Consider the following 72,089-nt stretch of genomic DNA (forward strand, 5'->3'; position numbering starts at 1 on the left):
CAGACAAAGATCACACGTAGGCAGAGAGAGAGAGGAGGAAGCAGGTTCCCCATGGAGCAGAGACCCCCCAATGCGGGGCTTGATCCCAGGACTCTGGGATCATGACCCGAAAAAAAGGCAGAGGCTTTAACCCACTGAGCCACCCAGGCGCCCCAAATAAATAAAAATCTTAAAAAATAAAAAAAAAAAGATAGGACTGGAGAGAGAGACAAGCCATAACAGACTCTTAATCTCAGGAAACAAACTGAGGGTTGCTGAGGAGTGGGGTAGGGATAGGGTAGCAGGGTTATGGCTATTGGGGATGGTATGTGCTATGGTGAGTGTTGTGAATTGTGTAAGACTGATGATTCACAGACCTGTACCCCTGAAGGAAATAATACATTATGTGTTAGGAAAAAAAAGAAACCAATCCATCAACTTTTCTTCCAGAAACCAAACCAGTATACCCCAAATCATGGTCTGTGCATATTGCTTGTGTCAGAATCAACTAAAGATACTTGTTAAAAACAAAATAAAACAGACAAAAGAAAAAAACCAACACTGGGTGCTGTTGCCTGGAATCTATGCATTGAGAAACACCGCTCTGTATAATATAAGCTAATTCCTTCTCATGAAACCATTCATCCATGTTTCTTGGATGAATGTAAATAGGACTTTTATATTAAATAGGAATCCAGTCAAAATGGTAAGGTGGCCTCCAAGTACAACCAAAAAATATCTTACAGATCATAAATCTCATGAAAACCAAAGTCAAAGAGTAGAATCATTTTGGCAGTTGACTTTTAGTGGAACTGTCTCCTTTGTTTCATAGTTTCACTGGCATTTGCTCATTATTCCATCAGTGTTTTTTCTATGTGATGCATCCTTTTGCTAGTCAAAATCAGTCATTCCCCAAAGTACTCAAATACATACACTTAAAAAAATTCATGTTGGAACACCTGGTGGCTCAGTCGGTTAAGCCACTGCCTTTGGCTCAGGTCATGATCCAAGGGTCCTAGGATGGAATCCCTCATTGGGCTCCTTGCTCAGTGGGGAGCCTGCTTCTCTCTCTGCCTCTGCCTGCCACTTTGCCTGCTTGTGCTTGTACTCTCTCTCTGACTAAATAAATAAATAAAATCTTTTAAAAAATTTATAAAAAAATTTTTTTTTAAATTTATGTCAAAGTCCTTCAGGAGACAACTTCTAAAGGGGAAAAATCAAGAGTGGGTAATTCCCTGAAATCCATTCTTCTGCTGAATTGGAAACTCCAAGGAGTGTCTCTTCTATTTACTCCTACCCCCCTTTTTGTTGCTTGAGCCTGACACATATTGAATAATTCATAAGAATGAATGAAAGAAACATTCACATAAATATATATTGACTGAAATATATATAAATACATATGTGTATGTATATATATACTGACTAGAACATTCAAAATTAATGAAAATGGTAATTCATTTGCTAAATATTCCTACTGTATGGATTTAGCTCCATGGGGATATTGTCATTGATTACAAGAAGTTAAACCTCCTAATAATACGAGAGCTACAGTTATGGAGTTTTTAATCTATGCCAGGCACTGTGCTAAGTGTTACACATATTATCTCATTTAATGCATATAGCCACCCCAAGAAGGCAGGTACCAGTTTTCCCATTTCTGGAGATAAGAAAACTAAAGCTTAGAGAAGTAAATTATCTTTCCACTTATAAGCAGCAGAAGAAGAATTCTAGGCTTGCTCCATCTTCCTCCAAAGCCTGTACTCTGAATATTCCCATCCTTCTGTTCTGTGTTCGCATGATAGGAGATGTGGGTACAATAAAACAGTATGATCAGAAAACTGGAGGTCACAGGGACAAACAGAATGAAGCACCAAAGAGTTCATAATAATGGTATATTTGATAGTTCAGAGCCAGAAGTGGTGATGGAAGGTGGTAGGTGGAGGTGTGGGGGTTGTGGTCACCCTTGAAAGGAAAGTGGAATGTATCAAATAAGAGAGTATTCTGGGGATGGATGCTGAGAAGGAGGGAGCACTGTGCCTCTAAACACACAGGTGGGGTGGAAACCCTTGGGAAGGAAACACAGTATATGACTCAGGAGTTTTAAGTGATTCAGCTTCAACCAAACAACACAAGGAGAACCCACAGAGATGCCTGTACTGATGCCTCATGAGATTCCTGCAAGCAACACAAATGCACCTCATACAAGCCCATTGGCTGTCTTTTCCAGTTCCAGCTCAGCCACCTAAACCCTCTGAGTCATGCCTGTTCCCTCACATCTGTTCTCAGCTGCTTGTTTGCAGCTAACCAAAGGAAGGCAGATGAAAGATGAAATTATCTCTATGGGTTTCATGGCAGGCTGGGCCAACTGCAATCAGTGATAGAGAGACCTAGAATTCAGGCTCAGTTTGGAAAGTCACCAAGAAATGAATTACAGCTATGGAGAATTTATATGACCAAGCCAACACCATGTGCAGAGATACCTGGATCTGAGGCCATCACTAATGTTCCATGGAACATTCATCTTTTGGTCCTTGTCCCTTGCCTGAGTCTAGAGAGCCACTGATGCCTTTTCTTCTCCCTTCTTCTTCCTGGTGAAGATGAGACCTTCAGCTCATTCCTCAATGCTGTTTGTTCGAGAAAAAGGAGTAGGACACTCGGTGCATGTATCAGGAGTGAAGAGGAGCATGCCTCTGTCAAGCTCTGTGCAACAAGGTGCATCCCTTAGTCACCAAGAAGTGACACATGTCCTTTACCAAAACTCTCCAAATCAAATTTAACATAAAATGAAATTAAATGCTTAGAGAAAAGGTACCACACCTCTGTGTCAGGCCTAGAACTACATACTTTATACAGAATTATCTTGTATCATTATGATCAAATAACCCTGTGAGGTTGAAACTATGTTCCATGAACCCCATGGAAATGTACAAAACACAAACATGAACATCTACCATCTACCTCAGGTTACCAATGGTATTATGAGTCACACTATCCCCATCTGGTGCTACAACTTTCTATCCTATTTCAGATAACTCGGCTTCCACCACTTCACAAATGTCTACAAGTTGCAACCCTTCCCACACCCACTTCCACAAGCAAACACGAGATCTTTTTCAAGGTTAAGTGCAAGGTTATTGTTATATTTATGTATTTCCCAGCTACTTAACAAGTGAAATCTACCATTGAGATTCCTAGACATACAAGTTTTTGTGTTTTGGATCCCTAGTCTCATTTCCCCCATAAACTCTGTGGTTTTTATTACCCAATTTGGCAAAGCACGGTGATTTTCAGAAACACATATGTTGTGTTATAGCATAATTATTTGTAACTTGCCCAAGGTCTCATGGCCAAGTAGTGGCCCAGCAGGGATTCAAACACAATATGCTAAGGGACTCAACCTAACTTCTTAACCCCTTGTATTTTTCTGCTTTGACATACATCATCTGTTCTAATCTTCACAGAAGGCTTAAGAGGATCTTTTGATTTACATTCTTAACTTGAAGAAATTGAGATTCAGAGAGTAACTTGCCCAAGGAAAGCTTGGAACAAGTTAACCATAAGGGATAAATCTGAAATTCATACTCAAGTCTGTTTTCTTCAAAGTCTTTACCCAGGTCAGGATTCCAGCAGAGTGTACAAATAGCAAGAGTTTATGGTGAAGGGGTAATGCCACAGGTCTAAACGGGTCTTCATAGGGGTGTCTGGGTGGCACAGTTGACTGGGTGTCTGACCCTTGATCTCAGCTTAGGTCTTAATCTCAGGGCCTTGATCTCAGGGTCACAAGTCTGGGTCCCATGTTGATGACCAAACTTTAGATAGATAGGGAGATAGGCAGATAGATAGAGAGATAAGCTGGTCTTCACTGGTAGCTCACTAATGCTACCCTCCTTGACTAGGTGAAGATAGGGTCTCAAAATTTGAACCGTGATCTGAACTATTTATCTAATCACTCCCTTTTGTCGTTGTTGTTTTTCTTCTTTTGTTCATTAATCCCTTCAAGTATTTATTGAGCAGTATAATATTCTCTCCATCTGAAATGCTCAATTCCATTACCTAACCTTTAGGTCTTGCCTTAAATATCACCCCTGAGAGCTGCCTTCCATAATCTATACCCCACCAGACCAGGTGAGAGATTCCTTCACTGATAACATTCTTTGTTACTACTAACAAAGACGGCATGATTATTTGGAAGGAGTTCTTTGATCATGTGCCCCCATGTGATGGTAAGCCCAATGAGAACAAACCATGTTTGTCTTTTTTTCCATGTGTATCCCCAGAACCCTGTGCCAAACTACCAACTTAGTAGGAGCTCAATAAATACATGATGGTCATACTGATAACCTGGGACCTGGCACTGATATAAAAAGCCCAGAGCACAGAGAACATCAACCTAGATGGGCACCTCTAACAATTAAAGTTTTACGGGTTATTGAAATTCTTGTGCTAGAAGGATATATCCCTGCAGTGTGCACATAAGGACTGTAAAGAAAAAGTAGCTGACAGACAGAAAACTGATCCACAACAGCTTCTATATACGGACCATGAAATCATCAGGTTCCTTGGTCTTTTATTTGTTTCTGGATAGAATCCCAGACAGGGAAGATAACCTTCACCTCAGAACAATGTGGCGCATCATATGTAAATGTAATGAGATGATGAATTATTCCGGTGTCATTATGCCCATGATTTATGGGGAGACATTATCTGCTAAAAGCCTGGACTGAAAGAATATTGATTTCGCTTTTACAGAGACGGCCATTTAAAACTTTTTAAAGACAGCAAATGATTGTTTAAAAGACCAACTTCAAAAAGGCCAGTTTCAAACCATTTGGTGGGGAGGAGGGTGGAGAGGAAGCAGAAATGGTGAGGCAGCTACTTTAAGAACTATTTGGGCACAGATAGATCCTCTCACTCTATAATCTCCTGGAACACCTTGCATTTCTCCTTTGTAGCACTTGGCTGCACTCACAAGATTTTCTATCAGATTCTGCTTTAGGACCATTTCTAGGTTCAAAGCTGAATTTTTTTTTTCCTGGACAAATAATTTTCTCTATCCTTTTCACCCAATTTATTTTGAAATCCAGAAGCAGCGGGTTGATGCTATTTGGTAGCAGCAGTGGGTGGTGGTAGGGAGTTTTCTTGTCTCCTTTAAGTCAAATAACACAATTTTCTAAATCACATGCTATCATGCTGATGGTAAATTATGCTTTCCCCAGATTATAGGGAGAGCATACACGGTGAATTTTTAAAGAGGAGAATATGACAGTCTGGAACAGAGTGATAGATTTGGGTCTAAGTTAATGAATTTGAAGAAATATTTTCTTGTACTCTGTATCATCTTATATTCTGTAGCTGAGTTTTCTACCATGCAAAAGGAAGGAGAATTGATATTTTTCAAGTACCTTCAATAGGCCAGGCACTTTATAACCATGTTTTATTGAATTCTCCCAACAACTTGCCAGGATAGTTATTGTTGTCTTCATTTATAGATAAGGCAACTGAGGCCTGGGAATGGTATGTCTAAGGTACAAGTAATAGCTGGGAAAGCCTGAATTTGTACCTAGGACTATCTGATTCTTAAACTTCTTGCTCTTTCCAGGACCCTCCTTGCATCTCAGTTCATAAGATCAGGTATCCTCACCCTGGAGGAAATGTTAGTCTTCAGAAGAAGTAGCTTATAAAAAATTCTTTTTTCTCCATGTCCTTGCCAACACTTGTTATTGTCTGGCCTTTTATTTTAGCCATTTTGGTGGGTATTAAGTAGTATTTCAATAAAGTTTTAATTTGCATTTTTCTGATAGCTAAACATCTTTGCATATTCTTACTCGTCATTTATATATCTATGGAGAAAATAATATTCAGAATTTGTACCCAATGTTTAATTTTGTTGTTATTTTATTATTAAGTTCCTTATATAATTTAGATTCAAATCCCTTATGGAATATATGATTTGCAAATATTTTCTCCCATTTTATCAGCTATTATCTTTTCTCTTTCTTGATGGTGTTAACTACAAAAGTTTTAGTTTTGATGAAGTCCAAACTATGTATTTCTTTCTTCTTGCTTGTACTTTTGGTGTCATATTTAAAGATCCATTGCCTAACAAAGTCACAGAGACTTTCTCTTGTATTTTTCTTTTAAAAATTTTATAGTTTCGGGGCGCCTGGGTGGCTCAGTGGGTTAAGCCGCTGCCTTCGGCTCAGGTCATGATCTCAGGGTCCTGGGATCGAGTCCCGCATCGGCCTCTCTGCTCAGCAGGGAGCCTGCTTCCTCCTCTCTCTCTCTCTCTGCCTGCCTCTCTGCCTACTTGTGATCTCTCTCTGTCAGATAAATAAATAAAATCTTAAAAAAAAATTTATAGTTTCAGCTCTTGCATTTAGGTCTGTGATCCATTTAGATTTAATTTTTGTGTATGGTATGAGGAAGGAATCCAACCTCACTCTTTTGCACATGGATCCAAAGTTGTCCCAGCACCATTGGTTGAAAAGATTATTTTTACCTCCTTGAATTTTCCTTGGCCCACTGTAGAAAATCAATTTACTATAAATGTTAGAGGTTATTTCTGGATACTCATTTCAATTTCATTGTTCTACATATTTATCCTTATGCCAGTACATACTGTCTTGATTACTAGCTTTGTAGTAAGTTTTTAAGTTGGTATGAGTTCTCCAACTCTGTTCTTCCTTTTCAAGGAAGATTTTCCAAGATTGTTTTGCCTACTCTAGATCCCTTGAATTTTCATATCAATATTGGGTTCATCTTATCAATATCTGAGAAAAAAGCCAGCTTGGATTTTGAAAAGAATTGCATTGAGTCAATATTGTTAAAATACCCATATTACCCAAAGCAGTCAGCAGATTCAATACAATCCCTATTACAATACTAATAGTATTTTACAAAAAATAAGAACAAGTAATACTAAAGTTTGTGTGGAACCACAGAAGATCATGAATAGCCAAAACAATCCTGAGAAAGGACAAAGCTGGAGATATCACAATACCAGTTTTCAAGATATACTGCAAAGCCACAGCAATCAAAACAGTATGATATTGACATAAAAATAGACACAGAGATTAAAGGAACAGAATAGAAAACCCAGAAATAAACCTGAATTTATATGGTCAGTTAATCTATGACAAAGAAGGCAAGAATATACAATGGGGAAAAGAAGTCCCTTCCACAGATGGTGTGGGGAAAACTGGACAGCTACATGTAAGAGAATGAAACTGGACACTTTCTTACACCATACACAAAGACAAACTCAAAATAGATTAAAGACCTAAATGTTAGACCTGAAACCATAAAAATCCTAGAAGAGAACATAAGCAGTAGTTTCTCTGATATTGACTGTAGCAACATTTTTCTGATATACCTTCTAAGGCAAGGGAAACAAAAAGCAAAAATAAATTATTGGGACTACATCAAGATAAAAAACTTTGCACAACAAAGCAAACCATCAACAAAACAAAGCAAAAAAAAAAATCTACCCAATGGGAGAAGATTATCTTCAAATGATATATTTGAGAAGAGATTAATATCTAATATAAAGAACTGATATAACTCAACACCAAGAAGAAACAAACAATCTCATTAAAAAAATTGGCAGAGGACCTGACTGGAAATTTTTCCAAAGAAGACAAACAGATCACCAATAGACACATGAAAAGATCTTCAACATCACTAATCACCAGGGCAATGCAAATTAAAGCCATAATAAGATATTATCCCATACCATTAGAATGGCTAAAATCAAAATGACAAGAAATAACAAGTGCTGATAAAGATGTGGAGAAAAAGGAACTTTTTTACACTGCTGGTAGGAATAGAAATTGATACAGCCACTGTCGAAAATGGTAAGGAGGTCCCTCTAAAGATTAAAAATGGAAATGCCATATGATCCAGTAATTCTACTGCTGGGTACTTACACAAAGCAATGAAAATGAAAACACTAATTTGAAAAGATATATGCACTCCCTATATTTATTGCTGCACTATTTACAATCACCAAGATTGGAAGAAACCTATATGTTCATCAATAGACAAAAGGATAAGAAAAATGGGGTATATATATACAATGCATATTAGGCAGCCATAAAAAATGATGAGATCATGCCATTTTAGACAACATGGATGGACCTAGAGGGTATACTAAGTGAAAAAGTCAAAGACAAATACATATAACTCTATTTGTAAGTGAAATCTTAAAAAAAAAAAAAGTGAATAAACAAAAAGCAGAATCAGATCTATAAATACAGAGAAGAACCAGATGATTGCTGGAGGGGAGGGGTACAGGAGGTTGGGAAAAATGGATGAAGGGGTGTCAGAAATACAGACTCCTAGTTATGGAATTAATAAATCGCAGGAGTAAAAGTTACAGCATAAGAAATATGATCAGTGATATTCCCGTAGTGTTGTAACAGGACAGATGGTAGCTACCCTTGTGGTGAACATGGCATTATGTATAAATTTGTCAGATCACTAAGTTGTATACTTGAAACTAATGTAACAATCTATGTCAACTATACTTAAATAAAAAACAAAAACAAAAACAACCAGTTAACAAACAAAAAAGAATTACATTGAGTCTGGATCAATTTGGGGAGTATTGTCATTTTACCAACATTAAGTCTTTCAACCCATGAACATGGACTGAGTTTTCATTTATTTATGTCTTCTTTAGTATCTTTCAGCAATGTTTTGTAGTTCTCAGAGTATAACTTTTTGTACTTCTTTAGTAAATTTATTCCTAAGTATTTTATTCTTTTTGATCTTAATGTAAATGGAACTTCATTTCTAAACTTATTTTTACTTAGTTCATTGTTACTGTATAAAAACCCAATTGACATTTTTTCCAGTTGACTCTTATATATTGATCTATGTCCTGCAAGCTTGCTGAATGCATTTATTAGCTTTAATATATATATATTTTTACTCTTTGAGTTTTCTCTATATATTAGATCATGCCATCTGCAAACAGGTAGTTTTACTTCTTCTCTTTCAATTCTTTGAATGCCTTAAAAAAAAAAAAAGAGGGAGACAAACCAAGAAACACACTCAAACTATAGAGAACAAACTGATGGTTACCGGAGGGAGATGGGTAGGGGTATGGGTTAAATAGATGATAGGGATCAAGGATGGCACTTACTGTGATGAGCCCTGGGTGCTGTATTAAGTGTTGAATCACTAAATTCACCTGAAACTAATATTACACTGTATATTAACTAAGTGGAATTTAAGTAAAAATTTTCAAATATTCATATATATATATATATATATATATATATATATATACCTCATTTGAAGAGGAAAAAAAAAGAAAACAAATCAGATGTTTTTTATTTATTTTTCTGGTTTAATATCCCTGACTAAAACCACAAGCTTAATGTTAAATCATAGTGGCATAAATGGACATTTTTGACTTGTTACTGATGTTGGGGAAAAGCTTTTAGTCTTGCCTTTAAGTATAAAGTTAGCTATGGGTATATTGTAGATGCCCTTAATCACATGGAGAAAATTCCTTCTTTCCTTGTTTATTAAGTGTTTCTTGTAAAAAAAAAAAAAAAAAAAAAAAAAAAAAGGAGTTTTGGGTTCTGTCAAATGTTTTTCTGCATTTATTGAAATAAGTATATGGGTTTTTTTCATTTTTTGGTTTTTTGCTTTGTTTTGTTTTTGTTTTGTTTTGTTTTTGAGCTTGGTTTTGCTAATATAGTATATAATATTAACTGATTTTTAATTATTAAGCTAAATTTGTGTTCCTAAGATAAATCCAATTTTGTTATAGTGCATACTCCTTTTTTTTTGTTGCTGGATTTAGTTTGCTAGTATATTGCTGAAGATTTTGTGTCTTTACTCATAAGAGATATTGGTTGTAGTTTCCTAGGGACATCTTTTTCCGGTTTGACTGGTCTCATGGACTAAGTTGAGTAATATTTCCTTCTATTTTTTAAGAGACTTTGTGAAGAATTGGTATTAAGCCTTTATTTATTTTTTTAAAGATTTTTTATTTATTCATTTGAGAGAGAGAGAGAGAGTGAGCAAGACCACGAGTGGGGAGATAGTCAGAGGGAGAGACAGAAGCAGACTCCCACTTGAGCTGGGTGCTGGACATGGGGCTCCATGCTCAATTCCTCACCCCGGGATCATGATCTGAGCCAAAGGCAGATGCTTAAATAACTGAGACACCCAGGAGCCCTGGTAGTCTTTAAAATTTTGCTAGAATTCATCACTGAAGCCATCTGGTCCCAGGGTTTTCTTTGTGGGAATTATTATGCTTACTAATTCAATGTCTTGTTATAGGTTTTTAATCAGATTTCCTATTCATGAGTCAGTTTTGATACTTTGTATTTTTCTAGGAATTTGTCTATTTCATTGGGTTATCTAGTTTTTTGGCATATCGTTTTTCATAATATTCTTTTATAATAATTTTTTATCTGTAAGTGTTATTAGTAACATCCCCTCTTGCATTCTTTATTTAGAAGTTTATGTTTCTCTTTTCTTTTTTTTTTTTTTCCCTCTCTCTTTTTTCTTGGACTTGCTAAAGTCTTATCGGTTTTGTTGTTTTTCTCTAAGAAACTTGGGCATGTGCAAAAGTCCCCCTGGGATGCCAGTGCTTTTGGCAGGACTCTCTTTGTCTCTTTCTCTGATCTTTCTGTTACACTGTCAGACTTTCTGTTGGTAGCACACCCAGTTGTTTGGCTACACTAATTGTTGATTTATTGCTCTATTGTTGTTGGCAATGTTCTCAAACATAAATTGCTTCTCGATCTGATAAAAATAAATTCAGGTCCCTTTGCATATTCCTTTGGAGGAATATGTGTCCCAGATGAGTTTTCAGCTTCATCACACCAGCTTTGGATTTGCAGCAAAGCCTAACCCTAACATACTATACTCGACCCCTGATTTCCTTGTCTATACCCTTTGTAGACAAGGAAACTGAGAAATAGAAAATGGAAATAACATCCAAGATTACTTCTACTACAAAGAGTGTGTTTCTTAACTGCATGTCATCCTTCCTCTATCACTTCATGTGAATTCAAGAAAGGTACATCCATTTTACTATTTTCCTAAGCCAAATCTGAGCAAAAGTTAAATATGGTAGCTTGGCTACAAAAATGGCAGCAGTTCTTCACTTTTCCCTGATTCAGTGCCCTCTGCAATCAATGTGACTTTACAGCAGAAATCCATTTCCTTTTATGCTTGAATGTGAGCTGGCCCTGTAGTTTTCTTTGGTCAATAAAATGTGGTGGAAGTGAGGTGGTTCCAGACCCCAGGCGAGGCCTCAATAAGCGTTATGGTTTCAGTAGACCCTTGCAACATGGGAACAAGTCTAGCATAGACTGTTGAAAGATAAAAGATGTGGCCCTAGGCAAAAACCAGACAATCTCCTGAGCTGCCAGGAGGGCCATCCTAGACCAGCCAGTCTAAGTCTACCTGCTAGCTGGTCACAAACACATGAGCAAGACAGTCAATATCAGCCAAACCTAGCTCAGATCAGCAGAACTGCCCAGCTGACCTACACACCCTTGAACAGGGATAGTAAATGATTATCGTTCGAACCTCTCCATTTTGAGTACTTTTTACAGTAGCTCATTTATAAAACTACCAAAAAAAGACTAGCATCAAACTGTGTCATAACTATAAACAATCTTGGGATTATATGAAATTTTGAAACATCTTTACTTCTGACCTTAACTAAATGTGATACGCATAAACTAGTGGTATGCAAAGTACTTTAAAAATAACATGAAGAAGCCTTTAAAATTTTAATAAATAAATATTTAGATTAATAGAAAACATGGGTTTTCTATGAACAATAACCATCAAAAGCTTTTGCCTTAAATAAACTTCTTTTTTTTTCTTTTTTTAAAGATTATTTATTTATTTATTTGACAGAGAGAGATCACAAGTAGGCAGAGAGGCAGGCAGAGAGAGAGAGAGGAGGAAGCACGCTCCCTGCTGAGCAGAGAGCCCGATGCGGGACTCGATCCCAGGACCCTGAGATCATGACCTGAGCCGAAGGCAGCAGCTTTACCCACTGAGCCACCCAGGTGCCCCCTTAAATAAACTTCTTAAAGCAAAATAGTACCCCAGCTTAAAGATAGTATGTACACAATGGTACAGGTGGTAGGTGGAAATAGTAAAATACCCGAAGCAGGGAAATAAAAGGAATGTCTGAGGTTTGGGAAATACTGTAGCAAGGCAGGTGACCTGAACTTGGCTGTGGCATTTAGCATTGAACCCATGTGCTTTACCTGAGCATTTGGCAATCCTTAGAGAACACTGGCCTGAAGGAATTTATGTTCTAAGTGTGGGGTGAGCATGAGGCATATTGATGTGATGAAGAAAGCAGTTTTGTCTGATAATCCAGTTTTGCGGACCTAGGTCTATATCTGTGTGTGACGAGTATGTATACAGACACACATTACTTAGTGTTTACACAGGGTCTTATCTGAGGATCTGATTACCCTTCACAGGCTTTAATTAAACCCCACAATACTCCTGATGAAACAGCTATTATTTTAGATGGGTAAATTGAGACACTCTTAATCAAGGCTCCTCAAACTGATGAAACAATCTGCCTACAGACAGGCAGGAAATGATTATCTAAGCTGTGAACAGAAGCTGCTAGTCTTTCTCTTAGGTTCCAACTCTTCCACTTTACTGCAGAGCCTGAGGGAGGAGAAAATTACCTCTTTTTAAACTGATCTTAGTGTAAGATCTCTCTCACTGGGCCTTACGCATATTAGAGTAGGGAAGAACAGCTTGCTTGCCTTCTTTGTCTGTTTGTTTTTTATAAGACATTAAGTTCCTTATTCCTTCTTTTAGAGGGTATTCCAAACAAAAGCCTTTTTCAAAAGTGTTCTGGAATGATCTTCCTATTGCATTGAGATGAACACCAAAACTCTCTGCTCTTAGGGAGCATTTCAATCCCTTATCATAAAATGTTTTGTCAGTGTAAACAAACTGAAAGCTGCCCATGTTTCCCACTAAGAGTAATGATCCATGGCCAAGCATTATCTTTGGCTCAGTTAGATTTCCTAGAACCATGAGTTCAAATCCTGCCAGGTCAGCTTAGGCCTTTATCCTTTCATTTTAGACAAATAGAACAGAAGACAATTTACCATGTTGTATTGTTTGGCTAAGACTTTGGAAAGCAAGAGTCTAAATTAAAGTTCTTGGGATGTCGGTTCTTGAAGAAAACTTTCTGACTTTATCTTGGACCACTAGATTAAAGTAAAATGCTGCTAGGTAAGCACCTCTTTAAAAGGGCTAAAGATATTTTCTTTTAGAAAGTTTTGCCAACTTTTTTTTTTAATAGAAACTACACTCTAAGTTGTCTAGGATTTCACATTTTCTTGTGTTGTTTATCTTGAACTGTAACACACCACACACACACACACACACATTTGAATTGTTCTTAAGGTATATTACTTACTTTTATCTTTTGCTAGGTTCTCATGCGGACCTGGAGCCAGTGGCTCACAAGGGTTCGTAAGAAACAGTCACTTGGAGCCACTGAGAGTGCAGGAGGAAGACAGTCCTGTTTAAGAACTTTCATATCACTTTTGCTGGCTTTGGGCAAGTCTCTTAACTAATCTGTATTTCCGTTTCCCCACATAAACTGAGGATGATAATCACTGCCCATGTCATTAGCTACTATGAGCAGAATGTATATGGAAGTGTTTTGCAAGCCACAAAGAATTATGAAGCCATAACAGGTTAGTTATTTATGTAACGATTCTTAGTATATTCATTACTTATACGTTCATGTATGCTGTCAAAGGCCATCTGAAAAAGCCATGTGCTACTGCTAAATAATTCAAATTCTTCATTGAATTTTATTCAGAACATTACTTCGGTTGTAAGTGACAGACTCTTCAACTTACACTGTCTTACACAGAAAAGGAAATTGATTGGCTTGTGGCAGGGCCAGATTCATATTATGTGAATAAGATATAATTGGGATAATGGAATTATTATTAGTTTTTCTATGTGTGTGTTAATAACACCATAGTTATGTTTCTAAAAATTCCTCTGCTGGAGATATAACACACAGTAATTATGGAGAAATGAAATGATGTCTAAGACATTGTCTCACTTTGGATCTGTGTGACATAATTTGGTAGTTTTCATAAACATTTCAAGCCACCAACCAGCCATTGGCTTGTTCTCTCTCTCTCTCTCTCTCTTTCCCCTTAGGCCTCCTTACTTGTAAGATACACAAAAATATTGAAATTCGGCTGATTAATAACCCTACAATGGCCTCTAAGTGTTCATGTGAAAGGAAGAGTCACATGTCTCTCACTTGAAATGGAAAGCTAAAACTGATTAAGCTTAGTGAGGAAGGCATGTCAAAAGCTGAGACAGGCAGAAAGGTAAGCTTCTGGTACCAACCAGCCCAGTTGTGAATGCAAAGGAGAAGTTCTTGAAAGAAATTAAAAATGCTACTCCAGTGAGCACATGAATAATAAGAAAGTGAAAGAGGTTTATTGCAAATATGGAGCAAGGGTTAATGGTCTGGATAGAAAATTCAACGAGCCACCACATTCCCTTAAGCCAGAGCCTATCCAGAACATTTTACTAACTGTCTTCAATTCTCTGAAAGCCCAGAGAGGTAAGGAAGCTGCAGAAGAAGAATTGAATCTAGCAGAGGTGGTTCATGAGGTTTCAAGAGAATAACATACAAGAGCAAGGTGAAGTAGCCAAGAGTTAATACAGAAGCTGCAGCAAGTGATCCAGGAGATCTAGATAACAGAATCCATGAAGGCGGATACACCAAACAACAGATTTTCAATGTAGATGAAACAGACTTCTATTGGAAATAGGTGCCATCTAGGACTTTCATAGCTTGAGAAGAGAAGTTAATGCCTGGCTTCAATGCTTCAAAGGACAGGCTGACTCTCTGTTAGGAGCTAATGCAGCTGGTGACTTGAAGCGGAAGCCAATATTCACTTACCATTCCAAAAAATCCTAGGGCCCTGAAGAATTATGCTAAATCTATTCTGCCTGTGGTCTATAAATGAAACAACAAAGCTTGGATGACAGCACATCTGTTTACAACACGGTTTACTGAACAGCATAAGCCCATAGTTGAAACCTCTTGCTCAGACAAAAAGATTCCTTTCAAAACGTTACTGCTGATTGACAATGCACCTGGTCACCCAGGTCTCTGGTTGGAGATGGACAGTGAGATTAATGTTGTTTTCATGCCTGCTAACACAACATCCGTTCTGCAGCCCATGAATCAAGGAGTAATTTCAAATTTCAAGCCTTATTATTTAAGAAATACATTTTGCAAGGCTATCTATCATAGATAGTGACTCCTCTGATGGACCTGGGTAAATTGAAAACCTTCCAGAAAGGATTTACTACTCTAGAAGCCATTAAGAACATTTGCGATTCATGCAAAGAGGTCAGATGTCACCATGAGCAGGAGTTTGGAAGAAGTTGATACCAACCCTCATGGAGAATTTTGAGAGGTTCAGAACTTCAGTGAAGAAACTAATGCAGATGAGTTAGAAAGAGCAGGAGACTGAGAATTAGAAGTGGATCCTGAAAATGGAAGTGAATTTGCTGCAATCTGATAAAACTTGAATGAATAAAGAGTTGCTTCTCATGGAGGAGCAAAGAAAGTGGTTTCTTAAGATGGAATCTGCTCCTAGTGAAGATGCTATAAAAATTGCTGACATGACAACTTAGGATTTAGAATACCACATCCCTTTAGTTGACAGAGCAGCAGCAGCAGGGTTTGAGAATATTGGTTCTAGTTTTGAAAAAAGTCCTATTATGGGTAAAATGCTACCACATGCTACAGAGAAATTATTTGTGAGAGTCTGTCAATGTGGCAGATTTCACTGCCTTACTTTAAGAAATTGCCACAGCCACCTATCTCTCAGGAACCCCCACCCCAGTCAGTCAGCAGCCACCAATATGGTGACAAAAGATGAACAACTCGCTGAAAACTCAGGCGATGGTAGGCATTTTTTATTAATAAACTATTTTTTCATGAAGGTAGGTACATTGATTTTTTTAAGACATAATGCTATTGCACACTTAATAGACTATAGCACAGGGCACACATAACTGTTATATGTCCTGGGAAACCAAAAAATTCATTTGACTCACTTAACTGCAATATGTACTCTATTCTGATACGTGCTTTATTGTAGTGGTCTGGAAATGAACCCATGACATCACTGAGGTGTGCCTGTATTGCTGAAATGTAGATAATTAATAAACTCACATGATGGGCACAAGTCAGAGTGGGAAGTTCATCAAACCTCTTTACTTTTATATATATTTTAAAACATTCATAATAGTTAGTTATAATATACTAATTTCAGATGCCACCACCAGGCATAAGTTACCACTTCTCCAACCTTAGCTCTGTTTTCCTCACTTGGCTGTGTCCTCTCTGAGGTGTGTTCTCTCCTTTGGTGATAAACGGATTCTTGGGAAAGATTTTTAAGAAACAATGGTGCCATTTTTTCCCATTGGCTTCAGCAAAATTCCCAGAAGTGTCTAATTGGGCTGACTTGAGCCACATCTCCACCTCTGAACTAACTGTGGTTGCTTAGGGACAGAAACGTTCTGAGGTGACGGCTTAGGGAATGTAAGGCGCAACTGTGTGGTGGTTACACTGGGCTGGCCAACCTGAATTCAGATCCTACCTCTGTCACTCACCATGGCTGGACAAGTTCTTTAACTTCTCTGAAAGTTTTCTCACTTATAAAATAAGGATAGGGGCACCTGGGTGGCTCAGTGGGTTAAGCCTCTGCCTTCGGCTCAGGTCATGATCTCAGGGTCCTGGGATCGAGCCCCGCATCGGGCTCTCTGCTCAGCAGGGAGCCTACTTCCCCCCCTCTCTCTGCCTGCCTCTCTACCTACTTGTGATCTTTCTGTCAAATAAATAAATAAAATCTTTATAAAAAATAAAATAAAATAAGGATAATAATAAAAGTTGTAAGAATCAAAAGGTTAATAGAGACTAAGTGATTAGAACAGTATCTGGAATGTAAGTGAATTTATTAATACTAAATAAAAATATGGTATTATTTGCCACTCCCTGTAGCGGTAAAGATAAAGTCATTCCTATGAGAACCAAATGGGATAGGTTACCATAAGTAGAAGAAAGGTTGGCCTACAGGAGATGGATATATGAGAAAACACACGGCTCAGACAGAAATTCTACAAATCATAGATATCCCACCACCATATACATGCTTCATTGGTTTAGCAAATCTTTCCTTCATGGAGAATTCAAGGATAGGCTTCATTCTAAAGCTGGTAAAGATGACTTCAAATGCCAAATTAGAAGGTTATATTTAAATGACAAATGAGAAGGTTGTAAACTAAGATCATTTTCCTAGATGTCATTTAAAATCTCTCCTAGGAGTATTCACTTATATGCAGACAGAGCATTCATCATTAGTCTTATCTATTATCAAAGTGGGTTTGGTGGAACTTTAACATCCTGTGACAATTGATCCTTGACTTAGAAAACTGAAGCTCCCAGTCTTCTGCAAAACCCTTTAATTCAGATATTTCATTAATCCCAATAGGTTTACACTACCTTCTGCTAAGAAGTCCATCCTAGATTTTAAACATATTGAAAGTAAGGACTTCATTCTTCTTCTTTTTTATTGTAGCATATCTGGCATAGAGAATTTATTCAAGAAATATTAATTGGCTCTGTGCCTGGTACTGGAAAATGAGAAAGACACAGCCTATTCCTTCATGGGTCACATGTTTAGTAGACCAAAAGGACATAATTTTTAAAGTATTAGGAATTCAGAAGGAGGACGGTTAGGGATTGAATCCCAGAGAGATGTAAGGGCATCTGTCTTAGTCCAGGAGACAAGAATACCCTCCTGTGGAGAGGCAGTTAAGTGGGAATTTGAAGGAATTGATCTTGGGAAGTGGTAGGAGAAGACTCATTCCAGACAGAAGGAATACATGTATGAGAAGAGCTTAAGGACTGGGAAGACATGAAAGCAGCTCATTGCAGTAATAGAGGGCAGAGCAGAAAGGAGACTGAGCAAAATATTCCAGAAGATTCCTTTAAACAAACTAGTATTTGACCAGGTCAGTCATGGGATCCTACTTAAATACAGCTCAAGACATAAGGGGTCTGGTCCTTTCTCACCAAGCCTGGAACCAATTAAGTATGACCTAAGATGTGCTGGCCATGAGGATTCACCTCTCAGATCTACTGCAGGGAGCACAGCTGGTCCTCAGTCATAGCACTGGAACTTGGACTTACCATGTTTTTCACCGAGACTATTCTTCCCAGTGGCTTCCAACCAGTGACTGAGCACAGCCAGAATACTGAGGCAGACCTACTCCTGGGAGATAGGACTCTTCTGATGGGTCCCTGTGGCTGGAGGACACCCCATCAGCCACTCAGAAGAACACTGTCATGGGATTCTTCTCATGCAGGTTTCCTTCCTTCTCTCTTTTCTCATAGGATCAGATTTCATGCAGGCTGATGGCTCTCCCTGCCCCCCCTGGCTCCTTCTTTCACAGGTATTTCCCCCCAGTAAAGTGCTTGTCCATTTTTTTTATATTAAATTTTTTATTTTTTATAAACATATTTTTATCCCCAGGGGTACAGGTCTGTGAATCGCCAGGTTTACACACTTCACAGCACTCACCAAAGCACATACCCTCCCCAATGTCCATAATCCCACCCCCCTTCTCCCAAACCCCCTCCCCCCAGCAACCCTCAGTTTGTTTTGTGAGATTAAGAGTCACTTATGGTTTGTCTCCCTCCCAATCCCATCTTGTTTCATTGATTCTTCTCCTACCCACTTAAGCCCCCATGTTGCATCACCACTTCCTCATATCAGGGAGATCATATGATAGTTGTCTTTCTCTGCTTGACTTATTTCGCTAAGGTGCTTGTCCATTTAATCCTGTGCTGGCACCTTCTTTTCAGAGGGTCCAAACTAATACTCCATACAAGCAAATATGTATCTTATCCTGTGAAGGGAGATGACACCATTATTTAAAAAAAAAAAAATTTCCTGTTGGCCAGTTAGGCATAGACATGGAATCCCAATAAATATTTAATGAGTTCCTTGGTTAAGTTAGGAGAAATAATCATAGGCCAGGTTGTAGAGGGTTTGTAATCTAAGAGATTGGTAGAGAGAGGGATGAAGTGGGGAGGAAATGTGAGGAAAGCAGGTGTGGAGGGAAAGAGAGAGAAAGATGGGCAGGCAGAAGGGGAGGAGTAGAGGTGGATTTGAAAAGAAAAGAAATTTCATGGGGGTAAGGGAAGGAAAAATATAATGCCCTTATTAATTCTGTCAGAATGACTATGTCTTGCCCTTGGAAGGCTTACTCTTCTCTGTAAGAAAAAGGTTTCTTTACTGTAAATAGAAGGGAGCTTGTGCAATCGTTTAAGTCTAGGACAGACAGTGGCACTATTTTATTTTATTTATTTTAGGAAAAGGATATATAGGAGACTAGCCTTTATATCATATAGATTTATAAATTCCAAGATCCCATTATAAAAATGTTGTAATAAACATAGGGTACATACAGCTTTTCAAATTAATGTTCTCTTTTTTTGGGGTAAATTGTCAGCAGTGAAATTACTAGATCACATGGTTTTTCTACTTTACATTTATTTAAATTTAAAATCAATTACTTAACATATAATGTATTTTTTAGTTTCAGAGGTAAAGTTTAGCAACTCATCAGTCGTATATAATAACCAGTGCTCATTACGTCATGTGCCCGCCTTCATACCCATCACCCAGTTACCCAAACTGTCAACCCCCTTCTCCTATGTGCACCCTATGTTTATTGTACATTATTTATAATAGCAAAGAAATGGAAGCAACCCAAGTGTCCTTCCATTGATGAATGAATAAAGAAGATGGATAGAATGTTACTTGGCCATGAAAAAGGATGGGTTTTTTTTTTTTTTTTGATGTTTGTTTTTTGGGTTTTTTGTTTGCCATTTATAACAACATGGTTGGATGTAGAGGATATAATGCTAAGTGAAGTAAGTCAGACAGAAAAAGACAAATGACATATGATTTCACTCATTAGTGGAATTTAAGAAACAAAACAAATGAATAAATAAGGTAAAAAGGGACAAACAGACTTTTAAATAGACTTTTAAATCAGAGAACAAACTGATGGTTGCAGAGGGGATGTGAGTAAGAGGATAGATGAAATAGATAAAGGGGATTTAGAAGTACAAACTCCCAGTTATAAAATAAATAAAACCTCAGAGATGAAAAGTACAGCAGAAGAAACATAACCAATAAGATTATAATAATACTGTTTGGTGCCAGGTGATGACTATCCTTATGGAGAGCTCTGAATAATGTATAGAATTGTTGAATCATTATGTTATATAGCCTAAACTAATATAACACCATATGTTAATTATATATATTATATAATCATTGTATATAAGCATTTCAGAACCAAAATGAAAGAGCCTAACTTTGAGAGTTTAATCTGATTTCTTTTTCCACCTAGTGGTTAGCATTTCTTTGGAGGCTGAGTCACCTCCAAAGAAGTCACCAACCCCTTTCCCCACCTTCCCTTTCAGGGTCCAAATATCTCTCTCCATGGAACACTACATCAAAAACTAATGATGTACTGTATGGTGACTAATATAACATAATAAAAAATAATAAAAAATAAATAAACAAATACCCCTCTCCAAATATTCAAAAGCAAAATATGAGGAAGTTGAAAACAATGACAGTCTATGCCTGATGTCACACCCAAAAGCAGATTAGAGCTGGGGAGGCAGGCATGAGGATGGGAAATCTGTTTTTGAGGTAGCCACTAGCTACTGGTGGCTATTTGCATTTATACTTAAACTGATTATAATCAAGTCAAATTTTATAAATTAGTTCCATAGGCACACTTGTGACATTTCAAGTACATAATAGCCACTTGTAGCTAGTAGCTGCCGTATTGGCGAGCCACATAAAGAGTGTTTTCATAATCACAAAAAGTTATCTTGGAAAAAGTTGTGTTTAAGTAGATAAAACTGCCAATGGGAAAAAGAGAAGGAGGGGAGAAAAGTGAGGGTCCAACAGAATCTTGCTCTGTGGCAACTGGTTCTAGAGTTGGCCTCATGCCATGACCAAAATTCATGGACAAGATAAATACATTAGGAAAGTTCCTCCCACATATTTAACCTGTTCTCTGTGAATGGGATTATATGACTTGAACCTTAAATTTTAAAAGTATTAATTATTCTTAAGTATTCCCTATACATGCTAACAAAAAAAATTTTTTTTAACTGACTGTGCCATGTTTTCCTTCTAGAACAGAGTTTCTTGACCTTGGCGCTATTTTTTTTTTTTAAGATTTTATTTATTTATTTGAGAGAGAGAGAGAGAGAGAGAGCAGGAGCAGGGGAAGAGCAGAGGGGGAAGCAAGCACCCCGCTGAACAGGGAGCCAGATGTGAGGCTTGATCCCAGGACCCCGGGATGATGACCTGAGCTGAAGGCAGACGCTTAACCCACTGAGCCACCCAGGTGCCCTGACCTTGACACTATTGACATTTGGGGCCAGATAATTCCTTCCTGTGGATTACTTTTTTGTTGCGGGCTATCCCGTGCATTGTAGGATGTTTACCAGCATCCCTAGATGCTATTAGCGTTACCAGCTCCAGTGGCAACAAATGTAAATGTCTACAAACGTTGTTCAATGTCCATTGACAGGAAAAAAAAAAATCACCCCCCATTGAGAACTATTGATCTAGCGTATGATATGTGGTGTCTGTAAGATACTGTTACGGCCTTAGGCCTGGACAGAGAAGTAATTGCTACCATCTCCCACCCCCGGACGCTCAAGCAGTGGCCTATAACTGACCTGGCAAAATAACACTTTGTTTAGAGGAAGCTTATAAAATGATTTTGGCCAGAAGGATGAGCTAACCTCATAATAAGTACTTGAAGAGAGAAACCACCCCTGAAATGCATGATGGGTACCATGACTGGAATTGACTTAACTAGGGTGAAGAAATCATATAATTTGCCATGTCTACAGATATGTAAGTAACCCAAATGTGCGTTTCTTTTTTTGGTATCAAAAGATAATTCTAGAATAAAATTAGTTGTCACAGTCATTTTAAAGTACATCCACACTGTCAAAAGTCTAAATAACTACATTTTTCACTCTCCTCTAAAAATGGAAGGCACTAAATAATACAACACTATGTTTTAACCTGAAGATTTTCATACTCAATTCTAACTCAAAAATATATTTGCTGACATCTATGCTTTATAAAATAATTCCCTTGTGATAATTACGTACCTTGAGCAGAATTACCAATGCATCCATCTTGAATGCTTAATATATTCTATGGCAAGTGCTTGGGGAATTTTCAATTCTGTCACTGCCAGGAGAAAGAGGTATTAACCATTCAGAATGAGATGATCACATTAGATTTTGTGCATAAAGAAAATCACAAGTAACATTTTAAGACTTAAATGGATTTCTCTCCAGAGCCTACAATGTCGCTACTGTTAAAAGACTATAGATTCCTGGAGGATAAGGATTGTGCCTCCTACCACTCTCTCTAAAAGTGTCCTGCACATATTAGGCCCTCAATAAATTATTTGTTTATAAATAAACCAACTCTGAACTGACCTCCTGACAATATTGCTCTAAAACTTGGACCAGAATGTAAGTCCCTCAATTCCCAATCTACACTGCTTTCGAATGCAAACAACGTAAGAGGAATTATGGTTAAGAAACTCTATCACTTTGTATCTAAGGGACTGAGTTTACTCTCAGTCTCCCTGGTCCAACCCCTCTCCTCCATTGGTTACATGATAGGTGATCTTCTGAGTTCCCTAATTTTTCTGTATTTCAAATTTCTTACCAATAGATAGAGACAAAAATGCCATATTATTTTGAGATCTTAAATTACAAAATCTACACAAGACTTTAAGCACACACCCTGACACATAAGAAGTGCTTTCTAGAGGCACCTGGGTGGCTCAGTCAGTTGAGCAACCGACTCTTGATTTTGACTCTGGTCATGATCTCAGGGTGACGAGCAGGAGCCCTGCTTTCAGATTGTGCTCAGCATGGAGTCTGCTTGAGAGTCTCTCTCCCCTTCTGCCCCTCCCCTCCCACTAGTGTGCTCTCCATTTCTAAATAAATAAAATCTTCAAAAAAGAAAGGTCTTTATATTTTTTGTTAAGTTTGCTTCTAAGGAATCTGTGGTTTTTATGGATTTGTGTGTGGGATATTAATTATTATTGTTGTTATATTTTCTAACTGATTAAAGCAGGAATAGTATATATGCATTTGTATATTGATCTTGTATCCTACAAACTTGCTGGAGTCTCTAACTATTGCTTAGTTTGTATTCTTTTGTATTTGTAATGTTGTCAATCATATGCAAATAAGCAATAATTTTCTATCTTTCATTTTAGTACGTCTTTTGAAAATTGTTTACATCTTAATTTTTCTTGTCTTATTTATTTAACAAGATTAGCCACTTAATAGTAAACACAATAATGTTGAAGGAAATATTTATTTATAATTTTCCTGATTTTAAAAGAATTGCTTCTGGGCGCCTGGGTGGCTCAGTGGGTTAAGCCGCTGCCTTCCGCTCGGGTCGTGATCTCAGGGTCCTGGGATCGAGTCCCATATCGGGCTCTCTGCTCAGCAGGGAGCCTGCTTCCCTTCCTCTCTCTCTCTGCCTGCCTCTCTGCCTACTTGTGATATCTCTCTCTCTCTCTCTTTCTGTCAAATAAATAAATAAATAAATCTTTAAAAAAAAAAAGAATTGCTTCTAATATTTAACCTTTAACTACCATTTAACCTTTAACTACTGTTTGTTATGGATTTTTCATTTGCTAGGAATTCTTTTATCTAGCACTAGTAGACTTCATCACACCATTGGATGCATCTTTTAATAAATAAGTATGCAGATTTTTGAGGATTTGTACAAATATTCAAGCAATGAACATAGTGTTAGTTTAAAAGTAGGGAGAAAAGGAGAAAATGATAGACAAAATAGAAGAGAAAGTACAAGAGACAGAAATGGGTATCTCGAAGGACAAAAGAATATTTAGTTTCTGTTGCTTTCCTCAAAGGTCAGTCTGGATGAGTTCCTTCTCACCATGTCATTCCAGGTAATGAGCAGAGGTTGGCAGCATGCCAGGTATTAGAGGAGAGGTCCCTGTTGCAGTACTCTAACATTTTCCATATTGTGAAAACAGAATGTGTCCAAAATGTGGCAGCGCACAGAGATTTCTAGCTTGCAGTAGCTTTTCTCCTTGTTTTCTGTTTCTACTAAGAGGCATGCTCTTATCTACTTGAGATTAATAAATAATCCTATGTATCAGAAATTGCTAAAAAATTTATGACATCAGTATGATTCCCTAGAATATCTTCCTTTCATATTTAGTCCAACTGCCATATTGTTTCCTAAGTGTGGGTCATGGGCCACATTCATCCATCCTCCTCTCTTGTCTACCAGATCCCATAGGGCCCCAGCCTGACCTACCTGTTAACTTTAGTTCTCTTCCTTTTTTCAACCTCAAATGGACCCATAGAGCAACCAGGTGTTCCTTTATTTATCACTTTATAATTTCCAAGCACGTGTTTGATCCAGGCATTCTTGTCTCTTCTGAAGCCCCAGCGAAACCTTTCATCCTCAAATCTCTGAGGACATAGTGTCTGATTTTATGAAGGTGATGGCCAGCACTATTGTCCGCAACTCAACTTTGCCTTCTCTTGTAGGAAGAGGAGTGCTCCTTCCCCTTGGTGTCAACCTTAGGGGCAAATGAACTTCCATGCTAACCACTGGAGAGAGGCATTCCTTAGAAGTCCTTCAGATAGAAAATGAGTTCAAGAAGGGGTAGACCTTTTAGGACCACTCAACATAAAAGCAAATCTTTCCACTGTTACTTGCAAAGGTATCGGCTTCCAGAATTGAGGAGCAAAGTGAGGCTTTGATGAGCTATTGTGCTTGTCATTGAGCTGCTTCCTCCTTAGTTTACAGCATATTAGGTTTATCTTGGAATATATGTATATATAATATATATGGTATCTATATTCTATTCGTATATAGTATATATCTTACCTCAGTATTCAGAAGTTTGTTCTTTCTTTAAAAAAGAAATATCTGATAATATAAGTAATATGTGCTTATGATAGAATTTATAAATGTATAAAGATATTAAAATCATTAACAATAATAATACTAGGTAATGATTATTAAAGACTTATTATATGCCAGCTTCCTGTTAAGCATTTTATAGACCTTATTCTATGTTTATAACAAGTCAGAGATATCAGCCATTGATATTGATATACTTTCCTCCAGGCTTTTTTTTTTTAATGGACTTTATTAGAACAATTTTAGATTTATAGGAAAATGAAGAAAGATGGGACAGAAAGCTTCCAGGTCACTTGAAGCCAACTTCTCCTATTATTCACATAGTATACTAGTATGACACATTTGTTACATGAACCAATACTGATACTTTATTATTAACTAAGACCTACGGTTTATTTAGATTTTTTTAATTTTCATGTAAGTCCTTTTTCTATCCCACCCATGGTACCACATACTCATATTTCTTTAGGCTCTTCTTGGCTACAACAATTTCTTAGACTTTCTTTGTTTTTGATGACTTTGACAGGGTTTTTTTTTTTTTAAGATTTTATTTATTTAACAGAGAGAGATAGCAAGAGAGGGAATACAACCTGGGGAAAGGCAAGAAGAAGAAGTAGGCCTCCCACTCAGCGGGGAGCCCAACATGGAGCTCAATCCCAGGACCCTGGGATCATCCTGGGACCATGACCTGAGCCAAAGGCAGACGTTTAACAACTGAGCCACCCAGGCACCCCAATTTTGACAGGTTGTTGTTGGCGGTTTTTTTTTTTTTTTTTTTGCTGTTGTTGTTTGTTTTTTTAAATATTTTATTTATTTATTTGACAGACAGAGATCACAAGTAGGCAGAGAGACAGGCAGAGAGAGAGGAAGAGAAGCAGGCTCCCCGCTGAGCAGAGAGCCCGATGCGGGGCTCTATTCCAGGACCCTGGGATCACGACCTGAGGCTTTAACGCACTGAGCCACCCAGGCGCCCCTCAACTTTGACAGTTTTGAGGATAACTTGTTAGGTGTATTATAGGATGTCCCTCCATTGGAATTTTCTAAAGATTTTTCTCTTGTTAATACTAGAGAATTTGTTTTAATTGTCACTAGTTGGAGATGAATTGTATGAATGTTTCTTCTGCTGGTGAGCCAGTCATATAGTTTTTCTCTTTAATTTGCTTTTGCAGTTCAGTATATTATCAGATTTCAAATGTTATACGATACAGTGTCCTGAGAAAAATCTACTTCTTCCTAATGTATTTTTTAATCTGGGCCTATAATTTTCCTTTCTCATACCATCCTTGTCTGGTTTTATTATTGTCTTCATCCACGTTCCCTGGGAAGCAAACTGTGGGACAGAGATTTATGTGCAAAAACTTTACAGTGGAGGCTCTCGGGATCAATTCCTACGGGGGCAAGGACAAGGTCAGAGTGTAAGCGTAAAATGCAGCTGCCACAGAGGCCTCAGCAATGTCACTAGGATGGTCTTTCCAAGCTGTCTCAAATTAATTCAGGGGGCCCAGGCTCTTGTACCATTGCCTCCCATTGGTTTTGGACCCAAGGGACATTCTTGGGAAGGATCTTAGCTGTGAGTGGTCAGCAGCCACCATTCCCAGTGTCTGGAGCACCGTATGCCTTGCCCTAATGGGGGGACCTGGGAAGTTTTCCATAGTGTCCACCACAGTAATCAAGAATATGCTTTCTCAAAGCAGGATTTGAGGAGGTTTTCCTTCTTTAGAATGTTAAAAAAAAATGTGTAGAAGCTAGAAGTTATCTATTCTGGTGATGATGTGGTAAAACTTAAAAACCATCTGGGATATGAGTGAAGGAAGGGAGAGGGGGAGAGTGCATATATGTTTGACTCCTAAACCAACGATTTTAACAGCTTTGTAAGTCCTTTATCCCCACTGAAATCAACATTGGATGATTTATACTTTCTATAGAAAAGAACATTAGTTTTCTGTGCTATCAGAAGCATCAGCATACAGCTATTCATAATATTTCTTGCAATATTTTGTCACTATTATGTACTTAATGATGTCCTCTTTTTTTCCTCAGTTATGTTTTTGTGTGCCTTTCTTCTTTATTGTTTGTCTACTTCATTAATCTTTTCAAAGAACCATACTTTGTTTCTGCAGATCATCTCTACTGCTTGTTTCTGTTTCACTAATGTTTGCTCTTATCTTTATTAGCTTCTCCTCTCTACTTTGGGTTTATTCTGTTCTTTTTCTAACTCTTGAGTTCTGGTCTCATGACTTCTCTATTGCTTTTTTTTTAATACACACAACATGCCCTCTGAGCGCTGATTTAGTTGCATTGCGTATGTTTTAACTAAATGTAATATTTTCAGTTGTCCTACAATTTCCATCCTGTCCTCCTTCCTTTCAACAACAAAAACAAAAACACTCAATCATTAGATGAGCATATGGTGTCCCAAATAAAGACAATATTTCTCAGCCTCTCTTGCAGCTGCGGTGGCTATATTTCAGAAACAGGTAGAGATCAGGGCTTCCAAGACATTTGTTCTAGGACTCTTTAAGGAGTAGGTCCAATCTGTAAGCAGATACGAGTTACAGAAACTCCAGGGTGGTCAATCATATAAATGCCTAGTCACTTTGAGACCTGTTTGTCAGGCCAGGAAAGTACAAGAAAGGGTACTGGCTAGATCCTAGAACTGCCAAAGGTGATGTTCAGGGAGACGGACTCTCACGAGCTAAAATTTGGAGAGTCCATTACAAAAAGAGAGGGAAGAACAGATATTGGGTAACTATTGACAGTATCTGCCATAACTCCATACAAACACAGGGGATACACCATGTGATCTTGCGTACAATGGAGAAGTGATACACGCCCCTTTGTATTCTTGTCTTTAAAGAGACCAAGCATGTCCTCTTCTTACTTTTTTCTTCTTCCCTATTGGTAAAAGTCAAAGTCCAGCATGATAGGCAGAGCTGGAAGTTACATTGGACCATGAGATGAAAAGAGCATGTTGAAGATGGTAGAACAAGCTAAAAGGCTCTGAGAAAGACAGGACCCATTTAAAGTTCCCCTGGAGAGCTTCTCTAGACTTACCCTGTCTGTGAAATGGGTGTCAGACATGGTCAGGGTGAGTCACAGGTGCTGGTCGTCATGGAGTCCAAGTGCCCACCATAAAGGCAGGGAAGGAATAATGCCAGTGGTGACGGGCAAAGTAAATCCTATTCTCAACTGCAATGTTTTATTTTTTACAGATTGATAAATGATTTGCAAAATAAACATTGATTTTGAAAACCTACAGGACATTTTTTTAAACATTGAAGAGAAGAAGATATTCTGGTTGGCCTGATGGACTCTGGTTACGTAAGAGCTAAATGTAGCCTCGTGGACAGTGACATGGTGAGGTTTTGAGGGTACCCACAGTGTAGCTGGGTGTTCACAGAAGAGTGTTTACGAGCTCTGATAGACTTGCATAGAGTCTGCCCCACCTCTTTCCAGCTTTGAAACTTTAGGGAAACCTCTGTTTTCCTTAACCCATAGGGCTATTCTGAGGTTTTAATGATACTGTAACTATAAAGTGCTCTATTGCACCTGGTACAAAGTGAGTACTCAATTAGTGACTGCTATTCTTACCTCCAGAACTTCGTATCACATGCCCAGACCTGGAGTCTTCTCCTTGCCATCGTCCCAAGCCCATGAATTTCCTTTCCCTTTTTTCCCTTCCCAACACAGGAAGACTTGACTTATGCTTGCCACCAAATTCTAACATTGTCATAAGGTTTCTTAAGCTTAAAAGCATTCAGCTTCTAAAAAATAAATCAGTATCTTGTTTCATGGAAGCTTAAGGATCAAGTTTTTATAAAACAGGTTTACATTTCATGACAAGTACCTGTGCCATGAACATGCCACTGTTAATATTTGTTTCTATGGTGAATTGCACTGAACAATAAGGTGTTCAGACAAATAACCTGATGTCATGGGAGGGGGGGGAAGCCTTCTTTACTTCTTATTAATTCTTGACTCCAACTGCCCTTTGCACCTCTTAGCTCACCATTAGATCAGAGTAGTTATTATTATTACTGAAACATAAGGTTAACATTTCCATCATTACTGGGGTCAAAATTTGCATACTTCTGCATAATTCCTGTGCACAGCTGCTTGTATGCTCTGTCTTTCATCTTAGTTTGCACAATTCATCTGGAATTTCTTAAAACTGGACTATTCATAATAGTCTTGAAAGAACTTCAGGGGGAATGTCGAGTTCAACATTTTAGCAGCATCCTTCACTTAAATAAAAAGCTTCAGAGCCTCTTGAAGACATGAACAGTTTTGACTGAAAAATCTAATATCAACCACATGGGCTAAATGATTGCAGAACAAACTTTATTGCATTATAAATCTGCCGGAAACAACAACAAAAAAGGTCATCAATCTCTGCCTTACCTCTTCTTGGCATTTTGAAATTACCCTCTTTTCCTTCCTTATTTCCCAAACAAAACCAGGATATTCAACATTGTCACAAATTCTATTTGTCAGTGATACTCTTTTGATAAGATATTGAAACTGGTAGGCCAGATGAGAAGAAATCACATAAGAACTCAAGCCATTTTTTTTTTAAATCAAGATTGACTAAGGGACTAAAAGACTTCCACTTTATAGTGTAATCAAAAGAAAATTGGTCAACAGCCATTATGTGCAAAGAAGAAGAGGCAGTACAGTAGAGTAGCTTAAAAGGAAGGATATCTGAATTTAAGCCTTGACTTTGCATATAGCTTGATGTATTTTCTTCAGCATACTACTCAACTTTGCATTCATCAGGCCTCTTGGTTTCAAGTGATAAAACTCAACCCTAGTGGCAAAAAGAATAAGCAAAGTAGAGATAGGACAGAGCCACTAACTGACCCACATAAAAAGTCCAGGGGTATATTGGGTTCAGGTGTTGCTGGATGCCAATACTCAAATGATATCACCAAGAACATGTTTCTCCCTTATGACAAGCCCTCTGCTTCCATGGTCTGATGCCACTCTTGAGCAGGCTTTTCACTTCCTGTGCAAAGGTTATCAGCTGCTCTAGCCTATGTCTACCAATTCAGCAATCCCACTGGAAAGAGACCATCACTTTCCCCGTTGTTTCCATAAAGCTTATGGTCTTGGGAAAACCCCTATGGATTTCAGACCCAACTCGGAACAAATTAAAAAATGCAAATTGGTCAGATCTATGGTACATACACCACATACCACATGAACTGAATTTTGGGACAAGGCATTTGTTCAAAGGAAACTTAGGACACTGTAACCAGGAAATTAGGGCAGAGATGCATAATAAAAAGTGGCCAGGCAAAAGCAATACACTTCCAATTCAATCTCTCGTAGACTTCAAGTATTCTGAAAATTATATAATTTAGAGTTGATGATGTGAAGTTTTTTACTATAAGGTTCAAACCACGATATTTTTAAGAAACTTCTGAAAAAGAGATGGCTGACTGGAACACAATATCCATTCTCCCACTCTAACTTTAGTAATAAAACCCCTTAACTTGTGATGAACATAGCACTCTGCAAAAGACTGTTATTTCCCAGGCTGTTAAGTGTGGTTATGTGACTGATGTCAGAGTCTGGATTATGGTTTCCAAGGATATCCAGGTCCTACTCCCTGGAACCTGTGAATGTTTCCTTAAATGGTAAAAGACTGCAGATGTGACCCAGTTAAGGATCTTGAAATGAGGAGACTGTCCAGGATTATCCAGGTGGTCCCTAAAGGCAATCACCAGTGTTGTTATAAAATTGAGGCAGAGGAAAACTGGTTCAGTCATTCTGGAAAACAGTACAGATCTTCCTCGAAAAGTCCAAAATAGAACTACCCTACAATCTAGCAATTGCACTGCTAGGTGTTTACCCAAATGACACAAAAATACTGATTCGAAGGGATGCACGCAACCTGATGTTGATAGCAACATTATCAACAACAGCCAAATTATGGGAAGAGCCAAAATGTCCATCCACTGATGAATGGATAAAGATGTGGTGTATATGTAAACATTGGAATATTACTCAGCCATAAGACAGAATGAGATCTTGACATTTGCAACGATGTGGATGGACCTAGAGAGTATTATGCTAAGTGGGACGAGTCAGTCGGAGAAAGACAAATGCCATACGATTTTACTCTATATGGGATTTAAGAAGCAAACAGATGAACACGGGGGGAAAAGCAAAGATAGGCAAACGAGAAAACAGACTCTTAACTATAGAGAACAAACTGAGTGTTGCTAGAGGGACATGGGTTTCCAATGGAAACCATTGGAATATGGATATCCAGGATATCCAGGTCCTACTTCCTGGAACCTGTGAATGTTCCCTTAAATAGTAAAAGACTGCATTTAACTGTACTAACATTTAAATAAAAACTTGAAAAAGATAAATAAATTGATTGATTGATTGATTGATTGATTGAATAGAAGCAGAGGAGTTTGCATACAGAAGAGGAGAGGGCAATGGGAACACGCAGAGATTGGAGTGATGCCATCACAGCCCAGGAGTCACCAGAAGCTAGAAAATGAAAGGAAGCTGTCCCATAGAGCCTCCAGAAGGAATGCCGCTGTGCGGACGCCTCCATTCAGCCAGTGAAATTGAAAACTGTGAGAGTATAAATTTCGGTGGTTTCAAGATACTAAATTTGTGGTACTGTGTTACAGCAGCCATACGTAACAAATATAATCAAGTTCTGGCAAATAAAATAAGAACGGAAATGGAGGTGTCCAGTTTCTAGCTCAGGCCCTTTAAGGGAAAGGGGCTTCCCTTCTGTCCAGCTGGCCACAGTCCCAACATGCCGGTGAGCCGTCTTATGCTACCACCCACTATGTGCATAAAGGGAACCTGCCAGGATGGTGGAACAAGATAGAAGGAACCTAGATCCCCAATATCCAGCTTGAAATCCTGATTTCAGAGATAAATAAAGCTCTGCCTTATTTAAGCCACTGTATTCTGGGATCTCTTATTATGGTTATCTAAAACCTAACAAAATTACCATTTTCGTCTGCCATGAAACTGCACTTTAAAGAATTCAAACTTCAGGGAGTGCAATTAACTGAGGACCCAGAGGCTCCAACTTGAAATCCACCACTACCTTTGCACCCAGTCCTCACTTACCAGAAGCTGTTCCAACCATCTGGGCATGGCCAAGGCTACTAAAGCAGTTCTATGACTGGGCAACATGGGGCCTCTGTAACAGTCACTTTAGCTCAAGGACTCCTCCGTGGCTTTGCCAAAGCTCCTGAGACAGCACAGCAATCTAAGATGTTGAGTTCAATCAGACTCCCTTTCTCCTCATTTCACCTGGGGCAGATGGTATGGCCATCTGATGGCGCTCTGAATCTTACCAGTTCCCTCCCCATTCTCTTTCAGGTGCTTCTCCTAATTAAGTCCCTTGCTCATTTAAGCCCATCTAGGCAACTACTTCTCAGACTAATACACTATCTTTTCCCAAAAGCTCAAGAACAATGTGTTCCTCTAGCAAAGTAAGAAAAAAAAAAATGAGAATCTTCATAAATAGTAAAAGCATCTTGTCATAAATATATTTACCCCAGGTAACTGTGAAACAGAGACTTGACCATCCTGTACTTTACTTTCCCCAAACAACCTCTTGATCACTTTCAAATTCTCTCCTGCCCTTGGAAGTAAATTGGGAGGACAATAACATTTTCTCCTGAGAGTTGGCAAACTGCATATTATTGACTATTCCAAATGAATGAATGAAAAGTAGAATTCCATCAATTATGCAGTTGCTTTATTTAAATATCAAACATCTGGAGGTTGATGATAAGCAGGTTAAGAATTCAAGATGACTAAATTTTTCATTTATCTTTGTCCTGATTTACCCTATGCTCTGAATTTCTGCATATTTGCACGTTTTTGTCTTGGTGTGTGCTAATCGCTTCTCCCAGATGTACAAATGTCCATGTGATGTGCAGTCCTGCATAACTCCCCCAACTGAGAAGTCTTTGCTGTACTCCATTTCCATCTATTGTTTGCAGCTTTAGTTCTAACATAGTTCTTTCTTTTTAGTGTGTTTGTCTTTTAGACTGTCGGATTTCTTATTCATGTTAGTAGTCCCATAACTATTCCTGGCATATCTGTCTTTGTCACACATTTGCTGAATTGAATCAAATGTGAAAAAGTTGGGAAACGCATGCATGAATACTGCAGGAGACTCATGCTTCTCCAACAGATTCTGGCACCGGTGTTGGGAACGTCCCTCCTGGAATGGTTGTTGGAATGAGAAAGTATGACATTGAGAGGCTCCCAGGGAAGGAAGTATTTGCTCTCGACAAAGGCCTTGAACACACAACAGAGCAGATAAAATTGAAACAATGAGTTTGAATCCTTCCACATGTGGTATATTTACAACCATGACAACAAAGGCAAGACTTTCAGAAGCATGCCTTATTCATTGTTGGGTGCACAGGGTTTGTGTGTTCTTGGGGGTGAGAGTTGTGCATTGCTTTTTTGTCTCTTGTCAGACAAAAAGCAAAGTTTTTCTACTGTACTTCTGGAAACAGGTTAGAGATCATCTTTTAAATTATAGTGGAGAACTGTTACTAACCCAGCTCCCACCTAAACATGTGTTTAGGTCTCGCAGAGTTGGGGTTTTGTTTGTTTGTTTGTTTTTGTTTTTTGTTGTTGTTTTTAAAGATTTTATTTATTTATTGTTCATGGTGATAAGAAAATATTATTAGAAAAATAGTGAATTCTTAGAATATTGATATACTAGTAGTATTAAACTAGGAGGTAGAGAGCACTGATTTCAATTTCTAGATCTGAATTTGCCACAAATAACAATGTAATCTAGATCAGTTACCTCAACCAAGACCTGGCAACCTTATCTATACATATGGAAGAGCTGAAGAGTTTCAGAAGCTGAAAATGGGCAGATAATGGGCCAAGTGCTGCCTAAAGATGTGTCTTCTTTGGCCAGCCATTTTTTAAACTAAATTAGTTGTTTGACTATAACTCAAGACATTTTTCCAGAAGAAGAAGTAAAATTTCTGGCTTCTTTTGAAAAATCAAAAGATATAACCAACTTCATCTTATATTCCCATATGACAATTACTGGGTAAAGCCCATAGTCCTAAGTATACCTGACACACTTTATCCATTTACGCCTGGCTACACTTGACAGACCTTTGAGTGTATGACTCCTACACTCTATGATCTGAAAGGGTCTATCTAAAAGCCGACAAACCTGGAATATAACTAAGAGTCTAGAAACAAACCCATATATTTATAGCCAATTGATATTCAATAGCATGTCAAGACAAATCAATGGGAAAATAATAGTCTTTGCAACAAATGTTCCAGAACAATTTGATACCCACATGCAATGGAATAAAGTTAGACTCCTTCCTCACACCACACACAAAAATTAATTCAAAATGGATCACAAACCTTGATGTGAGAGATGAAAATATAAAACTACCAGAAGAAAACATAGGGGAAAATCTCCATGATCTTAGGTTAGACAAGGTTGTGTTGGATAGGACACCAAAATCCCAAGTGACAACAGAAAAGTAGATAAATTAAAATCCATTGAAATTTTAAAAACTTGTGTGCTTCCAAGGATACTGTGAGGAATATGAAAAGACAACCTACAGAATGACAGAAAAATACCTGCAAATCATATATTTGATAAGATACTCATATATGAAGTATAAAAAACTACTACAATGTAATAATAAAATACCACATAACCCAATAAGTAAAAGATGAGGGATCTGAGGAGACATTTCTCCAAAGATAGACAAATGGCCAACAAGCACATAAAAAAGATGCTCAATATTATTAGCCATCAGGGAAATGCAAATGAAAATCTCAATGACATGTGACTTCACATCCACTAAAATGTCTATAATCAAAGAGACAGATGCCAGCAATTGTTGACAGAGATACGGAGACACTGGAACCCTCAGGTGCCATGGGTAGGAACGTAAAATTCTGAACCTCCCTTGGAGAACAAACAGTCTGGCAGTTCACCAAAGGATTACATTTAAAGTTACGGCATGACTCAGCAGCTCCACTACTAGAGAAACAAAAATATATGTCCATACAGAACCACATATGTGAATGTTCACAGCAGCATTATTCACTACAGCCAAAAAGTAGAAACATCCAAATGCCCATCAATGGATTAAGGGATACAGAAAACGTGGTGTGTACTGGAATAGTACGTGACAATAAAAAGGAATGTGGTACTGAAATCCACTGCACGTGGACCAACCTTTAGAACAATGTACTAAGTGAAAGAAGCCAGATGCAAAAAAAGAAAAAAAAAAAAGCCATATGTGACATGATCCCATTTATATGAAATATCCAGAATAGGTAAATGCAAAGAACAGAAAATAGATGGGTGGCTGCTAGAGGTTGGAGTAGGAGGAGTAGAGAGCAATGGCTAACAAATTTAGAGTTTCTTTCAGGGAGGTGATAAAAATATTGTAAAATTAGACAGTGGTGATCGTTGTACAGCTTTGTGAATACGCTAAAAGCCACCTGGTTGTACACTTCAAAAGGATGCCTGTCAAATAAATAAATAAAATCTTAAAAAAAAAAAATTCCTACAAAAGGATGGATTTTATGATATATTAATTATATCTCCATTTTATTTTTTAAAGATTTTTTTATTCATTTGAGAGAAGAGAGAACATAAGCAGGAGGAGAGGGAGAAACAGACTCCCCGCTGAGCGGGGGTTGCTTGATGGGGAGCTGGATGCCAGGACCTGGGATCATGACCTGAGCGGAAGGCAGAGGCTCAACCATCCGAGCCACATAGGCGCCCCTATATTTCCATTTTGAAGGTACATGAACCTGCAGTAGGATCTCAATGTTCATCTTCATTATCCCTGGCAACATTACCAACAATATCAAATTTCCCTTCCCAGTGATAGGCTAACCAGTATGAGCAACCCACTTCACTTTAACGTGAAACAAAGTGAGTTGTGGCTAATGTGGCAATAACTTTCACTTATGAAAGAATAAGACTTGAGCCTCTTATTTTTTTAAAAAAAGGAAACTTTGAGGAAATATTTGTCAAAGATTTATGTTTACTCTTCTGAATTTTAACTTTTTTGTATTTTTTTTCTCCAGTAAACATCCGAACTCTGTAGGACCGCATGAATAGCTTTCCTTTTGTATGCAGACTGTTTCTAGGCAGGGAAGACATATCCTAATAAATGACAAATTGACTCATTTAAGCTCTAACACTCTGTTGCATAATTATCCTTAAGACTCTGAACTCAGTGTCTCTTCTGAATTTCAGATCAAGCTGGGGCATCTGGAAAATGGGCAGTACCCACAGAGACTTGTTTCAAGCCACCTTCCTCCCATTCCAGTACTGACACATGAGAGGAACACGGCCAGCTGTTTTGTAACAAGACTGTAAGAAAAATCAATCTCCAAATTGAAGGCCAGCGTATTAGCAAGTGAATTATACCATCTCTTTACTATTCCTCCTCTTGAGTGGATTATGTAACAGTATCCAACCAATCTGGGCAAAATGCAAGCATTAAAGATGAAAACATGTTTGCCTTTAGAAAGGAGTTCACACGAGGAAATGAGGAATAGGAATACAGTTATGTACATGTAGGTAACGAGAAGTGGGGGGAAAACGTGTTATTTTCTAGATTGGCTATTTGAATTGGTTGGGTTAGGAGGAGTACAGGTTCTCTTTTTTGGCAGAAAGTTTTCCTTTGTTTAGAAAAACACCTTTGTGAATCTCCTCAACCCCCACCCTAGACAAGCAATTCAGAAAGAGAAGAAGAAACTTGATTTAGGAAATAAAATAAAAATAATTCATTAAAAAGGTCCTTAAAAATTCCTTAAAAAAGAAAAACAAACAAACAAACAAACTTCCCTAATGGTGTTGGGTAAGAGGATGTCTTCAGATCCATCTCTCGGCCCTGCTCTGTGCACTGTGTTTAACCCGTCCTCCATGGAGGGCCATCAACAGACTCCCTGATCCACTGGTTTCCAGCTGGGTTCAGCCCATAGGAGGTAAGTGCCGAAGACTGGAGAGTGGGAGGACAGTGAGTACAGGGTGGTTTATTCCCGAGGCTCTCTTTATGCTGGGCCTCTGGCTAGCAGATTCCGGGCAACCCTCTGCTACAGGGCCCCTCCCCATCACAGTCCCAGAGACTGCTTCTCTGTCCTGGCCCCTAGGCCTAAAAGTAATGACAGCTCCCTCCCCATCTCAGACACAAGGCACTCCACCATACAGTCAGTCCTGCTAGAAGCAACATATGTGTTCTTGAAAATCATCATGCCATGCAAAATTTTGCAAAAAATACCAAGGGGTTTTATGGTAAAATGGGAGGCACACACCCCCACAAATTCAATCGATGATATTTGAAAAACATAGCCACCTAATAAAAATGTCGACAGTGTTACACTTGTTACATGATTAAGAAACATGTAAATACAATCAATATTGCATTTCACTTTGAAGAAGACCTTGGAGTTTGCAGGACACATCGGAAGGGTTGCAGCTTGTGAACTGTTGCAAAGCCGCAGCAGAAAACTAATCTGAAATTTGAAAAAAAAAAAAAAAAAAGTTGCTGCACCAGATGGGGTTGGTGTGGCGCATGACAAGGTGGTGAACTGAGGCGGAGAGCAGATGTTGGGGGGAGGGGTGTGCATTCTGTGTATTCCTACACTGTTTGGTTCAACAGGGCCCACAGATTTCTGTGCTCACCAAATGCTTTTCACGAATGCAGTCACACATAAACAAATGCAACACTACACTCAAAATGTTCCAGGATTTACCAATGGCATTGGAACAAATCTGTGTTTTCAAAGCAAGTGTTATAACAGAACTGATTGTACATAGTTTATTTCCCTACACATGGCCTGTGACTTTATAAATAACAGTGGCTTCACCACATTCTTCTTAATGACCACATTTGAGTATGTCCTATTTCCCGTCAAAATGCTTAGAGAACTAGGGCAGTCTGGGGACAAGAGCTCTAGCAAAATGGTGGGAGTTCAGAACCTGAAAGTTCAAACAGCCTATCAGAAATTCCAGTTGGGGGGCGTCTGGGGGGCTCCGTGGGTTAAGCCTCTGCCTTCAGCTCAGGTCATGATCCCAGAGTCCTGGGATCGAGTCCGGCATCGAGCTCTCTGCTCGGCAGGGAGCCTGCTTCCTCCTCTCTCTCTGCCTGCCTCTCTGCCTACTTGTGATCTCTGTCTGTTAAATAAATAAATAAAATATTTTTTAAAAAAAGAAATTTCAGCTGGAAGAGGTTGCCAAGAGACTTTGAAAGACGGTGGTGTGCCTTAATAAAATTCTAGTTGTTTCAAGTTCTGTACCATCTTGCAGTTCCTGCCACAGCCCGCCCCACTTGCCCTGTTGTGTGCAACAGCTCTGGGGTAGTGAGCACTGAGGATGGGAAGGGAGGAAAGTGGCATGTAGAACATGAAGATGGGCACAGAGGACAGGGGTCACAGTCACTGAGAAGGGACAGGTGAGATACAAACCCTTTCCCCAGAATAAACCAAAGATAACCTCTGAAAGGCACCGGGCAGTCCCTGCTCTGCTAATACATAATGTACTCCTGTGAGGGGCCTTTGCATGGATAGAGAAGTGGACTCCACACATAAGAAAAACGAATATAGCTTTTTAGTTTTACATTTTCTACCAAGAAAAGCTCTCAACAATATTTTCCATTTCAAAGGCACTTGTTCTGTAAGTAACACAAATTTAGGAGTGAAAATACTCAATATTTTCTCTCTTCAACAAGCCCTTTTATTATTATTATTTTTTTTACTTGAGTCAGAACATAAATATAACCTAGGCTTTGCCCAACTAAATTATATTAGCCATAGAAGCATGCCCACATGAAGGGATTATTAATCCTCAAAAAAGCCTTGGCAGAATTTGATGAAAGCTGAAATGTATTTTCACAGATGGCTGTGCTATGGTGTATTTGATTTGAAAAATATTAAACAAAGCAATACCCCATTTCGGTTTTATTCCCTGAAAGCAATTATTACATGAAAAGGTAGACAGACAGGACACAGTTAACAAACAAAGACTAAAGAGTTGTCATCAGCTTAGAAATGTTCTGGAAAACAAATGAGAGCCACTCACCAATAATATGATTGTAAAATACGGAAATAAAAAATCTATACTGTGAACATACACGTACTTATAGCCCACCTCACGGTTTGATGAACCAAGAGATAAATGGCCCGACATTGATTGTTTTTACAGGAATATTACAACCCTCCAAAGAAGAGAACCAGAACATCTCTCCATTCACATAAAAAGCAAATTAAAGATGGGTGGGGGGGATTCACTACTCTCAGAGCAAGATTCAATTAAAAAAATATGTCTGGCTTTGACCGGGCAAATCCCAGGCGCAGTGTACTTTCATAGAAGTTGGTCCTGGAGGAAAGATTTCAGTGCTGCAAAAGCCTACGGAACTTTTCGCGGCTTGTCATAATTTCTCTGTAATTCTAAACAAGGATTTCTGCCTCCTTAGCTCATATTTTTCCCCTAACTGATGCTGCAAGGTGGTATTATGCTTCTGACAGTGTTCTTCCTTTCTGAAAATCACACTGTATAATAGGTAGATATTGAATAATAATTAATGCTGCCTTACAGCAACATAACGTACAGAGCTTTACCAGGGATTGTGTGTATGTGTGAGTGTGAGAGTGTGTGTGTGTGTGTGTGTGTGTGTGTGTGTGTGTGTGTGTGTAGAGAGAGAAAATACACATGTTAAATGGCAGGATGAAACCTTGGGAGAGGCAGCATGTCATGTCCCATGCAACGTTCCAAAAACAACACAAGTAGCATTATTGAAACAAAATACCACTGCAACTCTGGGACATCCATTTCTATCTTCAGAAACATTAGGCGGCAGCTATTGTCTTCTTGTCGTTCAAAGGTCAAAGCCAACACAAAGAACTGCTGAAAGTCACAGGATTTTTGAGCCGACGCTTCTGCACGCATTCCCTCTGGCTTGTCACCTTTCATCCACTCTGTACAGAGCGCCATTAAGAATTTCTAGACATCAAGTTCTGGATCTTGTTACAATGCTCAGAATGGCTGTCAGTGGACAGGATAAGAACTCCAGTAGTCAGGCTTGAATTGTGTGAATAAATATACCCATTTGCGTGTTATCATGCTGTTCCATTTGTCTTATCATTTCATTCTTTGGTTGACACCGTGACCCTTGGAAAGCGAAGGAAGGTGTTTCTTCAGTTCTTTACCGTCGACCTCAGGGCAGCATGGCCTTTATTCTCTGTCCCCTATTGCCCTGTGGAGATAATTGCCTACATTTTGGTGCCTATATTACATATGTTTCAACCTGTTCTCCCAACGTTAACTGTTTGGGATTAAAATAGTTTCTACGAAGCATTTTCAGCCTTTCCTTGAACTCCTGCCAATGTATGGCTCTCTACAGAAAGGAAAATGCTGAACATTAGAAATGAAGTGAGGATTAGTCAGAGCAGATAATAAATAGCACATTATTGCATGTGGCAGAACCAAAAGAAAAAGAAAAGAAAAAAAACAACAACTTGTTTGTATTTTAAGCATTTAACCATGACAACTGTCTAAGGTCCTGGTAAAGGCAACAGGAATATAGGCCTGTGTCAAGAGGTAAGGAAAGACTGCAAAGAAGCGGTACCATGGAAATCATATCAGATCATCAAGACTGCATATGCAACCAGATTATGAGTCTGTTGTTTAAGTGTTCCTGCGATACATTATTTTGAATGCAAATATTAATGAAAGTAATAAATGATGTAATAAATCATGAGGATGATAACAAAACTAGGAGTTGGAATGATGTCTGCAAGATCCAGTGCTCCTAATAGCATAGTAAAGAAGGGGCAGGACGGATTCTATCTAGACCTTTGTCAGAGACTCTGCAGGTTGGATGGAGAGTGGCCTGGTGGCTACTTGGGAAAGGAGAACCTAGTGGTAATGTAATAACAAATGCTACCACAACTCATTTTATCGGAAAAAAAACCAACAACAACAACAAATAAAAAATCTATATGAAGCCAATGTACTATTTTCATCTCCATATTAGAGATGAGAAAATTGAGGCAGAGAGGTTAAGCAATCTGCCAAAGGACATACAGTTGACAGGTTGGGGAGCAGAGATTTCAACCAAAGCAGGGCAGCTCCTAAGAAACACTACGGAAGCCCCTCTCCTCCTTACAGGAATGGGCTGGGAATGCCGAGAAATTTATACCATGTGCTACCGCAAGGAAGAGGCATCTAGCCAGTCACTCTTGCTTTCCTGTATGCATTCAACAAATACAAAATGAACACCTACTATGTGCCTGGCGTTAATGCTAGAGCCTGAGATTTCATGATAAGCAAGCAGATGAGCTCCCTGCTCTTTTGGAATTTAGCCTAGTTGGGGAGATGGGTGGGAAAAATCCAGGCTGCTTACAGAGCTTGCAGGAAAATATACTAAAACGGATGTGTTAGTTTAACATGCCTCAGAACTGCCAAGAGGGTTTACTAAAACACAGATTTCTAAACCGTATCCCCATGGTTTCTGATTCAGTAGGTCTGTGTTTAAACCCAAGAATTTGCCTTTCTAACAAGTATCTCAGCTGATAACTGCTGACCTAGGAGCTATACTTTGAGGCCACTGTTCTAAGGGTTCCTTGGTTGAGAGAGAAATATTCCTTTATGTTGTACTGTGTATCTGTTGGAGGTGATCCTATGTTTAGGAAGAATAGTCACTGACTATATAGATACAATTAAAGGCCTGCCAGGAGGGTTCTCTCATCCTGCCTCAAAATGTGGACATGCCCCCTAGCGTGGCTAACACAGCCATTTGCATATGGGATCTGAGGAAATGAGACATAGATAGGGTAGCTTCTGATACCACAGAGTTGAAGGAAAAAGTAAAATATGAGACCACAAAGGGATGACTTGAGGACATTACTGGTGGACTGGAAGGCAACATTGAAGACAGTGACCCTCTAAAGGTATGGGGTGATGTAGGGAAGAAGGGCACCACTACAGAAGATTTTTACCATCAACCCATGAAACACATGCCAACTTTACAATGATACATTATCATTTTATTGATGATTAAAATTGCCTCCAATTGCATGCATCTGACTTCAACACGTTTACAAAAAAAAAAAAAAAAAAAAGCCTGAGTATTTCTTCTCTATGAAAAGGGGGTTTTCCAGATTCATAGCCTTCTTGTCTATTGGAAAGATCCATGGCAAGAGTGAAAAGAAGAATTGGGAAAAGGCCAATTTCTTTCAAAATGATATGTGGATAAAAAGGGCAGCATTATCTGTAAGCAGAATAATTATACACACACACACACACATATAGTGTTATATATATATATATCTGTATATATATAGTGTTTTTTATATATATACACATATATATATATCTTTATATATAGTGTTTATATATATATATGTACATATATATATATATATATACATACACACACATATATATGTATATAATTTCTTTTCAAAAAAGAGTTAATAGGTTAACACTACAGGACAGGAGCACTTCCAATGCAGAAAGGAGAACCACAAAGTTGACATTTGGCTGACCTTTCCATATTAAGTAGAATGAATTTCTAATGTTGGGGATGCCATTTTATTGTGCTCTGCAAATAGTCCTGTGCTAAAGCCAATGGGCAGCAACTAGTTGTATAAATAAATATCGCACCTCAAAGACCAGTGCAAGTGATAGGGAAAGTCATAACCGAGTCAAGACTCAGTTATCTGTAAAATCAGCATCTGGTTCCCCATTTTTTGTCCCGACCAGGTAATTATAAGCTAACTAGTTGTGCCAGTAACGGAGTTTCTAAGATGACAGCCTACAGGCTGACTCTGACCCAGAGATGTGATTTGTTTGACTTGTGGATTTTGTTCCTTATTGCTGTGCCCTTACACGTTGAACACGAATGGCTGAAATGGAACACTTGCTCTCCTCTGTGCAACTGCCCGTTGCTCTACAATATCTTTTGCCCAGACACGGGGACACCTTTATGTTGCCGGCAGATCTCCTAAAGAGATTTGAGGGTTTTGACCCCTGCTATCTAATTTTCAAAATCACCCTTCAACTCCAGCACTACTTTCCTGGTAATTCCAAAGCCTCATATTTTTTTCTTCATTTCACCAGTAGAAAGACAGGTTTTTCCATGAGAATGGTTAATTGTTCCTGGGTGAGTGATAGAATAGTATATAAACCTTTGGGAAGAAGTTAAGTTTCTCAGTAAAAGTGCAGAATTATCTTATATGATTCATGCCATCATCCAGATTGTTGATCTGTTTTAGATTGGGCTTGGAAATTTTGAGCTGATTAAATGAAATGTCAAAACAGGGAAGCCTCCTGATTTTAACAAAATGGGCATATCACTGCCAGCCATGAATTAGCCGAGAGAATACATTAAGTTTTAGGGTTCCGAGTGGGTTTTTAAAAAAATTGAGAAGGCTGGGGGAATGTGAAATGCCCCAAGGCGTGTTCATTTTTATTCTGTAATGAATAGGAAATATACTGCAGTAAAAGCAGCATTAATGATTCAAAAACAGCTGGAGATAGTGAAACAGAAATTAATCCTCCTTACCTAACTATTAAAACTAGGAAAAGGGCAAAAGAGGTTTGAACATTGGCACCTGAAGGGAAAAGGGCGATTGGCGCTCAGCACCTGGGACCAGTCATTTGTACACAGCTCACCCGCAGCACAGCGGAGCCTCTGGGGACAGATCTCTCTAATGAGAAATAACTCGGGGTTATTCTTGGAATCACCGTAAACCGGAAGTATGGACCCTTTTTAAGGAGAGACCATGGTATTGCTGTCAAGGGCAAAGACTAACAGCAAATGACTCTTCAAGGACAGGAAGGTCCCACCGGATCTGCTAAAGGGTAAAATCACTTGTAACTGGCACATTCGTTACACACCTGGGGCTGCCACTCAGGTTGTGTCGATCCCTGTAGAATAGTTTGATTTTTGAAAACTAAATATATCCCTATCTTTTCTATCCTGTTGATGTGACCCTTTTCTTCAAAAAGCATAGGAAATATTTTTTTAGCCCAAGCTCTCTCCCGAGTGACAAATTTCACAATATTGGTGTCCAGTGCATTGAAGTTGTCAAAATGATCTCCAAAGTGTTTACTGTTGTAATTGGAGAGAGGCTAAAAATGGAAACAACGTATGTATGTGTGTGTAAAACGTATTCGTGTCATCCTTTATGTTTATAAAACTTTAATTTTTTTGGAATATGCTTGACACGATGTTATATTCATTTCAGGAGTAAACATAGTGATTCAACTTCTCTATGCTGTGCTCACCCCAAGTGTAGCTACCATCTGTCACCACACGACACTATTAGAATATCATTAACTATATTCCCATGCTGTGTCTTTTATTCCTGTGACTTCTTCACTCTGTAACTCGAAACCGGTATCTCACTCTCCCTTTTATCCATTTTGCCCATCCACCTTTCCACCTCCCCTCGGGCAACTGTCCATTTGTTCTCTGTATTTATAGATCTGAATGTGTTTTGTGTTTATTCATTTGATTCTTTTAGATTCCACATATGAGTGAAATTATACGGCACTTGTCATTCTCTTGCTTCTTGCATCTAGCGTAACACCGTAGGGCCATCCACGTTGTTACAAATGGCCCGGTCTCATCATTTTCTATGGCCGCATGATATTCTACTCTTCCACACATGCCACATCTTCCGTATCCATTGGCTGTAAATTTCCCGACTGAGTAGACTGAATTCTCGGAGGCAAGTCCAGCCTCCACCTGTTCATTCTCTGGTTCTCCTCCTGTGTGTGTTGGAGGCCATGGGTAACATGACCAGGGTACTTCTTCACTAATGGATTTGATGGTGACATCTAATCTAAGAGAGAATTCATCTGACAGCTCTGTTTTACCTCCATGTATATATGAGACCAAATACATCTCATCCAAAAATACCTTTAGGGATATGTATGTATATACCTATATATGTATATATACATATATGTGTATGTATACATGTATGTGTATATATACATATATATACATATATGTACATATGTAGGGATACATACATATCTCTAAAGGTATTTTGGATGAGAGAACTGTATTCATACCCTAACCTATTTCAATATCAACTCTTTTTTTTTAAGATTTTATTTATGTATTTGACACAGAGATCACAAGTAGGCAGAGAGGCAGGCGGTGGGGGCGGGGGGGGAAGCAGGCTCCCCGCTGAGCAGAGAGCCCGATGTGGGGCTCCATCCCAGGACCCAGAGATCATGACCTGAGATGAAGGCGGAGGCTTTAACCCACTGAGCCACCCAGGCGCCCCCCTCAATATCAACTCTTAACCATAAAGGAGTCTTAAGAAAATTTCTAAGACCAAAGCACTCATTGAATTCCATATCCAGTGACTCAAGAGTGAGGTGCCTATAAAAGAGCACATTACTTCCAAGTGTTTGCAAATGTCTTTGTGCCTGGCTTGGGTCAATGTACAAACAGCTTGCTCAGAGATCCTGGAGAAGAAGATCTCCTGGGGCTTGCCAAGGAGAAAAGAAAAGAACTGACCTCAAGTACATTCTCAGTCCCGAGCCCTGAACGATAAGCTTTATGTTTGTAACATGTGAAGAGTCACCTTTTCAGAAGCCTTTGCTGATCACCCTATTTAAAATTATATCCCTTCCTTGGGGCTCCTGGGTGGCTCAGTGGGTTAAAGCCTCTACCTTCAGCTCAGGTCATGATCCCAGGGTCCTAGGATCGAGTCCCACATCCGCTCTCTGCTCAGCAGGGAGCCTGCTTCCTCCTGTCTCTCTGCTGGCCTCTCTGCCTACTTGTGATCTCTGTCAAATAAATAAATAAAATCTTTAAAAAATAAGAAACTAAAAAAATAAAATAAATAAAACTATATCCCTTTCTTCTTAATTTCCCTCCTTAGCCTTTATCACATTGCACTATAAAATTTACATATTTTGTTTGTTTGTTTGTTTGTTTGTTTTGTCTCCTCTACTAGAATATAAGCTTTGTGAGGTTAGGAATTTCGCCTGTTTCTCACTGCTTTATCTCTGATGCCCAGATCGTCCAGGCAGGTCGTGGATATTCAGCTAAGTGTTGAATAAGAGAGCAACTGAATATAAACATCTATGGATAAAATCTCATTGTCTTGTGTGCCAATGAGTCTGCATCAGGAAGAGCTGGGCTGGATCACTAACTCTGCTGTTGACAAGCTAAGTGGCCTTAGACCAGGGATACTCTCTGAGTCTCAGCTTTTTCATCCCTGAAAGGCAGATAGCAATAGGTTCTTCCTCATAAGGTTATAGTAATAACAAAAAGAAAAAGAAAGGGAGGGGCATGCCAGGATACCCTTTGGTGTGGTCTCAGGCACACTGTAGAGATGCCTGAACTATTGGGTGTTATTACTCAGGCGTATTTATTCCTGAACCATAAACTGATGCAGAACACAATCGGTGGATGGACAGAATTCCATGCCTAGTGAGTTCCTCCCCCACCTTCTCTGAGAACTCTGACCTAGAAGTAGGAAGAAACTGAATGGTAAAGAAGCTGCCTTACTCTTGCTCATGTTTTGCAAAACCATCTCTTGGGATTGGGGAGCAGGGAGGGCCTCCTGCCTGCGACCCCATGCAGGGCAGTGTGCAGCAGCTGGCCTTGCCTGCCACTGAGCTGTGTGCTTTGTAAATCAATAGGGCATTTGGGTCTCAGGCTGTCCACCGTGTTACCCTCCTGAAGTCTTAAATACACTTTAAAAGCAATTATTTTGCTTCTAGCTTTGGGAAGGAGGACATGAAGAGAGGCCTGGCTGAGGCAAAGCTCATATTTCAAGGCATGTCAGGGACCAAGATCGATGACGTGCAGATAACAGTGGAAATGGATGTAAAACATAACCTCAGGTAGACTCGTGACCAGGCCCACACGGAGTTCTCCCCCTGCTTCGGAATCAAGAGGAAGTGGACCCGCAGCATTCAAAACAGGGGCAGAGTGTTGAGGAATGAGGGACGTCTCAGTAACATCCACTATTCAGAGCTCCTGGAATTAATGGAAAAATCTTAGTACTGGGCTACACTGGGTTTTGTGCCCACAGAGGCTTCCAAATAATGCCTATTTTCTTACTTGTCATTCTCTGTGTTTAAGTGCATTACAATGAACAATAAAGGCTACTTCTTTAAAAGCTCTCATGCGGTGTATAAGTGTTTGGCCCCTTGCAACAAGCAGTTGAAATCGGAAGTATTAATTCTTGTGCCCATTTCACAGAAGGGGGCTTGAAGAAGTTAAATCACTTTTCTATGGTCATACAGCTAGTAGGTAGTCAGAACTGGTCTCTAAGTCTGATTCCAACTCCTATAAACACTCCACTCTTGTTATAACACCACAAACTGAATTCGGTCCCTTATTATGCTCTCATAGGTCCTCATACTTTTCTTCATAGCATGGATCCGAACTGGTAAATAAATATGTAAGTGTATAATCACTTGCCTAATACCTGGCTCAATACTAGACAGCACATCTTTATTATTATTATAATTATAATATTTTTGGTATCACAATATTTGTAGCACAGAACACAGACAGAAGCACAGAAACTCTCTGTTGAATATCTGAATAAAGATAAAGTAGATCTAAATTGAGATTTCAGGGGCGCCTGGGTGGCTCAGTGGTTTGGGCTGCTGCCTTCGGCTCGGGTCATGATCTCAGGGTCCTGGGATCGAGCCCCGCATCGGGCTCTCTGCTCCGCAGGAAGCCTGCTTCCCTCTTTCTCTCTCTCTCTCTCTGCCTGCCTCTCTTCCTACTTGTGATCTCTGTCTGTCAAATATATAAATAAAATATTTTTTAAAAAAAATAAATAAATAAATTGAGATTTCAGGTCAAGACAGAAATTCATTTAGTTTTTTAATGAAGAAAAAACACTTAAAACTCCTTTATCCAGTTATTTTCCCTCCTTCTAAGGATAAAATCAATGTCTAAGAGTTTCTAATAATCCTTCACATAGATATTCTGTAATCACATTGGAAATTCAAACAATTTTACAACATAAAATTTTACAACGTAAACAATTTTACATTATTATCTGACTCTTCCACTATACAGCTGCCATATGTATCTATCTTATACCCTCTTACCTTTTTTTAACTTCTAGTTCTTTGCAGACACCCAGCTAATATTTGTGTCATGAACCAATCAAGAATATTAGTTCAGTTATTGTGATGTTTTAATAAAATGAAAATGCTACCAATGTCCACAATAGCCAAACTATAGAAAGAGCCCAGGTGTCCATTGACAGATGAATGGATAAAGAAGATGTGGTATATATATACAATGGAATATTATGCAGCCATCAAAAAATTTAAATCTTGGGGCGCCTGGGTGGCTCAGTGGGTTAAAGCCTCTGCCTTCGGCTCAGGTCATGATCTTGGGGTCCTGGGATTGAGCCCCACATCGGGCTCTCTGCTCCAAAGAGACCCTGCTTCCCCCCTCTCTCTCTCTGCCTGCCTCTCTGCCTACTTTTGATCTCTGTCTGTAAAATAAATAAATAAAATCTTAAAAAAAAAATTTTAAATCTTGCCACTTGCAATGACACAGATGGAACTAGAGGGTAATATGCTAAGCGGCATAAGTCAATCAGAGAAAGACAAATAGATTACCTCACTGATATATGGATTATGAGAAACAAAATAGAAGATCATAGGGGAAAGGAGGGAAAAATAAAGCAAGGTGAAATCAGAGAGCAAGATAAGCCATAAGAGACTCTTTTTTTTTTTTTAAGATTTTTATTTATTCACTTGACAGAGAGAGAGAGGGAGAGAGAGTGTATGAGCAGGGGGAGCGGAGGGCAGAAGGAGAGGGAGAAACAGGCCTCTTGCGGAGCAGGGAGCCCGATGCGGGGCTTGATCCCAGGACCCTGGGATCATGACCTGAGCTGAAGGCAGATGCCTAACTGGCTGAGCCACCTGGGCACCCCGCCATAAGAGACTCTTAATCATAAGAAACAAACTGAGGGTTGCTGGAGGGGAGATGGGGTAACTTGGTGATGGACATTAAGGAGGGCACATGATATAATGAGCACTGGGTGTTATATAAGACTGATGAATCACTGAACTCTACCTCTGAAACTAAAAATATACTATATATTAATTAATTGAATTTAAATTTTTTAAAAGATTAAAAAAATTAAAATTAAAATGCTAGCACCTTTATAAATGCACATAAATCTTTTCTTATTGGCATGACTTTTGAGATTTTCAAAACGAATTACTTTGTGAATTTATAACATCCATGACACAACAGAACACTGTCAGTCCTATCCGAGGACGAAAATCTAGAGTCATGAGCCCAGGCAAAAGAGAAAAAGCCTCGCTGTTTTAGTTTAGTTTTCCCAAACAAAGTCGGGAGGTAAACCACAGCTTCTGACCATGTATATAAACATTTGGAAAACTGGCTGAAGTCGCTTACATGTAAACAGCAAGAGATTAATACTGTGCTGCTGAAACTGACTTTAATGAGTCCTGAGAGATCTCACCACACAAAAAGCTAAAATTATTGTTCCCAGAAATAAATAAAAGGAAAGTAATGTAAGAATGCATCATATCTTTCTCTTAGCAAAGCGCAATAAAACACAATAACAAAAACAATACTAAAATGGACAAAACAAACAGAAAACGAAAGAACAAAAGACGCTGGAGGGAAGGAGTGTTAAGGAAGTATAAGGAGGGCAAAACATGATATGAAACAGGACAAAGGAAATTCTGGAACAATGATAGAGAAGCACTGAATGAAAGATGGGATACAGTGTGGGAATGGAGGAGTGGTAAGAGGACAGATACAGAAGCAGAGGAATCCAGCTCCTGGCTGGTGAGTCAAATGCCGCAATAATCCCATTTTAATTATACGTGAGTCTCATCTCTGCTATTTGTTTAATTTTATTCTCCTCAGCAAATACAGAGACAGCTGTTTCCCTTTTGACACAATTATCTTTGTCTAGAGGCTTTCAAAATGTCCCTTTGAAAGGTTTGCAGAACTCACTAGAAGCCTGAGCATATTAAGTGACAGATCTTTTGGATTTTAGACAAAGAAAGCATTTTTTTTTTACAAGGCCTTAAATCTGAAAGCCAGAGGATCAGGAATGATAGAACAAAATACTTTGAGACTCAAAGTTGGATGAACTACTTATTTGGTCTTAGAAATCAATAGCCTAACCATTAGCTTAATTATATTTTGAGTGAAAAATGGACCCAATGTGTCAACCCATTGGTTGACCAACAACCAATCACACTGTCATTAGTGAGAGTTTGAACTAAGATATTGACAATGCATATTCAGTTGTTCACAGCACTGGAACATTAAGTCAGTAGATTTAAGAATGAGTGGTCACACTGACCATGTCAGTCAAGAGACAGAACGAGAACACTGAGGAAGTTAGTCAAGAGAGAGAATAGATTAAAAGACCAAAAATGGGGAAAAGACCATGAAGGAGACAAAAAGGCTGAATGTCTGGCCCCAGAGAGTCAGAAGTATCTTCTATTTCTAACCACTTGCTACCTACTGTCTCATGAAGATTCGAAATCCCAATCTTTGACAAACATATAATGGCCAATATTACCGAGCACATGTCAAAGCATCATACATATACTGTTTCATTTCATCTTCAAATCAGTCTTTGAAGAACTATTATTACTCCCATTTTATAGATGACAAAACTGAGGCTTAGAGAGATTTGGTAACTTGTCCTTATGAGTCTTATGATTAGTGACCAGTAGCAAAAAGATTAAAACTCAGTTTTTACTAATCCCAAAGCTCACACCCTCAAACCCAACTATATTACTTGTTGTATCCATAAATAACCTTTCTCTTTACTTGAAAAAGCTTGAGAGTTTCTTTTTTCTTTTCTTTTTTTTTTTTTTTATAAATCAGCCATCCCTGATTGAGACAAAAATGCAAAATTCCAAGATGTTGGACAAGGAGGAAACCTCGCTACATACTAAGGTTAGGACATGGGGGCAATGGTGTCACCTAAAAGTCCATTACCAACTACGGAGACCATAAAAGGATCAATGGTTGCCAGGGGGTCAGGGGTAGGAGGGATGAGGAGGTAAAGCATAGATAATTTTTAGATCAGTGAAACTATTCTGTACAATACTGCAGGATGGATACATGCCATTATACATCTGTCCAAACCCCCTGAAAATACATCAAGGGGGGGCCCTAATGTAAACTATGGACTTGGGTGATAATGGGAGGTTGGCACAGGTCTACTGGTTACAGTAAGAATACCCTCGAGGAGGGAGGTTGATAATGGGGCAAGCTGTGGCAGGGGAGGGGGTAGGGGCTATTGAGAAGTCTCTATTCTTCCAACTCAGTTTTGCCGTGAACCCAAAAACTACTTTAAAAAATTTAATTTTAAAACATCATTTTGGGTGTAAGGAATCAGTGTTCTTTTTTTTTTTTTTAAGATTTTATTTTTTTATTTGAGTGAGAGAGAGAGAGTACATTCAAGAGAGCACAAGCAGGGAGAGGAGGAAAGGGAGACGGAGAAGCAGGCTCCCACTGAGCAGGAAGCCCCACCTGAGGCTTGATCCCAGGACCCTGAGATCACTCTAAGGCAGATGCTTAACTGACTGAGCCACTTGGGCACCCCAAGGAATCAGCTTTTAAGTATTTTTTTCCTCCACTTTTCTCTTTTCCAGATTTTTACATTCAGCAAGTTGATTGATACAAGAGATACTTCTTGGTAAACTTCGTGTCCTGTTGTTCTCTCCAAACAGTAGTCTAACACTTTTTAAAAGATAGGATGTAACTTAATATAATTTTTTAAATTGACTGAGAGAAGGATAAGGAGGTGTGTTTTCAGCAATAAAGCAAATGAAGCTCAGGAAGTCAGATGCTTATGTTTACTACGAAGTAAATGTCAGAGGACATTTACATTTGCCACATTCTTTGTGTGTGTATCTCTGAAGCTGTCCAGATGTATTAGATGAACACAGCATGACAATGGTCATACTCTCTGCTCTATATTTCACTTCTACACATTGGATTGCCTGAATATAAATGAAGGCCAGAATGTTCATTTAGATGCAGTCCTCGGTGTGCCTTTTGAACAAGCTGTCTAAAAGGATATCCCTTTCCACACACTGGATTTTCTACTTTTTTTTTTTCCTTTGGCTATGTAGGATTTCCATTGTAAAGAAGGGAAGAGAAATTTGAAGGAAGCTGAGTAGAGGAGAAAGAATATTGTATTTTGCCTGCAGTAGCCAGATGGCTAGCCTGGGTGAGGCCCTGGCCTGAAGAAATTGAAAACTGTAGTATTTACATCACAGGCTAAGCAAGGTAATAATAAGGTTTTAAATTATGGATGACCATTAGAGTCTTTAAATGATTGTGGAATTTATTGGATGATTCTTGGAAACTGTTTCAAGGAAGAGCCACTTTAAACACCACCTTAGCGGAAGGGGGAAGAAAGTGGGTACTTCACCATGTACACAGTACTTGGTTTCTGACATAATCATCTTTACAATCTTACACTCAAACTCTAGGTCTTTTGATGTACAACATCACAGAAGGCACAGGACATCAAGATCTGAAGGTGATGGCAGTGAACTGGGCTACCCTCTCTCTCTCCACCTCAGAACCTTCAGCCTCAGGCCCCTCTGTGGATGTGGAATGGGTTCACTCAGCAAAAGGGAGGAGGCTGGAGCGGGTGCCGCTGCATTGGAGGGGGTCCCGGCCGACACCACACTGTCTGGAGTGGGAGCAAGCAGGAGGTAGCTTTCCTCCATTAACAGGGTAAAAATTATAGGTTCCCTGTCCCAATCTCCCATTCTTTTATCTTGTTCAAAAGATCAGAGGCAAGTTTTTCATAATCTATCTAGAGACATAAACACATTCATCTGAAATAAACTTTGTAAAAGAATGATTTGTGAACCAACCAGATTTTCAGTGGAGAATCTGCGGGTCTATTCAATGTTCTCCTCCCTTTGAGCAGGTAAACAGCCGATTTCTCAGGAGGGATGCCCAGCCGGAGAACATACGGTACAACTTACGATCATGAAAGGAAACAAAGTCACTAAGCCCAGCCGGGAGGGCTCAGCTCCAAAGCAGAGAGTTTTGTGGAATGGGCTATGGGAGCATGAAGCTGAGGGGAAAATGCCAGAAGAGGTGATGGAGATCCTTCCCAAACTAGGACTATTATGCAGGCAGGTCATATTGGAGCATAGTGACAGTGTGTGCAGAAAAACCCAAAGATGAATAAAGGGTGTCACGGTGAGCAGGGGGAATAGCTATGGCCTCTCCAAGAGCCTATTAAGTTAGGCAGACACTTTGGCATTAAAAGGCACCAATGTGAAGGAGTGGAGAAGTCTCCAGGAGGGCATCGTATAGCTCTTATAAACAGAGGGATGAACCCTACTGAGAGGTGAGGACAAAGATTACGAGGACCATAGAATTTATCATCCAAACAAGGCCAGGAGAATTTGGGAGTGAACATGGACACTATTAATAATTACACCAAGCATAATCTAGATGGTCTTGGGCAATGTGGGACATGTGGGCTCTCTACCAAAAACAATGTTTTGCCAAACAATGCCAAACATGAGTTGGCCCTGATGAAGCCACCGAGGCTACAAGTTAGCGCATTGGAGTCAAGGGCCCTGCTCTGAACCGCAAACGCTGCTGCTTGTTGATCCTTTGATCTTGGGCAAGTTGTTTAACCTCTTTCTGCTGAGTTTCTCCATTTGTAATAGCAGCACCTGCCTCACGGAGTTGCTGTAGGGATTAAAGGAGCCAGTTTTAAAAGACTGAACATGTGCCTGGTACACAGAAGTCACTCAACAGGGGTGTTTCGGTTGGTTAAGCGGCTAACTCTTGATTTCAGTTCAGGTCATAATCTCGGGGTCATGAGATCAAGTCCCACCTGGGGCTCTGCGTTGAGTGAGTATGGATCCTGCTTAAGATTCTCTCTCTCCCTCCCTCCCTACACCACTCCTTACTCCTTGCTTGCGCGCTCTCTCAAAAAAACACAAAAGAACAAAAAACCAAAACTCATCAATACCATCATCACCATTGCGATCATGTGTAGTATGTACTGATATACATATGGTGCCCAGAATCCAACAGAGAAGTATTTAATTCAAATTATTGTTGGGGGGGGAGTAGAGGAGATAAAAGAAAGGTTTCAAAAACTTTCCTAGAAAAACGTGATAGATCATCTGATGGAGTATGACAAAAGTCTCATTAATTCGAATCTCACTGATTTTTTTAAAAAGTTCTATGATTACTTAACAAGTGTGAAGTAAAGTTACTCATGTAAAACTTCATGATTACCATGTTTATAAGCATAAATGTACGGTAGTCCAGATTACAGTGGGGAAACCAAACGCTAGATGAATGTCTTGTAGAAGTAGGAGTTCAACATTCATCCTAACGTGTTCTACCTTTTTCTTAATGGAAGAAACCCGAAATGAGGAAGCAGGGCTTTTAGAGCCCTGACGACCCACGATAAACACGTAACTCCCTCTTTGATTTTGGTATTTCAGGACCTCGGTCTGATCTCCTACCACTTTCATCCTTTAGCTTCTTGAATTTATGAGCATTCCCTCTGATAACACCAGTTCAATTTCAGCCCTCATGATGGGTAGCATTTAATAAGCAATGACTGTGTGCTAAATGGAATGCTAAATGTTTCATGGAAATTATTTCAATTCAACTTTGAATAAATCTATGATCTTGGAGGACGCGATCATTCCTGTTTTATGGGGAGAGGCCCAAGAGAGGTAAGTCACCCTGGGTCACTGACCTAGGAATCAAACATAATTCAGTCCTAACCTAAACTCAAGCTCCTAAGCCCTACCACGGTAACTATACATTAGCTTCAGTCTTTGTGTTCTCAGCTTATTCACTATGAGCAACAGTAGACCTCCACAAGTTTTATCTACTTTTCTCCCTGACCAGTATTTTTGGATTCACAAACACACAGCTTTCCCCAACTTTTTCATGCCCTCAAGTGATACTCCTCCCCCACAAAATGCCTGGTATAATCTCGCTGTGGAAGATTTTACTTAAAATCTGCCCCCTCTACCAGTAAGTCCCCCTGCCTTACAGAATGTTCTCTCCCTGGCCACAGAAAGAAGGTATCTGTTTGATTTTAATCACTCTCCTTACAATCCCAGCTTAAGGGGATACAGGTAAAAACAAGAAAAGGAGTCAGCTGAAAAGACAAAGTTCTTGGCTCCAAATTAAAAACAATCCTGAACACTCCATATCTGAAAAACGTGCACATGATCCCTGGGAGGGACTTGGAAAAGAGCTTGCCTCTTACACTAATATATCAACTGTCAGTCTCTTCACACTGGAGGTTTAAAGACACAGGCTGTTCTCGTTATGGAAGACGTGTTCTTAGGGATACATCATAGCAATTTATCACAACTTCTAAATCAGTTGCAAATTTCATCTAGGCTTGGAATCCAACAGTTATGTATGTTTTAGGCATATAAAATGATCTTAAATGAAATAATATGTGTAAAAGCCAGTGAAAAGTTAAAAGCCCTCCCCCTCTTTTTTTTAAGAGAGAGAAAGAGAGCACTAGAAGACAGGGGCAGAGAGGGAAAGAGAGAGAGAGAGAGAGAAAAAATCCCAAACTGACTTCATGCTTAACACAGAGCCCGACACCAGGCTCGATCCCATGACCCTCAGACCATGACCTGAGCAGAAATCAAGAGTCTGAGGCTCAACTGACTGAGCCAGCCAGGCTCCCCTAAAACCTCTTATCAGTACAACTATTATGGGTGGTGGGGTTATGGACATTGGGGAGGGTATGTGCTATGGTGAGTGCTGTGAAGTGTGTAAACCTGGTGATTCACAGACCTGTACCCCTGGGGCTAATAATACATTATATGTTTATAAAAAAAATTAAAAAAATACAACTATTATTACTGGAAGAACATTAGGTATGTAATACATGTCAACCTCTTATATAGCATTCACCTAGAGATATGGGTTATGCCTTTACTTTTTAATGTTCTAATATTTTTTTTAATATTTCAGGTTTTAATTTAAATTTTAGTTAACTCAGGTAAAGTGGGTAAAGTTGGTTTCAAGAGCAGAATTATTTTTATTATTTTAATTTAAATTCCATTTAGTTAACTTATGGTGTATTATTAGTTCAGAGGTAGAATTTATTGAATCATCAGGTTCGTGTAACACCCAGTGCTCATTATATCATGTGCCCTCCTTAATGTCCATCATTGTCCATAATGTCCACAATGTCCAGTTGTCCATTGTCCATAATGTCCAGTTACCCCATTCCCCCACACACCTTCCCTCCAGCAACCCTCAGTGTGTTCTCTATAGTTGAGACTTTTTTATGGTTTTTTTCCTCTCTCTTCCTAAACTTCCAGGAAATCTGATCGTAAATGAATTGCAGACAGACACTATTTTCATATATTTTGTTTTTATTCTCTCAGTGTTGACGTATTTTAAATTCGTGAGTGAATCCATAAGGTAATCACAAGAAGCAATGTGGTTCCAAAGAGGAAATAGGACAAAGAAGACCCTCCAAATAGGGTCCCCAGTTATCTGTAATGCAAATGACTAGGATAGGAAATGTAGAAAGTAACTCTTTACTGTTACCTGTATGACCTTTTCAACTCAAGCTGCACTAATTTGAACATTTCCATTATTCAGCCAAGTCTGTGCTGAAGCTCTTTCTGTTCTGTCTCATGAAACTGGTTGTTTAAGCAAATGAATGTATAAATAAACTAAGAGTTCCGGGGGGAAATTGAACATTTTTTGTAAGTTTTGAATACACCCCCATGCAACAGAACAAGAATTATAATAATTAAATATAGGCAATCACTTGTTACCTAAACTTACATGCCTCCTTTAAAAAAAGTTCTTAAGAGGTTGCCCAGAGGGGCACCTGGGTGGCTCAGTGAGTTAAGCTGCTGCCTTCGGCTCAGGTCATGATCTCAGGGTCCTGGGATCGAGTCCCGCATCGGGCTCTCCGCTCAGCAGGGAGCCTGCTTCCCTCTCTCTCTCTCTATCTCTCTGCCTGCCTCTCCGTCTACTTGTGATTTCTCTCTGTCAAATAAATAAATAAAATCTTTAAAAAAAAAAAAAAAGAGGTTGCCCAGAGGTTTACAATATACATATTTTATTTGTCAATCCATCTACAAATACTAGGAAAGTGCACCATAAGTCATGCCAGATGGCATTTAAATTGCTTTCATTATACAGTAGATGGAAATGAAAATAAATTTGAGCTACAATTCCCTACATTTCAGTCTATTTTCATTAGTTCGGACTGACCACTTACTTTGCCTCCCTTTACTCTTAAAGTCTGGACTACAGGCAATGTTCTATAACTTGATTTGAGAGAGTGAGCGTTACACAGGTGAATATATGTGTAAAAATTCATTGTGCCCTTGACTGTATATATGGTACACTTCAATTTTTAAAATGTGATGCACAGTCTAAGTCTCCATCAATGTTCTCCCCGAAGGCAGTACCACATTACAGAAAATATGGATGGAGCACATTTTGAAGGTTGTCTGGCCTCCTTGTGTCAACACTCAGAGCCCAAGAGGTTGGAGTCTCTGCTGATCGGTTATCATCACTCCAGTTCTAGAATGCCTTTGTTGTTCCAGCCAGCCCACTTACAGATATTGTCTCCTGCTCAAAAAAAGCCAGACCCACACCAAGAAAGAGGTATCTTGCCAATGAAACAATAACTTACAACCCACATGGCAATTGGGGGATGGTAGTGGGTATTTTGTATCCTAGTCGGATAGGAAAAATTCCATCTCAATAATGATAGGAAATCCCCGCACACTGAGAATCATTCACATTCACTTATTCATCAGGCATTTACTCCATGCTCATTATGTGCCAGACTCTATGCAGGAACACAGTCATTATTCCAAGGAGCTCACTGTATTTAGGAATAAACAAACAATTACAATGTAGCAACATGATAAGTGTGAGAGAGGAAATTGCAGATTCTTTCAGTTGCTAAATTTAAAAATCTAGGAATCCTTATGAAGGGGCACAAAAATTGTTGAGGACTGGCAGAAATAATCTATATTTCTATATTTAATGGTGGCTTCATAGGTATAAACATCTATCTACCCTCAACTAGTTGAACACTTCAAAAGAATGAAGTTTATCAATAAGTTGATTGAAGTCTAAGTTCTCCTTTATTAACCCTTTTCTCTCATCCCAAACTTACATGTATGTGTGATCCATTCAACTCTAAAAACCGTCCCATTCCCTCCATTCTTGTCTATCACTACCATTCTTGTCCAAGCCACCACATGTGACCTGATGACCATGGTAGCCTCCTAACGGTCTTCTAACTCTATTTTTGCTCCATATAATCACTTCACACATCTATTTATAATTTATAATGTAAATATCTATTTATGATATCTATTTATAATGTAAATCTAGTCTTATTTCTTTGTTTAACACTCTCAAATAGCTTCTAATCACAACTCATACTTAGCCTAAAACTCAAATTCCTTACCAAGACCCTTCATGATGCTGTATCAGGAACTTTAAAACTTTTTGGTCTCAGGACCAAAAATTACTCTCCTAAAATAGAAACACTAAGAGCTGAGTCATAGCTATTGATATATATGATATTGCAAATTAAAGATGAGATGTTTTTATACTTTTTATAATTTTTAGTGGTCACTCTAGAGTTTATCTACCCTCAAATAATATTACACTTCTTCACGTGGTGTGCAAAAAAGTTACAAAAATATTTTCTAGTTTCTCTCTCCTTTTTGCTATTGTTTCATACATTTTACTCATACATTTTCCATAAAAAATGTATATTATTACATCTTGCTTTAGACAATAAGTTACCATTCAGAGCAATTTAAAGTAAAAAAAAATTTGGTATTTACATTCATTTACATTCCAGTATTATTCTTTTCTTCATAGAGATCTAAGTTTTTTTTTTTAAAGATTTTTTTTTTTTTTTTATTTGACAGACAGAGATCACAAGTAGGCAGAGAGGCAGGCAGAGAGAGAGAGAGGGAAGCAGACTCTATATTCTTCTACCTGAAGAACTTCCAGTAACATTTTTTGTAAAACAGATTCACAGGCAATGAATTCTCTCAGGTTGTATTTGTCTGAAAATTTCCTTATTTCTCTTTTATTTTTGAAAGATATATCTGCTGGGTCTAGAATTCTGGGATGACATTTGTCTTCAATGCTTTAGAAATCACTTCATGGTCTCCTGGTTTCAGAATTCTGATGAGGAGTCTCTTGATGTTTATCTTTGTTCCACTTTATATAATGTATCTTTTTATCCTTACACTACCTTCAAGATTTTCTCTTCATCTTTGGTTTCCGGAAGTTTGAGTATGATGGATCTAGGTTTTAGTTTTTTGTTTGGTTTGGGTTTTAGTTTTGTTTTGGTTCGTAATCCTACTTAGTGTTCCCTAAGTTTCTTAAATTTATAATTAGGCATCCTTCATTAATTTTAGAAAGATCTTCAGCCATTTATTTCAAATATTGTTTATACCCTGTTCTTTATCTCTTCTTCTTTTCTCAACCACATGAATATTAATGAGATCATTTGATATTTTCCCACCATTCTTTTATGCTCAGTTTTGGGTTGTATTTTCCATTTGTGTTTCAGACTGGATAAATTTTATGGACTACCTTCAGTTTTATTGATTCTTTCCTGAACTGTATTGAGTCAACTGATAAACCTGTCAAAGGTATTCTCTGTTTTCCTCTGCAGCATTTCCATGTGATCGTTTCTTATAATTTCCTTTTCTCTGCTGAAGTTCATCATCTGAAATTGTATATTGTCCATTTTTCCTACTGGAACTTTTAACGTATTCATCCTATTAATGTTAAATTCCTTTTGATGGTTCTAACTGAAGGACTGGGTCAGGCTTCATGCCTTTCCCATGGAGATTGTTGTTTCCTTCTTCCAATCATGTCCTGCAATAGATCTTTTACCCTGAACTCTAATTCTGCCTCCTGTCTTTCTCATGAGTACCGAGGGAGGTCTATGAAAAAAATCCTGTGACTAGATGTCAAGCCTTCTTCATTCTGAGTTTCCTAGGCTTTCTATACTTTCACGTTAGCCATCCCTAGACTTTATCCCACTTATTAAAAATTTTATTCTGACATTTTTCTTATCACTTGTATGGCTCATGTACCATCTTTCATTAGAGGCAACTGTCGTTCCTTAGATATCCAATCAGTATATTGCCCTGAGTCCTCACCTCACACATTTGAGGGATTCAAGAGAAACTGTGTGTAGCCTCTGGAAAACTCTGTCATAGGTTCATGAGAGAATGGAAGTGAAAAAGGCTAATAACCTTTAGTATTATTATGAAAATCACTTTAGCACTGTAGACTCTCTGCGTGGCTTTGGGTATTTTGAGTAGTCTTTGAAGCTGGATCTCCTCCATGATCCAATCTCATCAACCTTTCTGACATTAACACCAAACACTATCCTAGTTTCTATATTACACCCAGCTTGCTATCGTCCAAATGTCACCTTGAAAGTACTTCCTCAAAGAGGTTTTCCAGGATCACCTTGGTCTAAAGAACCTATATGCACATATCTACTTTAAGACATTTTATATCACATCACACTATTTTCTTCTTTCAAGAATTATTTGGATTTTCAATATTTTTTATTTGCTAATTTTTATCATCCTCAAACTTTTTGGTATGCTTGCTACAATATCTAGAGTAATTAGAAGAGCCTCTGTTGCATAGTAACTCCTCAAAATGTATGTGAATAACATGTCTTAGACTATTTTATTGACCAAATAGCATTAATCATTATCAAACTAATTGTGTCTTTTAAAACCATTAAAAACAGGAAATAACTCCCAAGGGGTTGTTTCACTGGCCAGGTATGGTTAGTATATGATGGAAATGTTCTTTGAACTGAGTTCATTTTTAATCTAGGCCCAGTTGAACTCACTTCAGAGACAGACTTAGCCATCAGAGATGTGGAAGTGTGGCTGAGAATCTAACATATGATTTCAATACATGATAAAGCAAGACTGTTTCAACAGCGTGGGAGGTGCTATTCCCTAAAGAGCCAACACTGGTTTTCTATATCACACTACCTGGCAAATCATTGTTTTCTTTTCAATAATCTTTGGCTTACCATCCTTAGGCAATGTTAAAAACTAAAAGGGAAACTTTGAGCCAGGAGGCTTGTGGAAATCCCCTGGTTTGAGCTGTGCTCTAACTGGATCTCCAAAATGATATTTCAACAAATAAAGATGTCAGGAGTGAATGCAGACTCCAGAAATGGGGGAAAAAACATGATTAGGTGTCTGATTAATCTCATGATGCTTTTTTCCTTTATGGAAGATTGTTGAGGGGGTTGGGGAAAGCACAGCTCTTTTTAAATGTGATTTTTTTTGGCAAGAAATTAGATGTTGATAATTTGGGGTTTTTCACAAATTCAACAGAAGTTTTAGAAATAACACTTACTCAACTCTCCTAATGTAATTGATCACTTTTTCCTCAGTTGTCTGATTTTAAATGTACATTACCAAAGTGGCTGAATTGTTTCTCTAAGGTGTTGATTAGGGCACATAAAGAAGGGGGGGAAAAACAAACAAAGTAAGTGATCCATGCCCATCTCCAATGGACTGTAAAGTCAGTCCCCAGCTCAGTCCTAGAGAAAGGGCATAATATGATAAAGAATGAATATGGGGCCAAAATCTAACATATTCATATATACGTAAACATTATAAATGTATGTGTGTGTATATACATATATACATATATATGTATATATGTATATGCCTTTCATATATATGTATATACACACACATGCATGCATATTAACTAATTCAATATACATTACTGAGCCCTTACCATAAGGCAGGTGCTATGCTAGGTGAACAATGGTGAGTAAGACAGTTTCTTCCTAATAGGCTTCAGAATATAGGAAGAAAATGAGGATATAATTATATATGCAAAATATAATATAAAATAGAATATGCTATGAAAAAAGCAAATAATTGGACATATAAGACTGAAACTCAGAGGAAAGATCAATAATGGAGATGAAAGTTGGTGGGACTCAACATACAGGTGTTTTCTTAAGGTTATGATGAACAAACTGCTGAGCTAGGGTGACAGAATAAGTACAAGACACAAGGGACCAAAGAACACTATGATTTACAGTATGGTTCAGAGGTAGAAAATCCATTAAACAGGGTTAATTTTAAAACATAGGAGAAAAATCAGGAAAGGGCCATACTACAGAAACCAAGCAGGTTCAAGAAATGGATACCAACGTTAAATGCTGTGGAAAGGTTCAGTAAACGAATACCTGAAATGGATGTTGAATTAGACAACATGAAGTCGCTAGTAACTTAAACAAGATCACTTTTATTAGTGCAATAGAAGCAGAAACCAGATCAAAGCAAGTTGAAGAATAATGGGGCTTATTTGTACCAAGTTGAACTGAACACAGAACAAATTCACTTCCTCTCAAAACTTCAACAGTTGTAAACAACAACAGGTTTGGTTTTGTCATTGTTGTTGTTGTTGTTTTTAAAAGATGCAAGCCTATAAGGATGGAGAGAACAAGAGAAAAGACAATAGCAACTCAGTTTGGAAGCTTGAAAGCAGATGGATGAGTGGCAACTAGATTAGCAGACACAGGAAAGCTGAATTTTAAGCTACGCATGAGAAAACCTGAGCATGAAACAATTGACACTAGAGAGTCCTCGACAGACACAGGAATTAGCAATAGCTAGTAACTCTAGAACTAAGGACTTGGGAAGTTTACCAAAACAAAAAGGAAGCGGTCAAAGTTGTCTGAAAATCAGATGTCTAGATTCCCTTCCATTTTACCTTGTTGAATAATTATCCCTCTGCTCCCCTGTAGAAGTCTAGAGGGTTTTTCCATATAGAAAATAAAACATGAGTTCTCTGGATTAGTTGAGAATGTGATTGCTGTCAGGAAAACAAAGCAAATCAAATGACCATATGCATATTCAGAGACCCCTGGGTGGCTCAATCTGTTAAGTGACTGACTCATGAGTTCGGTCAAGTCATGATTTAATAGGACAGGAAATTGAGCCCAGTCAAGCCCTCTCTCTCTCTCTCTCTCTCTCTCTCCCTCTCTGTCTCTTAAATAAATAAATACAACTTTAAATAACTAACTAAATAAATAACCACATGCAATATTCAATGCTGAATGAAGAAATTCCCTCTCTTTCTTTTCCTGCTTGGCTCCAAGATCACAGGGATCCAGAACCTACTCCTTGAGACTCTTCCCAATGGAACCTGAACAGATCAAGGGAAAAAAGGATATAAAGATACGTACATTGAAGGTTCATGCAAAAATGACCCACCTGGATACCCCTAAGAAGAGCTGAAAGTTGACACGCATAGCCACATCCAGGTTATTCGATTGGTTTAGTGCCCCCAACTCTCAATCATGAGCACATGGTCAAGGTAAATGGAAGACAGAGACCATTAAAATATATAGGAGGGAAAAAGAAGCTTGAAGGAAATGGATACTACACAGAAAGTAACTTCAAAAAATTACCATTTTTAAAATACCTTCCCAATGGTAAAAAATATATATATTTATATATATATATATATGACCTTCATAACAAAACAAGATGCTCTTGAACACTAAATAGTGGTAACAAAAAATTAGAAATTATGTAGAAAAATTAGAAGATAGAATTAAAAAGGTCTCTTAGAAAGGACAGCAAAAATATATATACAGAGGGAAAACAGAAGAGGAAAAAAAAACACAACTAAGAAAAAGTCTGAGAAGTCCAACTTCCAAGAAAAACAAACGAGAGGAGTAGAAATCATCAACAAAATAACTCAAGATTTTCTGAAGGACATTAGTAATTAGATTGAGAGACTTGCTGATTAAATAAACACATCACTGGGGATAAGGAATCTATGGATTTTCAGAAAGAGAAGAAAAAAATAATAATAGGTCAGAAACAAAGCATTAGAAATCAAAATGGCTTTGAACTTCTCAGTGTAGCACTTGAAGCAAGGAAAATGATTTTCAACCTAGAATTCTGCACTCAGTTAAGTGGGGAGTCAAGAATGAGGGTAGGAGAGTCGCAATGAAATATGCACATCCTTAAGGAAATGTACTTTCTGTGTAACCCTTCTCCAAAAGCTACCAAAGGATAAGTTCCATCAAAAATGAGAAAAGGAGGTGGAGGGATGGGATACCAGGATGATGGGTATTAAGGAGGGCATGTGTCGTGATGAGCATTGGATGTTATACACAGCTAATGAATCACTGAATACTACATCAAAAACTAATGATGTACTCTATGTTGGCTAATTGAATGTAATAAAAATAAATAAATATTTTTTATAAGAAAATAAACTAAAAGAGACCCAATCACAGGAGAGAGACAAAGGAAAGAATCCTGGAAAGACAGGGATGGGAGATCCCAGAAAAGCACCAAAGAAAGCTGTGAGTACAGAGTTGTTCAGTGTGACTATGGAAACAGAAATCCTGAGGCCATCATCACCAAGATACCCACTGTGAGTTTATCCTGGGCGGGAGATACAATGCTCCAGATTCTTAACTATACTTGGCCATCATAAGCAATGCACTGATGACTTCCCACTCCCCTCTGTCCTTGACCCATGGATCAGCTGGGGACATTTCAATAATTCTGCTTTGACACGCTTCTCAAAGGAAGGTCATGGTTCACTTATCAGAAGAGACCCCGAATCGCTAAGGAAATGTTGAAAAACAAAAATAAAATGGGGGGCATCACGTTACCTGATTTCAAGCTTTACTACAAAGCTGTGTTCACCAAGACAGCATGGTACTGGCATAAAAACAGACACATAGACCAGTGGAACAGAGTAGAGAGCCCAGATATGGACCCTCAACTCTATGGTCAAATAATCTTCGACAAAACAGGAAAAAAATATACAGTGGAAAAAAGACGGTCTTTTCAATAAATGGTGCTGGGAAAACTGGGCAGCTATATGTAGAAGAATGAAACTCAACCATTCTCTTACACCATACACAAAGATAAACTCAAAAATGGATAAAAGACCTCAATGTGAGACAAGAATACATCAGAATCCTAGAGAACATAGGCAGTAATCTCTTCGATGTCAGCCACAGCAACTTCTTTCAAGATATGTCTCCAAAGGCAAAGGAAACAAAAGCGAAAATGAACTTTTGGGACTTGATCAAAATCAAAAGCTTCTGCACAGCAAAGGAAACAGTCAAGAAAACAAAGAGGCAAACCACGGAATGGGAGAAGATATTTGCAAATGACAGTTCAGACAAAAGGTTGATATCCAGGATCTATAAAGAACTCCTCAAACTCAACACACACAAAACAGACAATCATATCAAAAAATGGGCAGAAGATATGAACAGACACTTCTCCAATGAAGACATACAAATGGCGACCAGACACATGAAAAAATGTTCATCATCACTAGCCCTCAGGGAGATTCAAATTAAAACCACATTAAGATATCACCTTACACCAGTTAGAATGGCCAAAATTAGCAAGACAGGAAACAACATGTGTTGGAGGGGATGTGGAGAAAGGGGAAACCTCTTACACTGTTGGTGGGAATGTAAGTTGGTGCAGCCTCTTTGGAGAACAGTGTGGAGATTCCTCAAGAAATTAAAAATAGAACTTCCCTATGACCCTGCAATTGCACTACTGGGTATTTACCCCAAAGATACAGATGGAGTGAAAAGAAGGGCCATCTGTACCCCAATGTTTATAGCAGCAATGGCCATGGTCGCCAAACTGTGGAAAGAACAAAGATGCCCTTCAATGGACGAATGGATAAGGAAGATGTGGTCCATATACACTATGGAGTATTATGCCTCCATCAGAAAGGGCGAATACCCAACTTTTGTAGCAACATAGACGGGACTGGAAGAGATTATGCTGAGTGAAATAAGTCAAGCAGAGAGAGTCAATTATCATATGGTTTCACTTATTTGTGGAGCATAACAAATAACATGGAGGACATGGGGAGATAGGAGAAGGAAGTTGGGGGAAATTGGAAAGGGAGGTGAACCATGAGAGACTATGGACTATGAAAAACAATCTGAGGGTTTTGAAGGGGCAGGAGGTGGGAGGTCGGGTTACCAGGTGGTGGGTATTATAGAGGGCACGGATTGCATGGAGCACTGGGTGTGGTGAAAAAATAATGAGTACTGTTATGCTGAAAATAAATAAAAAATAAATTTAAAAAAAAAAAAAAGCAGAATATACAGAGCAGCCCAAATCTGTTGACCATATTTCTACTGATGTCAGAATCTGTGCCAATGCCCCAACGTAGGGAGCCCTGTTTTCCTGGCTCTCTGCTAACCTTGTTGACTTACTTCTACAGAAAAGACTCTTAAATTTTCAAGAAAGTTAAAGCCAGACTATGACCCTGAAATGCTATTGAGCCTCTCTTTTCCTTAGACCTTCCTTTAATAATGACAATATTGTCCTTTGCTCAAACAGCAAAGCTTATGTTTGCTTCAGAGTTTTTCAAAACCAAACAACAGGTTAATACATATAAGTATGATAAATATAAAAGATGGGTAAGAAGATAATTAATCTTAAAGTCATTATAGGCTTACTTTGGGAGCAGAGAATGTGAAGAGAGGGGCTAGATTGAGGAAAGCCACATAAGATTCTAAGACATGAATAGTATTCTACTTCTCAATTTGGAAAATGAGTTTATGGGTGTTCATGTTATTTTTATTATTTAAACTGTATCCATACATTTTATACTATTTTCTGTATATGCAAGATACATTTTAAATTTTCAAAAATATTTTTAAAAATATATTTTATCACAAAAAAAGTAAAAAAGGGAAATTGAGAACTAGAGCTATTATGGTTTGTTTGTGAAGGAAACAAAAAACGAGGTAGCCAGGAGAGAAGGTGCAGTCAAGGGAAGATTTTGTTTTATTGTATTTTATTTTATTTTATTTTATTTAAAGATTTTATTTTATTTATTTATTCATTTAATTAATTTATTTATTTGACAGAGGAGAAAGATCACAAGTAGGCAGAGAGACAGGCAGAGAGAGAGGGGGAAACAGACTCCCTACCGAGCAGCGAGCCCGATATGGGGCTCGATCCCAGGACCCTGAGATCACGACCTGAGCCAAAGGCAGAGGCTTAACCCACTGAGCCACCCAGGTTCCCCAAAGATTTTATTTTAATGAAAGATTTGAAAGTATGTTTTCATGATGAAGGTTTTGTCCAATAGAAAGTTGCTGATGTCAGGAATAACGAGCAACAAAGAGGCAAAGACCAATTGTAAACTTAGCGCCTATTGCTCTATAACATAAACCCCCAACTCAGCCATTTGTTCCATTATATGTAATTTACTTGAAAATATTTTAACAGGTTATGTAATATACGGGTGTAAGAGTATAAAGGAAATCTAATCTAGAATCTAGAGTCAGGTAGATTTAAGTCTGAAGAACAGGAATCAGGTTAGTTAACATTTGAAAAACTCTAATCAGAAGTCCATATTTGAGCAGTTTTACGGTAAGCATGTCAAACATCTCTATCTAAAGTTACACCAGAGGGTTCATCAATCAGCCTAACAGATGTTGGGAGTAAATTTTTTACTGGTGAAGTGAATGGTATCCAGATATATAATATATATAATTACTAAATATAACATATACTTAATAATTATATATATTACATATAATAGTATATTTTCAATGCTACAGAGGAGCTTTCCCTTTTGCAAAGGTAGGGCCTAAGAATGTGGTGAGCCCATCAGCCTGACAATACTACTGTAGGGATGTCAATCATACATTCATACATACATGATGTATGTAAGATACCAGTGCTGTTTCCGCAGCCTGATACAAGAGGTCCGTTAAGCCTAACCATCAGGCATGGCCACAGTTGCCTTGGAGGGACTCTTACTCAAGGTATTGGCCAGAGAACCTAAAACGACGGGGTTAGCAACAGTATTACGGAAGAGGTTTGTTTTATAAACGTTCACACATGGGGCAGAAATTGCTTTGAGTATTTTTGGTATGACATTAATGTCGTACCACGTGACAGAAAAATTTATATGTAGATGAAGAGACATCCACTTCCCACCCAGCTCTTCTTGTCAAAGGTTACCAATATTTACTGAACGGTCTTGACAAATGTCAATGAGCACATTAGGTCCATTTGTGACACTTTTGCAGCTTACTTGCTGGATAAACAACACTCAGATTCAACTTCCTTTTTGGATTAAGGCCTTTCTTCTACTGCCCCTTGCTCAAAATGTCCTGTCTTCTCTCGTACACCAAGCCCACTTGTCTTAATACATTATCAAAACCATTCAAGTAGTTAGATAATTCATATTGTAACATTTCCTGACAACTCAATCTTATGCTCCTAAACTGCAGAAATTCTGTTGCTCAGTTTTCTTCATTGAAATAACGTAAGAACAAGAAACATCTCTATCTCTCATTCTCGTACGGACCATGTGCCAGGCCCTGCTCTTTGTGTTTAATATGAATTAACTCCTATAATCTTCACAGTAGCTCTACATGGTAGGTACCATCAACATCCACATTTTATAGAAAAGGAAACTGAGTCACAGAGTAGTTAAGTAAGTTGTCCAAAGTCACATGGCTGTCATTCAAACCAAGCTAGTTGGGGTCGAAAACAAAAAAATCTTTATTTAAAAATTTTTAATTAATCATTTTTATTAACATATAATGTATTATTTGCCCCCGGGGTACAGGTCTGTGAATTGTCAGGCTTACACACAAAAACTCAAACTCTTAACCACTGTTGTGAGATTTCTGACCTGCAGAACAGCAAAATAATAAATTTGTGCTATTTTAATCCACGAACTTTGTTATTCTCTATTATCTCAGCAATAGAAAACTAATACAACTTATATTCCCTCCATACGCATTCAAACCACAAGCACGATTCTTTGCATATCATAAACATGAATGAGTAAAGATGTGAATGAATACATATTTATTGAATTTATTTCAACTACTAAAAAGAAAACATAAAAATATAGTTATCATAAGGAAAAATTACATAAATATGGATTTCAGAGAGGCAAGGACACTAATCATAGAGAACAGAGAGCTTGATTCTTGATTTCATTTGATCTGGAAATGACTGCAGGGCCTGAACAAGTTTCTAATTTCTTTCTATGTTAAAGAATAAGGGAGTTGGGCCAGGTCAACTAGACTTCTTTCTGGTATTAGAATGTCATTCTAAATAACTTTTCTTTCTATTTATTTGGATCAAACAATAACGTGTCCAATATTTCCTTTGAGATAATCAAAATATATCATCATGAGCAGCGCTAATAATCAGATTCATGATGAAATGCGCAAGGAAATACTCAATGCTGACCTCAAAAGACCACTATCTAATATAAACCCAAGGTTTCCTCCCTCTACTTTAACTGATCCTGCTCAGTGGCTTGCCATTCATCACAGAAACTGATCACACAAACCACAAGGGCGTCGATCATATTTCTTGAGTCTATGCATTTGTATAACCTCATTGTCTCTATAGAGTGCACAGAATAAGAATTTCTGACAACATCTCTTTCTCTCCTGAAAAATAATAGACGTTTGTATAATACCAGTGATACTGGTCTTCTGATGGCCAACTCAGTGGTTTATAGTTTCCAATAGAATATGCTTTTATGTATTGTCTTTTGAACAGTACTGTTACTGTAAAACATAATGGGAGAGTGTGCTGGGGAGAAGGAAGGGGGCAGAGAAGGGATAAGAGAGAGGAAACAGAGGTGACAGTTGAGGGGACTGGGAGATGCTTGAAGCTAATTGGCCTTGTGTCCACAATTGACAAAACCATTGAAATTTTTGTGGGTTTTGCAGCTCCACCTAGAATTCACTTGACATAATGAAAAAAATATATGAAAATTAGATTCAGAGAACCGAGCAAAACAATCATTATGTGCAGGAGACTGGAGTTCTCAGGACCAAACTCTGCTGCAAATGCTTGTGCAGACAATGTACTTGGAGCACGATGTACATCCTTCATAGTCAAAGACAGTAGTCAATGATGAGCGAAACATTCAGAGAAAGGAAACTCCTGCAAGATCACATGAAATTCTTTTCTTGGCAAACAGTGAGATTACGTCCAGTTTGAGTTGTAGAAAACATAGCCAAGACATTTTTCTTGCTTTTGAATATCTTAATCTAATGAAGGGATAAGGATATGGAAGGGGAGGAAGAGAAGGAGAAAACTCTACCAGAGACACAAATTTTGTCAGATGACTAGGCAAAAGAGAGACATGAGATATGTTAACAGAGATTTCTGGGAGTGGACCCTTTGGGTATCAAAATGAAGCCAAAGTATAGGCTGGGAAGAAAAAAAAACACTAAGAAGACAAGAAGTGGGAGGAAACAAAAAGTGATCAAAATTGTAGAGAAAGAGAATGGAAAATACTAGAAAGAAAATGAATGAGAGGAAAGGAAGTAGGAAACAGAGAAAGTGGAGGCTGGTTTGCTGTCCTTCCCAGGGTGCACATTAGCATATTCCAAACCCATCTTTAGAGTCTATTCCCATCATTGCCTCCACTTTCTTTTCTTTCTCAGTTTTTCCCAGGCCAGAATGGGGCAGAAGAGAAGCTGACAGAAGGGACATCCAGATTCTTCTTCACTTCCCTAAGGGGGATGCACAACTTGATTTTCTATCCCACCAAGACAGCAAAAACATAAAGATACTGTGATAAGGCAGCATACCATAGGTCCCCCTAAAGGAAATCAGAGTGCTGTCAGAAAAGGCAAAAGATGGTAGGAAATCAAAACATAATCAATGTCCAAAACAGAAATGACTCTATGAGCTAGTACTATCTTACACTGAACTCTAACCACTCACAACTTAGTGAGAAAGAACTGATAAGGAGGCACCCTAAAATAAATATTCAAAGGTCTGTTAAAGATCCTTTTTTTAAATTTCAATATTTTTATTTATTTTTTAATTTTTTATAAACATATAATGTATTTTTATCCCCAGGGGTACAGGTCTGTGAATCACCAGGTTTATACACTTCACAGCACTCACCATAGCACATACCCTCCCCAATGTCCATAACCCCCACCCCCCTCTCCCAAACCTCCTCCCTCCAGCAACCCTCAGTTTGTTTTGTGACATTAAGAGTCACTTATGGTTGGTCTCCCTCCCAATCCCATCTTGTTTCATTCATTTGTTAAAGATCTTTTTTAAAAAAGTTTCCCCTGACTTCATCTCCCAGATCAAGACTATTAATAATATCTCAATGTAGCTTTCTTGTGCCGTATGTTCCTATAATAAATTCCTAGATTAACTGGACTCTTCTTAAAATTCCCATTAAAAATACAAAAACAGTCTATGGCCATACCACCCTGAATGCGCCCAATATCATCTGATCTCAGAAAAATACAAAAACACTGATTTTTCATCCCTTGAAAATTAGCTATGTTTTTTTATAGGTTTTTACAGTTTTTATATTTTTATATAGTTTTTATAGTTTTTATATTTATATAAATATAAATGTGTTTATGTGTTTCACACTATACCCACTTTTCAAGAATTAGGTATCCTAAATTTTTTCATGCGGAAACAGAGTGATTTTTTTTTTTTTTGCTTTTGGCTCATGGTATTAATGTTTTTATCTTTAAAAATTTCTTTCGGGGCGCCTGGGTGGCTCAGTGGGTTAAGCCGCTGCCTTCGGCTCAGGTCATGATCTCAGGGTCGGGGGATCGAGTCCCGCATCGGGCTCTCTGCTCAGCAGGGAACCTGCTTCCTCCCTCTCTCTCTGCCTGCCTCTCTGCCTACTTGTGATCTCTGTCTGTCAAATAAATAAATAAAATCTTTAAAAATAAAATAAAATAAAATAAAAAATAATAATAATAATAAAAATTTCTTTCAACATTTTTTTCTTCCTGTGAATGCTATTTAGGTCTCGCAGAATCTGTTAGATTGTTTTACATCTAAAATTATACACAATTATTATAAAATGCATTTAC

This window comes from Mustela erminea, chromosome 1 (assembly GCF_009829155.1).
Source record: "Mustela erminea isolate mMusErm1 chromosome 1, mMusErm1.Pri, whole genome shotgun sequence".
Lineage (NCBI taxonomy): Eukaryota > Metazoa > Chordata > Mammalia > Carnivora > Mustelidae > Mustela > Mustela erminea.